This window comes from Tenrec ecaudatus, chromosome 13, assembly GCF_050624435.1.
Source record: "Tenrec ecaudatus isolate mTenEca1 chromosome 13, mTenEca1.hap1, whole genome shotgun sequence".
NCBI lineage: Eukaryota > Metazoa > Chordata > Mammalia > Afrosoricida > Tenrecidae > Tenrec > Tenrec ecaudatus.
Window position 1 is genome coordinate 82,468,346 of NC_134542.1, and position 72,089 is coordinate 82,540,434.

The following is a 72,089-nucleotide window of genomic DNA, read 5'->3' on the forward strand; positions in this document are numbered from 1 at the left end:
CTGCCATCTACTCAATGCCAACTCGCAGCGACCCTGTAAGACAAGGGAGACCTGCCGTAGTGAGTCTCCGAGACCGTAACTGTTCACAGGGCTAGCAGACTCAGTCTTTCTCCCTTGGAGTGGCTGGTGGTTGTGAACTGCTGACTTTGGAGACTGCAGCCCAATGCATAACTACGACACCACCAGGGCTCCAGTAAATCCACAATATTTGTCAAATTACTGCTTTTATTTTTATACGAAGAGATAAGATTGTTTTCTCTATCATCTCACGAGAATCTTCTTTCAGTTCAAGGATCATATTTGGTTCATATAAATATCCCTTCCGTGCTAGCACAATTGGGGGAGGCAGTAGTCTGCAGCGGTTAACCTTGCCAGCAGTGAAACGGATAATGAAGATTGTAAGTCTGGCTGATCCAGGGATTCGCTGCATGACAGCAGGCAAGCAGGTGAGCGTCCACATCCTTACCTGAGAAAGAATGATAAAAAGAATTCTATTCTCCTGGCATGTATGGCATTAAATGATTTTAATCCATGTGTGGCTAGCCCCTAGGTAGCGCAGATGGCTGAGTTCTTGTCAGAGCTTCCCAGAGGTGCCTGGGAATACAAGCCTCACAATCCAACTCCAAATGTCACTGCTTGACAACTCTACTCAGCAACTCTTCCCTGCACATACGAGGTTGCTTCGAGTCAGGATCAAAGGCAACTACCAACAATTTATTGCCTAATCTGTATTATAAAGTGTTTCCAGCAGTAGGAGCACAGTCTTTCTCACGCAGAGCTGATATGATCTTCAACTGCTGACTATGCGCAGTGGTAGCAGATCAAATTCGGGAATGGCTCTGTGGGCAAAGGATAGGGTAATCCACTGCCACCAGTGTCACTGCTAACTCATAGGCAGTTCTTTCCTGTCACATGGGGTCACTATGAGGTGGATTGACTAGCTGGCAACTGACAACTGCCATGTCTCTTTAACTAGATAACACATACACACACATATACACACACAAACATACAATCTCACTGCCAGGGAGTCTATGCCAACTCATGGTGATCTTATAAGACAAGCAAGAACTGCCCCTGTGAGTTCCTGAGACTCTAATTCTTTACTGGAGTACAAAGCCTCATCTTTCTCCTGTAGTATGGCTGGTGGTTTCAAACTGCTGACCTTGAGATTGCAGCCCAATACTTAACTACTATGCCACAAGGTTCCCGTATGTGTGTGTGTGTATGCTATTTTATTTTTTGCATTTAGCAAGCTAAATTTTATTCTTTTACAGTTTAGGAGATTAGAAGTCAGAATTCATGGTGCCAGTTTGGGGGGATGTCATTTTCTCTGTTGGTTCACAGTTTGAGAGAAGTCTCTTGTTTCTTTTCAGCATCCATAGGCCCAATAATCACTGGGGATCTCCAGGTTTCTTGGTATCAATCTTCCCTTGGCTATAGAAAGTTCTAAGAGCAGAGACCTGGGTCCAAAGAATGGATTCTGTTCTTGGTTCTGACACCATGGTGCTAATGGTGCCCTCCTATTTTAAATAAGTATTATTTTAGAAATAATTTTTGATTTCTAGTCTGCTTCTGTGATGATCTATAGCTTTGGAAGCCCCATAGAACAATTCCACTGTGCTCTATATGGTCACTATGAGGTGGACTCAATTTCATTGCAATGGGTTTAGGGTTTTATGTGTGCTGGGTTGGTTTGGGATTGTAAGTCAAGTCCAATGATACATAGGGTCTGGACACAGTGCAGTGAATAATGTATGCTCTGTGCCTGCAACCTGAAATCTCAGGCAATTAAGATTCCCTATTCTTTTTGTTTTTCAAATTGTAGGAGCATCAGGAAAGGAAACAAGACAGGAGATTCGGGTTTTCTAAGTGATTTTACGCTTTTCTGTGGTTTATTCTGCTACACACATTTCCAGATGCTGGAAACAAAATTAGAGGAAGTGAGGAATATTTCATCAATTGTTTTCTGTTGGCCCTTCTTTGCTGATTCGAATACTATTGCCAAAAGCGAGTTGTCTGTTGCTGGCCTGGCAGATTCCTGTAGCTCTCCTGCTAAGTAGACACTGGTGTTCACCTTCAGTATTTCTCAAGGTTAAACCTCTCCTGGAAGCTGCTCCATTTGAATATGGCTTGTTTAACACCTGTAAAAAAGAAATGAAGTGTGAATATGATGTAGAGGTTGCATCTGATCACTTCCAGCTACAAGAGTAAAAGAAAATCAAAATCTACAGAATCTTAAGTCCAATTTATATGAGGTTTGGTTAAGACATACTCCATCCTCCAACTTTCCTACCAACTCTGATACCCACTGTCCCTCCCACAGAACGCTCTACTTTTCTCTTGGTTTCAATAATTTATTGCAATATCTACACTGACTATACTGTGGAATTATTCACAGATAATACTTAAAATTATGGGACTAATAATGATCGCTATATGATCTCTTGAGTGCTGTTTCCATGAGCATTGATTGTGGAGCCAAGCAAGATAAAATCCTTGACAACTTCAACCTTTTCTCCATTTATCATGATGTTACCTCTTGGTCCAGTTGTGAGGATTTTAGTTTTCCCTACATTAAGTTGTAACCCACACTGAAGACGACAATACTTAATCTTCACCAGCAAATGCTTCAATCGCTCCTCATTTCCAGCAAGCAAGGTTGTCATCTGTACATTGCAGGTTGTTAATAAGCCTTCCTCTAATCTTGATGCCACACTTGTCTTCATATAATCTAGATTCTCTGATGATTTGCTCAGCATATAGATTGAACAAGTACGATGATTGGATACAACCCTGACACATACCTTTCCTGATTTTATACCATGCGCTATTCTTTGTTCTGTTCACACAACTGCCTCTTGATGCATGTACAAGTTCCTCATGGGCACAATGAAGTGCGATGGAATTCCCATTCTTCTCGAGACTATCCATAGTTTGTTAGGACCCACACAGTCAAATACTTTTGAATAGTTAATGCCACACATGTGAACATATTTCTGGTGTTTTCTGATTTGAGCCAATATCTATCAGACATCAGCAATGATATCCCATGTTCCTTAGTCTCTTCTGAATCCAGCCTGAACTTCTAGCAGTTGCCTGTCAATGTACTACTTCAACTGTATACTCAGAGCTGAATCATATAATCCTTTGAGTATCTGCCCCCACTCTCTCTAACCCAGACCCATTAGGAGAAAGTCATTGGGTAGGAATTACAAAGACTACAACTGGAAGAGACAATGTTAAGTCATTCATTGCACTCCAGCACTGCTGCCCATTGATTCAATTATGTGTAGTCGGGGTGTGGGAAGTTAGAGATAAAGTAGGCTTTGGGTTTTGACACTTGGGTAGTTGGAATTGTCCTCCTTGGATGGAGTGATGTCTGTTCCAGCATTTTGAGGGGTCACCTGTCTATCTTCTATGCACCTCTCTTCTCACTACATTATTCTCATTAGGTGAGAGGTGGAATTCAAAAAGGCTTCTTCAGAGATCTAGCCTGGCCCCCAGAATTACCTTAAATCCTTAAGAAATTCCATTCTCCAAAGTTTCTTGGGTAGTTTATAGGTATTATTCTGAAATCATGAACCATATACTTAGGGTCATTCTGAAACAGGGAAAAAGGTATTTAAATCCTCATGGTATTAGATAACTTCAGACCAGTGGAACATTTATCCAGAACCATTCATTGCCCTACTCTCCTTGATAAACTTTCATCCAATGCCATACCTAAATAGATATCACATGTTTAAAGTACAGTGTCAGAATTAGACTAATGCATGCTTACAGTTCGGGAGGAGAAAATAAGGTCCTTCCTAGTTACAGTAGTTTACTTCATTTACCATAAAACAAAGCTTTCTTAGATTGGTGCTGATGGGATGAGTCTGAAAAGATGCTGTGTTAGTCTGGGTTGACAAGATAAACCAATTCATAGACACTCATATGTGTGTAAGACAGAACTTTATATCAAAGAGCAATTGTACATTAAGAAAACATCCCAGCCCAGTCCAGAACAATTCCATAAGTCCAATACTAGCCCATATGTCAACACGAATCCATAAATTCCTCTTTAGACTAATGCAGTCATGCAACAATGCTGAATGTAGGAAGATCACAGACCAGTGGGTGGAGAGTCTTGTGGATCCAGTGGTGGTGGAAGCATCTCAGTGCTGGCAAGGGACTCCAGGTGGCTCCTCCAGATCCAGGGTTCTAGTGTAGCTCCATGTGCCTTGTCAGCAGGAAGATGAAGCAGAGAGTCTGTGTATCTGGCCTCCAGTGAGCTATTGATCTCTGTGGCACCTCCAAATAAGGTCATCAAGCTGTGACCCGATTTACAGACTAGACTCCACCCCTTCGCAAGTTGACACCAGTTATGTAACTACCACAGCTGGACATACTAAGGTTGTCCTCAGAAAAGAACATGAGCTCTTTCATGACGTGCTCTCCTATTTTCTTGATCCATGAATAAAGATGAAAGTGTTTTTAATACAAATAATCAATTAATTTGAAGGTATTATAGATGCAAGTCAACAAAATTAGAGAAACCTCTTCTTTATGAAGGAGCCCTGGTGGTGCAGTGGATACACATGGGGCTGCAATCTGCAACGTCAGCAGTTCGAAACCACCGACCACTCCTTGAGAGAAAGACCAGGCTTTGCACGCCCATTAACAGTCACAGTCCCAGAAACTCACAGGGGGCCGTTCTACTCTGTCTCATAAAGTTGATATGCTATTGACTTAATAGCAGTGAGTATTGGTTTTTAGGATTCTTGTACTGAATACATGTTTCATAGCAACATAGAAATAATTTCACCTCATAATGTATAATAGAGAGCTGATCTAATATGTCCTCTAGAAAGAAGATAGTATATTGAATGGAAATGCTTTCAATATTTATTATAAAATACTCCCAAACTATGAATAAGAAGGGAAAAGAGAACTCCTTTTGAAATGAAGTGAACATACCTGAACATTGTGCTTCCTGAGTCTTGTCCTTTTCCTGTGGTTTTGTTACTTGGTTGGCTTTTGATCATGAGCAAACACGTTGACTTAGCACTGCAGGTGCATCGAGGTGCTATGTTAGCTTCAGGAGATGCAGAGATGGGCGGCGGCTCTCTGCCTTGAGCATCTTACGTCAAAGCGTCACGATCAGAGACTGAAAAGCAAGTGGGATGTAAACCCCATAGCAATAGCTGCCGTCTAACCTGCACTCTCCCTCGATGGAAAAGGCTGCCTATATCATTTCATTGATTCTTCCTAACATGCCCGAATGGCGTCTTCATTTGTTTGAAAAGGATACAAGTTCAAAGAGGTTAGCTAAATTTTTAAAGGAATGTAGCTCATACAGTTTATTGTGGAACTGTTTTTGATTCCAACTTCTTTAAAAAATATTAATTGGGAGTTAATACTACATATGTCATATCATTCCATAGTTCAATCAAAACCAGAATTGTATAGTTGTGACAACTATCAGCTTCCAAACCTTCTTTTCCTTCCTTGCACCCTTGATATTGTCTCCCTTTTATCCCACCCCCACCCTCTACTGCTGCCTCCCCTGGAACCTCATTCTACTTGCTGTCGATGTCAGTCTGGGCCAGCTAGGGAAAGAAATCCACAGAAACTCATGTATGCATAAGAGAGTGTCCATGAAGAAAGCATCCCAACCCAGTGCTGTCCAAGCCCATAAGTGCAACATTAGCACATATGTCTGACACCAATCCACAAAGTCCTCCTCCATCTCACAAAACACATGCAATGGTGCCAACTGCAGGAAGAAAGCTGAGTCACTAAATGTGTAAACATCTCAGCGCTGGCAGGGGTCTTCACATGGCTACTCCAGCACCCATGGCTGCATCAGGTAGGTCCATGCGGCTTCTCCTCAGGAATGTTTTGCAGGAAGTGAGCCTTGCCAGCTGAAGCAGGGAACTGGCTAAAGCAGCTGCAACCCGGTCCAACCATCAGAAAGCAAGAACCTTGAGAACTAGAAAGGCGAGCCTCATTGAGCCATTTATCCCTCTGCCCTTCAGTTAATCCCACATGTGTTTATTGGCCAGGTTGGTGCAATAAACCTTAACTACCTCACTGTCCCTATAGGTTTATCAGTCCTGGGTTTCATATACCATACAACAGAAAAACATATAACAAAACTTCAAGAGGGTGACCCCAATGACCTAACACTTCTGAGATAAACCCTAATATGAACAAAAAATACAGAAATTGTTGAAAACCTAATCAGGTCTTGTGGTCCAGCTTGGTTTTGCACTATTTCTTCTCCTCTTCCTTACCCACTGCATCCTTCCTACACAAAATAGTACATCTTGATTTTAGTTGACTATTTATCACCAATGATGCATTTTGTAATTGGGTAGAACAACCTTTCATTTTTGTTGTGATGTTATGAGAACTACACATAACACTGTCTTCTGTATTGTTTCTCTCACATTTCCTTTCATAGAAGAAATTGAAGATTTTTCCCCTATTAGGCCCAACGGTCTATCTATTGCCAGTTCTGTTTTCTTGTCTCTTCCTACTTTGGGTTGTATACAGCTCATTCATGCAGAAACAACCGAATGTGGAACACTAGTCTAGGAACTAAGGAATCAGATGAATTCTATATTCTCCTAGTGAGTATCAGAAAAAAGGCATGTAAATAAATAAACTGAAAAATTTGACCTGTAATTAAGTGCTTTGAGAGAATAACTCCAAGCCATGGGACAGTGAGAGTGCAGCAGTCAGGAAGGGCCTCTCTAGTAGATGATATTTAAATGGGATCTGGATGGGAAGAGAAAGATATTGAGATGAGTGAAGGTCATGGTGGATCATCCTTTTGGGCAAAGCATACAATGATGCCAAAACCCTGGAGAGGAAATGCTTTCTGTGCGAGGGACAGCTGGAAGGTCAGTGTGCTCAGAGTATGGCATGATCTGAATTCATAGAATCTACCAGAACATGCAGATGAACAGGTCATACTTGGAATTTTGGATTTTATTCAAAGACCAAGGAGAAATCACCTAGATTTCATGTAGGAGTTTTGTTGTTTAAAATATTACACAAACCCAAGTCTCGGAAAGGTTTCTTGCTTTCTAGGAAATTACCTGGTAAAACACCGATGACCCTCCAAATCCGTGCAGGTGCCCTGCCCACACCCATTGGGTAAGGGTTTCATTACGTGAGAACAGAGCCCGAGTGAGTAAGCTAAGGAAAGAGGAAGGAACACAGTAAGTTATTTACTGTGCCTTTTGGTACAGGGTTGATTGTGAAATAGAACTGTGCATATGCGGTGGTGGCGGGTGACGGGGAGAGGGGCAAGGGTGGTCATGACTAATAAGCAAGAGATTACTCAATCGAGAATGACATGAATTTCAATAGAACACATGGATGTTGTTTACCTCCACCAAAATTAATAGCTTGTATTTGTACTACATCACCCCCCCCACACACACACACACACACAACACTGGTTTTTGAAGGCTTCTGTAGGCTTTTAAAATTATATAATTTATTTGATTTTTGTTTTTGTTGTAAGGATTATACACTGCAAACATAGACCAATTCGGCATTTTTTAAACAATTTATTAGGGGCTCATACAACTCTTATCATAGTTCACACATATACATACATCAATTGCATAAAGCACATCTGTACAGTCTTTGCCCTAATCATTTTTTTCTCCTCTTTTCTTTTTTTACATTTTATTAGGGACTCATACAACTCTTATCACAATCCATACATATACATACATCAATTGTATAAAGCACATCCATACATTCCCTGCCCCAATTATTCTCAAATCATTTGCTCTCCACTTAAGCCCTTTGCATCGGGTCCTCTTTTTTTTTCCCTCCCTCCCCTCTCCCCCCTCCCTCATGTGCCCTTGGTAATTTATACATCGTTATTTTGTCATATCTTGCCCTATCCGGAGTCTCCCTTCCCCCCCTTCTCTGCTGTCCCTCTCCCAGGGAGGAGGTCACATGTGGATCCTTGTATTCAGTTCCCCCTTTCCAACCCACTCACCCTCCACTCTCCCAGCATCACCCCTCACACCCTTTAATTGTACAATCCGTTTACATGGTTACATTTTGAAATTGTGCAGCCATTTTTACTTTCTTTTTACAAACGATCCTCCAGCATTAACATAAACCAAGTGCCTCTTGAATTTCCTAAACAATCTTTGGAGTTGCTGTCAGCAGTTTGACCCCACAGAAATAGATGGTGGACGAAGAGCCCTGGTGGTGTAGTGATTACGCTCTGGGCCACCACCGTCTCAGAAACCCACAGGGCAGTTCCGCCCTGTCCTGTCGGGTCACTACGAGTTGGCATCAATTCAATGGCAGTGGGGTTTTTGTTTGGTTTTGTGCTTTTTTCTTGAGATTGATCATAAAAGAGAACAACGATCAAACAGACATTCTTTACCAGTGAAGCTTAATCACTTTTTGCTTTTAAGAAGACGTCGGGGGTCAGCAGGCCTTTTTCAGAAGGAATTTTATTTGAGTAAGAGAAAATGATGAGGAAATATGTAGGGTTTTCTTCGAAGAAGTAAAAAGTAAATTAATTAAGCAAAGTAAAATCTTTGTCAATAAACACTGGACATCTAGTTTATGTACCAGGGAATCTCATTAATAGCTATACATAGAAATATGAAGATCATACATTTATGATCTGACTGGAAACAAAATATAGTTCATTTTTCAAAAAGTATCTGTAAATGATTGGTATCTTAAAAGGTGGTTGAAGATATCAGTGCATGCTCATTTTACAAGATTCAAGCTATACACAGAATATACTTTGTTCATTCTTCTTCATTTTACCTACTACGTTCTCCACAATTCCGCTTCCAGAGGTAATCACTGTTAACTTGTACATTGGAAGAATGGCCTAAAGATCTTCCGATGTTCAGATTAGAGCCAAGATTTCTATAATTTAATCCATTTAAAATTAGCCTATCACACAAAATTGATATGAATTTAGCTTCCATCTGTTAAATTTATCAGTTGGCCTACGTGGTCTCATATACAAGGCAAGTGTATAATTCCCATTTTACATTTTGAAACACTAAAAGTGTAATTTACTGTGGCAGTTACATAATCTCCTGTCAACTTGAATGAAGGGGTGGAGTCTAGCCTGTCAATCAGGTCACAACCTGATGACCTCATTTGCTAATATAGGTTGCTAAGGAGATAAATAGCTCACTGGAGGGCAGACCCAGTCTCTCTCTGCTTTCCCTTTGCTGCTGCTGGGAGAGTCAGAGAGCTGGAGGAGACACTTTTGAGTGTTACGAGTTTGTGTCTCTAGTCAACCTGGGCTAACACATTTACTTAGCTTTTGAAGATTCTTAGGAGACAGATGAACTGCTGTCTTCAATTAATAGTATTGTTTTATGTCATATAACATAGTCCGGAGATGTTTATGAAATTAGTATCTTTCATTTTATTTTTCTAGTGATGTATCTAGTTATTTCCAACATTAGGTCACTGGTCTTGTGAAGCTTTATCATACTGTGTCTGGTGTTGGACCTATCACCAAGGCGATATCTTATGACTACTGATCCTTCTTCCCCATTTCCAACTTTCTCATTCCAATCAATGGTAATTATGAGTGCATCTCGATTGTAGGTTTGATCAATTTCAGACGGCAGATTTTGCTGAAAAATCTTTAATTTCCTCACCTTCGGAACTAGTAATTCGTGTGTAAATTTTAATAATAGTTATGTTTACTGATCTTTCTTATAAGTATGTTATCCTATCCCTTAAAACTGTACCTCTAGATAGAGCTTGGCGTATTCTTTTTGTCAATGAAGATAATGCTATTCCTCTTTAATTTGTCATTCTCCTACAGAGCACCTGGTGGATTTGATCCTTGTGATTAGCAGTTTAATGTGTACATAATTGCTCATTTCAAAATGGCCAAATCGGTTCATTTCAATTCATTAACACCTAGGACATCTATCTTCAAATGTTCTAATTAATTTTTAATAACTTCCAGTTTTCTTAGATCATACTTTATACATTCTGCATTCTAATTATTAAAGGAGTTTTCTGATTATTAATAGATGTTGTAAACTGCATGATAGAATTTTTCAAGACCAATACCTATTAATTTAAAATACTTGTTTACATAAATTGTGTTCATTTATGTGGACATGGCCAGGTACACAAGGATCAAATTGACTAAATATGTAAAAAGAGATAATGGAGAAGCTTGATATTATAATTCAGAATATGAAAAGGGGTGCTGATTATGAAACAGATAATCAATTATTCATACACAAGTTTAAGCAGAAGGGGAAGAAACTTAAAACAAATGCACGAGAGCCAAAATATGATCTCAAGTATATTTTATCTGAATTTTGAGACCTTTTCAAATAGGTTTTACTTATTCTGCACTGATGACCAAAGACCAGGTGAGCGATGGGATAAGAACAAAGGACTAAACACATGAAGAAAGCAATATATCATTTAAAAGATAGAAAAAGCATGAAAATGAATGTCAGAAGAGGCTCTGAAACATGCTCTTAAGTATAGAGGAGCTAAGCAAATGAAAGAAATTTTTAAGTAAAAGAGATGCACAAGATTTCAAAGGAAACTTGAGTACTATATATACTCGTGCATAAGCTGAGTTTTTTGGCACAAAAAATGTGCTGAAAAACTGGGGTTTGGCTTATACATTGGTCAGTGGCATGAATGGATGTCATTTGGTCAAGCCCGACTATCAAAAGGAGGAAATCTCATGAAGCCTGACAGAGTTAGTAGCAAAGTGGGTTCGAGATGCATGGGAAGACATTCCAGAAGACATGGTGTAATGTGCTTTCCAGAAATGTAGTATTAGTCATGCTATGGATGGCAGTGAAGACTGCGCTTTGTATGAAAATGACAGCAGTGATGGTGATGACGGCGATCTCAGTGAGGACAGCATCTATGATGCTTTACATTTTAGCTTGGTTGCTGACTGAGCTCAGAGAATAGTACTCTTAAGGTATCCTTGCTGATACCTTATTGTTTTTGTTGAACCTATTTTCCACTTACTGTGCAGGTTTACTAATGTTAAATGACTTGCTGTCCTTTCAGTTATGTTTTTATTTAAAATAAATATTTAAATACATAACCCCACCAATGTCTCAATTTTTAGTAATTTATTTTCATTTGTTTTGATTATTGAAACTCACCAATAACTTCTGCATTTATACTTGAATCAATCAGTTTTTCTGGTTTCCCAGGTAATAATTAGGTACCTCGACTTATACTTGGGTTGGCTTATATTTGAGTATATATGGTAGTCAAAGTAAATTTTATGCTTAAATGTGCAAAGAGCTGGAGATAGAGAATCAAAGGGGAAGAAGACACTCTACATTCCTAACCCTGAGAAAACTATGGGAAAAATTCAAGCCTTGAATTTCAATATTAGAGGAATAAATGAGCAAAATATTGAGCACACAGAAGTATCAAAATAAGGTGAAATGTAATACAGAGTCATTGTACTAAAAAGAATATAACTCTTTCAGGTATAATTAAGAACTGATGACATTGAAAGAATTTCAAGCCACGCTGGAGGCATTGGCCAAAAATGAAGCTCTAAGAATTGATAGAATACCAATAAATAAATTCAAAGTTGGAAGGGTTCAATTGTCTAAGTAGTAGTGAAAGTTGGAAGACAGCTACCTGGCCAACAGACTGGAAGAGGGCTATATTTGTGCCCATTTCAAAGAAAGGGGTTACAACTATTGAACAATGTCATAAATATCACATGCGAGTAAAATTACCCTGAAAGTAACTTTAAAATAATTGCAGCAATACCTCATCAGAAATTCAAGTTGGATTGAGAAGGTGGTAACAAGGTACATTGTTGCTGATATCATGTGGCTATTTGCTGAAAGCAGAGAATACCAGCAAGATGTTTAGCTGTCTCTTAATGACCATGCACAGACATTTGACTGCGGGATCATGATGAATTATAAAATGCATTGTGAAGAATGGGAAAGTAAATTTAATTGTGCCCATACCCCAAGAGGACACAAGCCAAGTGACAATTGTTTGAAGAGGGGTACTTCTTGGTATAAAATCAGGAAAGATGTAAGGTCAGGGTTGTGTCCTTTCACAAAACCTGGAGTACTGTTGGGTTACTTTTTAAAATTGATAACTATAAGTTCACTGATTCACATCTGCCAGCTGTGTCATGGCAGAAAGAAGAGACTATCTGTCCTGCGAAGGCTTACAGCCTCAGAAGCCTTAGATGAGTTGCAATGGTCACTATGAATTGGAATCGACACGATGATGGTGGGTGAATTCATCTTTATGCTGAGGAAATAATGTGAGAAGCTGGATTGTATGGAGAAGAATGTGGCATAAGGATTGGAGAAAGACTTGCTTACAACCAGTGGTTGTTAGCATACCCTTCCTTGTTGAAATGAAAGAGGACTTGAAGCATTTCCAGATGAAGATCAAAGACTACACCCTTCAGTGTAGATTACACCTGATCATAAAGACAACAACAACAAAATGTTACAATGGGACCAATAAGCAACATTATACTGAGAAGAGAAAATACTGAAGTTGTCGAAGATTCCATTTTACTTGGATTATAATCACTGGAGTCCCCAATCCAAGGAAACCGCAACCAAGAAATCAAGAGATGTACTACCTTGGGACAATCTGTATCAAAAGACCTCTTTCAAGTACTTAAAAGCAAAGATGTCACAGAGAGGACTATGGCCTACTTGACCCCAAACATGGCATCTTCGGTCAACTCATATGCATATGATATTAGACAATGAATAAGGAAGACTAAAATAGAATTGATGCCTTTGAATTAGGGTGTTGGTGACTAATCGTCACTATAATGTGGACTTCGAGAAGAATGAGAACATCTGTCTTAGAAGAAATACAGCCAGAATACACCTGAGCAGGGAGGATGGCGAGATTTGTGTCTCAGGTATTTTGGACAAGTTATCAGGAGGGGCTGATCTCAGTAGTGTGTCATCAGAAACAAGGGAGACCCTGAAAAGGGATGGGTTGACACAGTGGTTGTAAAGCAGGGCGCAAACATCATGGGGGTTGTGGGAACAGTGCAGGCAGGCAGCGCTTTGTTTTCGTTACATAAGTTGCTCTTGGGGTAGGAACGAACTTGATGGCATGTCACCACAGCAACCACATCTATGTATTTATGAATGTGTGTACAAAGCGATTTCAAAAAGTTTGAGGAAAAAAATCCATTATATTCACATTGCATTTATCCACGAACTTTTGAAGCCCCCTCAGGTTAATCTATCTATCTATCTATCTATCTATCTATCTATCTATCTATCTATCTTCATCAGTTCTTCCATCCATCCATTCATATAAGTGCATTTTGAATTGATGTATTCTTCAGTTGTCAAAGTCTTTCCCATTCTTTTGTGTCTTACACATTTGTATACATGTATGTTACCCACCTGGTCCTTGGAGTATTACAGTTCCTAATTTAGATAGTTCTATGAGTTTGAGATATGAATTTGCCTGAGTTTGTTATCGTTCAGTAGTGAGTCATGCTGTGATAGGTTTTTAAATTTTTCTGAATTGACACCATCTCTTAAAGAATCGTTGATGCAGAAGATTTTGCTATTTCCATTTGGCAAACTCTGTTTGAGCTTAGTTCACCTTGACTTCTAATTCACCCACATTCCATTTGAGTTCAGAGACTTCCTAACTTTTAAAAATTCTACAATTGACCTTCAAAATCGATTTTGCAAATTCCATCTGAACTTCTCTGATTTACAAAACTTCTCTTTGTTCTGATTCTTCTTTCCTCCCCTGCACCTTCCCTGACATCGTGTCCCGTCCCTCCCACTCAGAGAATTAGCCTGACAAACCATGCGATTTTGTGTACTGTGTGCGGGTTCGTAATCCACAGGCTCAGGTGGGACCAGGTGGAAACACCCTTGTGCCATTTTGCTTTTCCTGTTACTTGTTGGTCAAATGTGTTTTTCTTAAATCGCTCACTGACGCTACAACAGAGCCCATTGTAGAATTCCATTGTTATCACATGAACCTTTTCAGACCCCTTGTACTTTGGGGAAAGCACATCACAAAGGCTTCCTAAGGGAACACTAAATAAACTGTGTATTTCTTGCTTATTTTCATAAGAAGTGACTGCACATTCAGTGGTTCACACCGCACTGCTAATATTCAGCAAAAGCATGATGGGAAACAAATGGCAGAGCTGGGGGGAAATTTTCTTTCTTCCCTTAAAAAAATTGGCAGATGGTGTTTTGAACACAACTTGTCATAGAACATAAAAGCCTAAGAGTTCTAGCTGTTTGAAGGGGTGTGTGCTTGTGTGTGCAGGGAGCTGTTTTTTTTAAAATGATAAAAGACCAATTTTAGAATATCTTTGGGACTTAAATTTTTAAAAAAGCCTTGAGAAATGGGAGTGAACTGCAAGATAGGGTTTGTGTAACAAGTACCTCAAACCACAGAAGTCACATGGGCTCTCAGCTTTGCTACTTTTGATTAGTTCTCAGAGGGTTATACTTTTAGCTTCCCCTGCCCTGCAAGGTCACTCAGCCATGTGCCAGCTGGAGTAAGCTTTATGCACAATGTCGTTACAAAACCTCCTGCAACAGAGCAGCAATGGCAATGTGGTGGACTGCAGCACTCGTCCAACGTATCGCTCTTACTCCACACTGACAGGCAGTCTCCAGATGGATGACAACCGAAGGATCCAGATGCTGGCAGACACTGTGGCCACTCTGCCCCGCGGACGAAAGCAGGTACAAGGGCTGTTTGGTACCCCTGGAGGGCCATGTTCTCTTGAGAGCAGAGTGCTGTTTGTCTGGCTTCATATTAAAATTTTTACTTTAGAGGCTTTAAAATTAGCAACTAAGAAAAGGGAGGGAGGTCCTCAGAGAAATGATATGCCAGTCCACAGAGTTGAGACCATATTTATTTATTTTTAAAATTAGTTTTAAAAGAAAAACTTATAAGTAGATTGGGTCTCTTAAAGAGATATCTGGGTCAAATGAAAATCACTGAGCACATTCAACTTGAAAGTGCTTAATTATCTTCAATATAGACATAGCTGATAGAAAATAGTCACCCTTCCACTCCCACCCCTGTATAATTTCCATTGCCAGTTTTCATCTGATCCTCACTTCCAGTCCCTGATAGTTAGTCATTTCAGTGCATAATCAAATGAGAATATTTTTCTGGAGGAAAAGTTTCCCTGGCTAAGGCAGTGATTTTTAAGTCTGGAATGCTGCCGTGGATCTCATGCGATGAGCAATCGGGACTTTTCTCACGAGCTAGAGGGACTACGGCATCGTGGGCTCTACACTGACAATGGGTTTGGCTACTTACCAGTGGGGAACCTTGAACTAGTCACTAATCTGTGTCAAGTGAACACTGTTACAAATCAATTTTCTTTTTTTTCCCTAAAAGGAGGAGAATAGAATTGCCCTTTGGGGTCTCTGTAGTGACGGACATGTCCCCTGGGCACAATAAAGGCTAGATTTTGTTACTTTCCCTGCTGTGTATTACCCGAATGATGAAAAGTCATCCGAAAACATACATGTTCATCTTATTTTGAGATTGTTTCCCAAATTACAATGTGTAATAAAAATATTTTTGAAACAATAACATCTTTTCAAATTTTGGTTACATAACTTGCTACGATGCCCTGAACACATATCTAAAGTTAGACAAAGCAGTTATACTGAAAGTATTTAGAATTGTTTTAAAGGATGTATATTTTACATATATATCACGTGTACATCTGAAGTGTTCTAATTTCAGGACCAGGGAGTTGTAATGTTGTGGTTATGTGTGTTAATTTGATTCTATGCTGTTTTTAACAGTAGGACATAACACACTGTGGTTTGGATAATCACTCCTTCAAAATCTACAGCACTTTCATGATGTTAATTATAGTCATATAATTATAAGGATGATCATTGTGTGATAATGTAATGATGAGTATTTCTATAAACTTACAACCTGTCTGAAAATAAACCGATGGTGGAAAATATCTAATTTTTAAATTTCACTTTTAGACCTAGAACCATTGGGTTTTCTTTCTTTCTATTTCTAAGCTAGCAGATGAGATGCAGTTCACGTGGTAAGGCTATCATGTCATTCTTTCGCAGAAGTTTTACTGCTAAGGATAGTAATAATTGAGTAAGAGTTGGGACTTTCCACTCATTTTGATGCTGAGGCTGAAAAGAGCATCATCCCCTTTCCTTCTTTCCTGGGGTCCGGAGATCACAGTTAGAACCAGCAGGTGCTGCACTCAGTGAGACAAAGTGAATACTCTAAGCACATGTCTTTGAATGCAACCTTGAAAAACAGGTATTCCAAATACTGAAGGGCATTCTAAAACCTGAGGAAAACTAATGCTGAGGCACACCTCCTGGGGACTTAAAGTGGGTTAAGAGAATCTGGTAAGCGTCTTTGGGAGGCTGAGGGGAGACCTCATATTAGACTGCTTTCCAACATGCTTGCTCTGAGCATGTAGTCATTTTTCAGCCAACCCTGCCAGTCACAAAATGTTTTGAAGCAAAGGGGAAATTTAGAAACCTCATTTTAGCAATGTGTCATATCAGTAAGTGGGAGGAGACTAATGGGAAGGGTGCACGCACTGTTCAGTCATTGGGGGAAATCAGAGACAGCAGCATGGAGAAGAGTCCAAAGATCTTGGGTAAGAAAGGTGATGAACATAAGAGGCCTCATATATGTGACTTGAGTCAGGATAGCATGAACTAGAAAAGGCAATGGGTACGTGAGGCTGTGTTTTGGAGGATGTTCCTGAGAGGGAGTTAGACATAAACAAATACACACACATACATATACATACTGTCAACTTGACTAAGCCATGACCCGTAGTTTTATGTATTTAACTTCCACTGTTGTGATGTGTTGTTCACCGTAACCTTGACCTGTGGTGGATGAAGTGGGATTCAAAAAACTCACTGCCATAGAATTGATTCTAACACACAGCTACCCTATAGGACTGGGTAGAACTGCCCCTGCGTGTTTGAATTTCCAAAACTGTACCTCTTTTTGGAAGTGTGAAGCCTCTTCTTTCTTGCACTGAGCAGTGGGTGGATTTGAATTGCTGATCTTGGGGTGGGCAGCCCAATTCGAAACCCTCTGTGCCACCACAAGTGCTTAAACATAGAGGCAAGACAGAACCTCTTGAACATGATACTGCTGATTCTGCACAGTTATCATCAATGGAACCTCATGTAAATGTATCCCAACATGTGAGACGTTCCCACACGATGCTCGTTTCCTTGAACCGGTGTTTAGGGTGCAATCCCTGTGGATGCGGCTCAGCCTGCCAACCCCCCTGAGAAGTCATCCATTGAGCAGGTGTTTCTCTGTGCACTGTTCTTTTCAACACTCTTGGGGTTGACGTCAGTGTCTGCACTTCTCGTTATTGTTGGCTGTGGTTTCTGCTGTGTTTCGTTACCCTGCCGCCTCAGATTAGCCTGCGGAATCCGTTGAGTGTTTATGCTCAGACTTCTGTAAAAGCAGATTTGGGCGTGCGTACTTCAGACCCACCCAACCCCCCACCCCCGCCCCCGCCCTGGCATGGCTTTAACTTTGGAACAGAGTTTCTATTCCCTGTGATGAAAAATGCTGCAGGGAAGAGAAGGGATAATTTAAGATCATTTTTATAAATGTGGAAATGGACACGACGTGGCGATGGTGCTTTCCCCACCGGGTCCGCAGCGCTGGGGAGGCAGCTCTAAGAGAATGCCGTCGAGAACACCGAGGCTCGGCGACCAGATGGTGCCTTCGTGGTGCCGCACACAGCCTGTGCTGACCTGCTTGTTCCTCTTGACATTGGTCAAATGGTTGCTAAAGACACACCTTCTGGAAGAGCTCGTCCACGTCAACGTGCGGCTTTCTAACACCTGACCCTGAGAAACGGATCTGCCCCTTATTCCCCGTAACACACTCCTCCACCCGTCACTCCCAAACGTTCCTAGCTACCTGAATTTCAAATGAACCCTTTTAGCTGGAAGCCTGTGCTCCTTTCATAACGAAGGGGTCAGAAAGCCTTCTTTCCTCCATACTGTGATGGGTTTAGAGTCCATAGCCAACACCTACCTGCTTCTTGAACCAGAGCTTCGTGAGCCCAGAACCAGAACTGCCCGGGGGCTACAACTCCCTCTCAACTCTTCAAAGTTCAGAAATGGAAGGCGGCGCTCTTACTCTGTTTCGCCCGTGAGCCCCGCAGCCCTCATTCACTTGACATAACAGTGGGGGAAAAGTAGCCGTCCTGGCAGCGTTGGGGACCGAGGCAGGAAACTGGAAAGGGAGCAAAAAATCAAACCAAGTTCGTGGTCATCATAGCAGGCCCTTAGGGCAGAGCGGAAACGCTCGGTAGCATTGGGTGGCTGTCAATCCTTGGTTGGCTAGTTAGCAAGTTAGCACCGTCTTTCTCTCATGAAGCAGCTGGGGGTTTGGACGGCTGACCGGGTCAGCAGGCACACCCGCCACACCCCGGGCTCCTTGGAGACGGAGCCCAACTCCGTCACATGTTGACATGAGAGTTTGGAAGGAACAACAAGGAAACTCGGTGTGTGAGCAACATCTTCACCCCTCTGCGCCCTCCCCACTTTCAGACAATAAACGACCACGCCGAGTGCAGACGGGGACACAGCCATCTGTTTCTTAGCCGCAGATGTAACTACGAGCAGGAACTTTGAGCTCCTTGGAGGCCACGCTCCCCATTTGGCTGAACTGCAGACGCCTGTTATCTTGAAAACGTACCGCTGAAACGTCTGCTCTTGATTTCTCAGTAAACGTGGGCCTTGGGAGTCGTGTCGCCCAGCAGCAGCTATGGCATTGTGAATTCGGATTCCCGATATTTGAAGTCATTTGATTCCAAACAGAAAGATCCCAGGCATGCCCCACAGACATCTGACAGGGGGGGGGGGGGGGTAAGTAAGGAGTTAAGGAGCTTTGTCTATCCAGCAGTCAGAATTGAATGTGTGGTTTGCAGGCCTGCCAAATTGCTAAGCTTGGATTTCTCATATTAGATAATGTGCAATAAAAGACAGCTGTTGCCAGCATATGCTGAGCACGGCACCCCAGCTCCTCGCTCATGATGTGTGTGCCAGGGCTTGGGCCCGAGGAAGGTTCTGCCTGCCCCTGGGAAGCACAGGCCTCCCCCAGTGAGCTCCCAGAACAGGGCATGAGGGCGACGGCCCCTTGGGACAGGCAGTAGGAAAAACTTTTATTTTCAAGTGTAAGCTCATGGATGAGTATTTACATATCATCCATTTCATTTAGCAGGCCGTTGTGTGTGTGTGTATATATGGGGGCAAAGGGGTGTTAAGCAAGGTTGAACTCTGCAAACATTTCTTTCCACATCACCTGATTCTAGCAGACAGCCTGATTAAGAAACAGGGCAGTCCTAAACACTGGTAAGTTGGGGGCACACACCCTGCTGAACCATGAGTTCCAATGGGATAGGTGAGCTTTAAGGGGAGTCTCACTGGTGAGTGAAAGGCCATGGAAATGGCACTGCAGAGTTTTCTTCTATCAGGACCAAGAACCTGCTTGTTCTAGGGCTGGCCTGGGAGAACTACACTGGGAGACCTTGCCACCTACACCACAGTCTTGGTCTTGCTCCTCAGATTTCTATTGGTTTCCCAAACTCAAAGGACACGGAAAGAAACACAGTGTTGGTCTCCGAAGGCTGCTCGTTTTGACATAGAAGTGGGGAGTAGTGGTCGTGGTTCCATCCACTGAGTTCTGACTCATAGTAACCTGATATACAAAAGAGCAAAGCACCCCCCTGGTCCCAGGCCATTCGCACATGCAGGCACTGTGTCAATCCAGCTTGTCAAAGAACTTCCTCTTTTCAGCTGCTCCATGGCTTTACCAAGTATGATGTCCTTCTACTGATCTTTCCTGGCCACGTACACAAAGTACAAAGTATTGGGGGCAAGGTTAGAGAAATAAAATACGACTTCCAGAAGTATATCGGCATATATGATGAAGACCCATCGATCTAGCTATAGACAAACAAATAACAATTGTACGTTTAGATAATTTTGTTTAATAAAAGTTTCCATGGTTTTATAGTCAACCCTTTGACTTACCCTCCTACATGAGGCTATGTCGAAAAGTCTTTGGAACGTTTTCATTTTCTATTTTTCCAGGAATGTTTTGAAGCCTCTTCCTGTAGGGGTTTGCCCAAATTATCCACAATTCAGCTTCTTTTTAAACAATACCAATCAATATCTTAAAAGAGCTCCGTGCGAAGGGAAGTAGAATTTAAAATATCATTACATAATTTCCATTATCTAAATATTCATTTCTCTCTGTAAGGAATTTTTTAATTTCCATATGCAGAGATACATGGATATTCTGATAAAATAGAAATGAATGTTCTGACATGTCTATTGTTGCTTTCTTGGGTGTCAAATTTAGAAACGCATTCATTGTTGTTCAGCACTCAATGAAGACGCTGACATGGTAGAGGCCTCACAGCTTAAACTAGCTTGCTCGTGGGCGCCCTGGTGACCTGTGTGAACCTGGTCATCAGCTAGCACTTTCTCATGCACTGGAGCTGGTATCATTTCCTTCAGTGCAGTGGTTCTGAACCAGTCGCCACCGAAGGACCCTTCCACAGGGGTTGCATGATACATAACAGTAGCAAAATTATAGTTATGAAGTAGCAATGAAAATAATTTTATGTGATGGCAACAAATGTACGAATGTGCTTGACACAATGGATGTAAGTATGGATTGTGATAAGAGTTGTATGAGCCCCCAATAATATTATTTTTTAAAAAAAGAAAGAAAAGAATTATATGGTTGGGGTCACCACAACATGAGGAACTGGATTAAAGGGTCACGGCATTAGGAAGGTGGAGAACCACTAATTTAGTGCCTTGCCAGTTCCCTTTCTCTGAGATGCTCTCTTTTCTTGTGATTGGTTGTCATGGCATCTGTGGGTCTTTGCCTTGGGCAAGTGCTGTGTCATTGATGCTCTAAACATGAATTTACCTTGCTTAGTGGGTAATCTGTCCCTGCTGACAGGCCATATCAAAAGCAAGTTGGTTTTAGGTCAAGACACACCAAGTGATGGAGAATTTCATGGCACTTAATTTATTTAAATTATTTTTAAGTTAAGGCTAGATTCTCAAGATAGGCCCATCGTGGAATCCAGAGTGGAAAGTAATTTTAAAATTTGCCTTTGTCTTATTTTGTGTGTGTATGCGTATTTCAGATAAACCAAATCAGTTAGTTCACAGGGATAGAAAATGCTAGGCATATTATGCGTGCTTCACAAATACTTTCAGCTACTGAATTAACTAGATAAGCGAGATGAGAGAAATTGCCTTTCTATAGATATTTAGGGCTCTATCTTGTAGACTGAAAATATTTTATATCTGAGCCTGTCCAGAATGACTTTTGGTTTAGAGAGCAGCATGCAGCTAGACCAGTGGAAATCTTTCAATGATTATTTGACTAGCAAAAGGACATTGAAAATTGCTAAATGATACCTTGAAGTTTTAACAATTGATTAATTCTTGCCATGATTCATTTATTTAGCAATTACATATAAAGGCGTTGCTATCTCACTGTTCTATTGCTCCTTTATTCTTTTTAAACAGTTTTATTGACATATAATTCAAATATCATATATTTCAACAGTTCAGTCATATTGAAAAGACTTGTGAGGTTATCCTTACTATCAATTTTAAGACATTTGTTCTTCTTTGTATGTTGTGTTGTTAGCTCTTCATTTTCTGTTAACCTCCCATGCCATGATCCTGAACTCTGAACTCATTGTGGGGCAGGATAGAACTGTTGCTGTACTTTCTAAGACTATAACTCTTTATAGGAGTAGAAAGCTCATCTTTCTCCCTCGGAGACACTGATGATTTCAAACTTCTGACCGTGCGGTTAACAATCCAAGGCATAACCGCTACACCACCAGGACTCTTAGGAAACCCTGTATCTAGTTACTCTCTCTATTGCTTTCCATACCCTGAGTTTCATATATAGTACTCCTTCATTCTTTATGCTTCTTGTTATTTTTGAATTAGGATTTTTTTGGTTGTTTAGTTTTCTCTCTAGCTTTACATCTTGTGAAATATTGGGGATTTAAGTAGCATATTTATATTTTCTTAATAATAGTCTTGTTTTTCCCCCCAAGAATATTTAGTGCAACAAAGGATAAAGTTGAAGTTTATCGAAACACATTCCCCCGATACAATGTACGACTTCTTTAGACCACCTTACGTTCGATCTCCAAATCCCATGTACTTGGCTTGTCTTGCTGTCTGGTAATTTGTCTATTTCTCTGATTTTAAGCATTCACTGTACTCCAGACATTCTGGCAATGGAGTTTTTTTTTAAAGCCCCCAAAAGGAACCCTGGTGACTGAGTGGTTACACGCTCAGCTGCTGGCCAGCACGCTCGCTCTTTGAACCGTGCCTCCCGTAATCAGAGCTCTGGGGGAGTTTGCTCTGTCAAGCTTGAAGACTTTGGAAGCCGTTTAGGGAAGTTCTCACTCTCCTTTAAGAGAATCAGAAATACATCGAAGGGGCTTGGAAGAGCCCCAAAGTATACAAATAATTATGTACAGGAGCGAGGTATAGGATCTGTCGTACTCTAAATCCAAATTTCAAAACTGATCATTTGGAGCATGTTAGGTCAACATTATGAGGCATGAGGGGAAATTATTTTCAAATCACATGGTCTACTCCACATTTACTCACACCATGAACAATTTTCCTCCTTATCTTCTTCAGAGAGATAAAATATACTTTCCTTAGATACAGGGGAATGAAGAGATGGAATTTTATAATTTTATTTCCCAGCCAGGCCTCTTATGTAGACCTAAATAATTTATTTCAAATCCCAGCTCTTATGTCAGCTTCAAAAGGATTGATATCTGTCCTTGCATGTAATTTGGACATGTTCATAATGCTAAATTCAGAAATATTAGGGACATTTATATATAGAAGCTGCTTTCAGAACTCAGAAATGAATTTTCTGCTGACAAGTACACGTCTCCCCAAGCCAATTGGGTCCTTCCTTATTTCGCTGTGAGAAGTAACAGTGGTATACATTATCAAATAAGAAAACTGTATATTGCAATAATGCACATAAGGACTTTCATGTTCTTGTTTATATCCTCCATGTGTAAGACTGAGCTTATGCAAAGCCACACCCATACACATATGCCATATTGCTCGCAGGTAATGCATGTGCTATATGCTTTTATTGCCAACTAAACCTCCCTCCTACCCAAGTTATTTTACAAAGTACAGTTTGCTCATTTTTTTCACACGTTGCTGTCTATAATTCGACGTGATCTACGTAAGTATTTTGCCACTTGAATTAAGGCTAGAAGATAGAGCAGGTGAATAGTATGAAATATGTTAAAAAATGTAAGTGCAATGTATGGAAGAGATTTAGAATGTTTGGGGATATCCTATTTATTGTTTACTTCCATAAAAGGCAACTAATGACATACCAGAATGGTTCCCATTCCTGTAAGCAACATGTATCAGGTACATAATCAAGGAATCAAGCTATCTCAACCACACCGTTAGCCATCATAAATGGAAAATAACCATGTTTAGCATGATACACTTTGCCCTTCCTATTTCATTTGTCAGGGTCATATAAGGATGGGACCTCATAAGAAATGAATGGGATTTGTTCGCATAATAGAAGAGGGAAGAGATCACTTCTTCATTACATTAACTTCTCTAACTGCCTGTTGAATTCTGAACGCTGAGCTATTCTGAGTTGATATGCATAAGATGGCTAACCACAAGGTCACTGGTTCAAATCCCCCAGCCGCTCTGAAGGGAAAAGGTGGGACTGTGTGCTTTGGTAATCACTGACAGTCTCAGAAACCCTCTACAGGGTTAGTGTCAGTTGGAATTGACTTGATTGTAGTGAGTTTTCATTCAAACCTGAAGGGGCGTTGGTTTCGCTCCCAAGGAATAACTGAATCAGCATTTCACTTCGTAACTGGTCACATTCCCATTCATTTCTTCTCTGTGCCATTCTTCCAGTTTTCCACCCTGCAGTTACTTTAGTTTTATACATGCAGGCTGACTCTGAGGGAGCACTGGTTGCACAAAGGGTCAACGAAAGCCAAAGGTCAGCGCTTTGAATCCATCGGCTGCTCCTTGGGAGTAAGCCGTGACAGTCAGCCTCAGAGCCCCCGTGGGGCTGTCAGTCCCCTTTCTGTCTTACAGACTTGGTCAGAGTCAGAGTGGATGAGACGACAGTGCGGTGGGTTGGACGGCACTGCTCTACTGTGCTTCGCGTACTCATCGATGTAATATAACCACGTGAGCTCGACAGTGAACAGTGAGGAGCATTAGCTTATGTATGGGCCCTGGTACCAGCACTAGAGGAAGGGAGGATGAATATTCATTAATTCCTAGACAAACAAACTCAAAACAAGCAAAACCCAACTGCAATCTCTTGATGTGCCACTTTTTGTTGACAGTTCTTTTATAACAGTGGAATGTATTTTGGAAGTTTGCTTTAAGTGCTCTTTTCCCTAAACCTGCACAGGAAGGAAGGTGGTATTAATAAACAATCTATACCGTTTAATAAGTCTGTGGTTTCCATTAAACGCAAACTGTTGCCAAATTAGAGCAGAAACAGAATCGAGGTCTTGAGGCTCTGGTTCCCTCGGCCTGTGTCTCTGTGTAAGTGTTGGTCCTCTAGAGATGATTTGATCCTGCTTAGAATAGTAGCTCATATGAAACAGCTACATAAATACAACCATCGTGCCAACCCTGTTAGGAGCTATCAAACATACGGGTTACCTGCTGTACTTTGGGTGTTACTCTTCTTCGGTGTCCAATGGCACTGCAATGTTCTCATTAATCTTTCAGATCCAAAGCACAAAACACAAAGCCATGGAGTCCACTGTGACCCAGGGTCACCCTTTAGGACAGAGTGGAACTGCCCCAAAGTGCTCCTAAGGCTGTCACGCCTCATGACAGCAGCCTACTGCCTCAGTCCCAGGGAAGCTGCTGAATCAAAACTGTGATCTCCTGGTTAGCAGCCGAGTGCGTTAACCACTGCACCACTAGGGACCTCCTCCTTATGAAGTTATTTTAAATACAGTTCAAGTATGACGCTCTTTGGGGGAGCATTGGGGTAACTTTTGTCACATGGCAGTAACTCTTGTCATGGGGCATTATTTTTATTGGACCCGCTTTTCCTTTCCTAAGAGGGATTGCCAGGAGTCCCTTTCCCAGTCCTCCATTGCCATAACTGTGCACAGAGTGTAACTACTTCACGGGGTTTTCCAGGCTGTTAAATTTTTGGAAACAGATCCATCGGCAGTTCTTTAGAGATACCTTTTGGTGGGCAGAAGTGCCAACGTCGAGGCTAGTAACAGGCATCCTGTATGCCCAACCTAGGGAGCCCTGGTGGTGGGCGTTTGACTGCCACTCACTATCTGCTCCTGTAAAGATTCGCAGCCTCAGAAAGCCTCTATAGGGTTGCTACAGCCTGAAATTGAGTCAATGGCAGTGGGTCCAGACTTTGTTGATATTGCTAAAACTAAACCAAAAATCCAAACTTCCCAACCTCAAGTCAATTCTGACTCACGGGAACCTTACAGGCCAGGGTAGAACTGCTCTTGTGAGTTTCTCAGACTGTCCCTCTTGATGAGGAGCAAAAAGCCTCATCTTTCTCCCAGGAGCAGCTGATGGTTTCAAACTTCCGAACTTGTAGTTAGCAGTCTAAGGAATCGCACGTGGCAGCCACCAGGGTTCCTCTCTTGATGTTACTAAACGCATTCACTGCCATCCAGTGAATGCCGACCCTTCCAGACACTAACTGTTTATGGGAGTAGAAAGCCCAGTCTTTCTCCCTTGGAGTTGCTGGTAGTTTTGAACTGCTGGCCATGTACATTGCAGCCCAACATGCAAGATTACACCAGGGTTCTAGAGAAGGAGAATTGTGGCATTTATATAACATTTTCTTAGACTCCGGCATTCAGAAAAGGTGATAGAGAACCAAGTCCTTTGTGGCTTGCATATTTTATAGATCTATATTAAGGAGTTTTTGATCACTGTGCTTTTTGTATTTTTCAGCTTGCCTTGACCAGATCCAGTTCGTTAGGTGACTTTTCCTGGCCTCAAAGGTAACTTTGTATTTTCTCACACCAAGAGATTTAGGCACACTGTTCTTCAGACTATTGAAGACACAGCAACACACAGGGGAGGGGCAGGAGAAGGAGAAGGAGAGGGAGAAGGGGTGAGAAATCTCCAAACTGTGAATACAACTTAGATATATAGCCATTATTTTAAATGATGACAGTTGTCTTTAATGATAAAATCTACCAAATAGGTTTTGATCATCATATATATTTTTTATTATTATTACAGAAAGCTAATCATTGTGGAAAAGCAGGATAATGGAACATTTGGATTTGAAATTCAGGTGGGTAATTTTCAAATTTTCAGGACTTTAAAAAAGTTACTCTATCTTTCCACTCATCCATCTATATTCTATGTAATGTACTTATTAAAATTTGGTCATATGACATATATATCAATTCAGTGTGTTTTGAATCTTCATGTTTTATATTGTGTATAAGATGTTAAATCTTACATTTGGTAAGATCAACAATAGTGGAGAACCTGTCTACCTGTGTATATAAGCCTCCAAAACCAAACCTGGCTGATTCCAACTCATAGTGACCCTGTAAGACAGACTGCAGCTTTTTCCCACCCTTGAAAATCCTCATGGAAGCAGACTGTCACAATTTTCACCTACAGAGTAGCTGATGAGTTTGAACCTTTGGTTAGCCAAGCTTTAACCCTTGTTCCACCAGAGGCCCCTTTGTATGTAGAATGCATGCATGCATGTATAGCTCCTATTTTAGTTTGAAAATACTAAAGGGTTCATACTGGATATAAGGAGAAATGTGGACCTTAAAAATTTCTTGAGGCAATACTTTTATAATAATTGTTTCAATCGCTTGATGACATTTGGCTTTAATTTACAGATTGCCTTGTACTGCAGAAAAAAATAATCTTTATAGGTTTCAGTGTAATTGCCTGATGATTTTATTTTCTATCTCCTTTATATTCAGTACATAGAAAAATGACTGGAAATCTCTTTGACTATATTTTAAATTTTAGCTTGGTATTTCCGGTCATGCTGGGCTAGGGGAAGAGGGACTCTCTCACCTGGGGACTTCCATGGGCTCCCAGGCCTGTTGCAGGTCTGGGGCTTTGCCTGTAACTGCACCTCAAAGGGCAGCATGGCCTTCCTTGACAGCAACTGTGGTTTCCCCCAGACTCAGCTGGAGTCAGGGTGCTGCCTCCCTGACTGGGTCCTGGTCAAAGGATGCTGTCTGCACAAGCCACCGGCAGGGAGTCAGAGAGAACTGCTAAGGACAGTGGCAGAGGCTTTTCCAAGCCAGGCCTCAGATAGCGCTCTGGTGGGGGTATCAGCAATTTACCAGGAGCTCCGCTTCTCAGCCCGCTGCCTGGGGAGAACGGGGATTAATCTATAGGCCATGAGAATGGCTGCCACAGGATGTTCCCTGGTCCTTTGACAGGAGGGGACCTTTTTTTTTTTTTTGGTGGCAGCAGAGAGCAAGCCCAGGGCCATGCTCAGTTTCAGCAGAGCCCTGCCAGCCCTTGAGATCAGCAGACTATTGCAGGGCCAGGTCTCTCTTCTTTCAAATGGCCATGTTGGTCAATAGGATGAGTTAGATCTGCTGAAGTCTACCTATACAGCAGTAGTAGCTTCATTGTGACCAATTCTTCTCTACATCGCTTCAGCATGGCTTCTAAAAGTGTTTTGCCTACACATGTGCTTGTGCTACTCATCTGATTTTAGACCGTAGCTTTGGTGTTGCTCTCAGTAAACCTGAGAGGATTAAATCTGAGCCCCACTCTTGGAAAGGCATGTGTGCTTTAAGATAAGGAACAGGAAACGGCCAGCACACCGGGTTTTCTGAGTGAAGTAACACATGGACACTGGCTGTAGTGAACATGGAGAAAGCTATAGCAGAAAAGAGCTCATCCACCTCAGAATTTGTACTTTGTGAGCTCTCCTACTTCCGGATTTGGTGAAATCTATCATTCTTCCATCTGATTTTAGAAGCATTGTACTGTCTGACTTTATTCACAAGAAACCCTCCTTCTTTTATCGGAGGGCTTATATGCTTTATTCAACTGCTCCTTTTTCAGTGAGAATTATGCTAAAATTTCTGAAAATGGATAAGCAGTGTTTCTCATTCTGTTATCACACACACACACACACACACACACACACACTGCTATCTATGATTGCTTCAGTCTGTTTCCCTCCAGTACCATAAGCATTTATTCTACTTTCATCAAAAGCCAAAACTATCATTCATAGACGACTGACTGCAGCACTATTGAATTTTGTATGTCAACAATGAGCTGATGACCTCACTTGCGAGCTGCAATGCGGATGTCTTAGCTCAGTGATGTAGATAACCATTTTCCTTGATATTTCCTTTTGGTGTATACTTACCATGACCAGGTCTACAACGTAATCTCCCTCCTTTCTATGCATAAGATTTGCAGCAGGTAACACATAGGAGAAATGTTCTGGGGACTCAGTAAATACATACAGAAGCCCTGTACACATGCCATCCACCCATTGATGGCATGTATTTGACATGATTCCCTCCATTATACGCGCTTTGATCATGGCGCGTTGAGGCTGGATTCATACTGCTTTCCAAGTGGAGAACACAAGGCCCACTCCTCCCTCTGGTTCCCCATGGTGCTGGTTTTAGAATACTAATGGAAATCACACGGTAAGACAGGAACACAGGGTTTAGACACAGTTCACCTGGGTTCAAGTTTTCTCTATACTTGTTTGAGGGGATTCTCAGGAATCTTAAATGTGGTGCCACTTATAAAGTGGCTTGGTGACAGTGACAAGTGACAAATGTTAGAATGAAGGTTATTGGGCCTGAAAATAAGCAATGCCTCTGTTAGGGATTGAACAGAGTCTCCCCAAATACATGTTACACATTCTAACCTCTTTGCCTGTGTTTATGATCCCATTTGTGAATGAGTGGACTTGGTTATGTTAATGATTCAATACTAGCACAGTGGGTGCTTTAAGCCTCTCTTTTAAGATATAAAAGAGTAAACTAGACAAACCAAACAACCAGGACAAATGGAAGGGAAGATACAGGCCCTATTGCTGCCCAGGAGCCTGGGAACAGAAGCTGAAAGGAGACAAGAATCTTGGGCAGCAGTTCTCAACCTGTGGGCCACGACCCCTTTGGGGGGGGTCAAATAACTCTTTCACAGGGGTCCCCTAAGACCATCAGAAAACACATATTTCAGATGGTCTTAGGAACCGAGACACAGCTCCTCTATCTGTCTCCAGGCAGATCCGCCCACATACGAGTGCCCGGCATGCAGATTATAACCCATGTTACACCATGCTTCAAGGCAAAATTTCACTGATTTGTCATTAGATGTAGTTATTTCACAATATATAATTACATCTTGCTTTTGTGATTAATCACTATGCTTGAATGATGTTCAATTTGTAATAAGAAAAACATATCCAACACATCAGATATTTACATGATGATTCATAACAGTAGCAAAATGACAGTTATGATGTAGCAACGAAAGTAATTTTATCCTTGGGGATCACCATCACACGAGGAACTGTAGTAAAGGGTGGCAGCATGAAGAAGAGGGAGAATAATTGACCTTGGGATTGGGGGGGCGGAGGGAATGAGAGAGAGAGCCAGTGCCTTGACTTTGGATGACTAGTCTTCTGAACTGAGATGGTCCATGTCTGCTGGTGAAATCTGCCGTGGAGAGTTATCTCTGTGATAGTCAGTGTAAATCATTATCTCTGGGAGGTTCTGGGGGTTATTCTGTTGCAGGCTCTTAAAACTAGGTGCTGAAAGACTGGGTAAAATGGACAGAAATCTGACTAACTGCTCCTTTCCATAACTTCTGAGATTCCACCCTTTCTGCTCTTTCGCTAACACCCAATTTCCTACACATCTGAACACTGACCTGCACATCAAGGTGTTTCCCTGCGCAATACACACTCTGATCTCTGGAGGTTGATACCGGATCCTCACTGCTACCGTGAATCGTTAGAACAGTGATTTTAGAAAGGAGTTCTAGTTACATCTGTAACTCTAGTACCACAAGAGCTGGGCTATCCTTCTGTCACTGGAAAGGACCAGACTTTAGGGAACAGATACCCCGGCCAGAGATGTGTTAATATGGTTTCTGACATAAATGCAAAGTGTATGATGTGAACATTTAAATTTACTTTTACTTTTAAATACCTTACAGATTGACTAGAAATGACTTAGAGGTTAACAGACCGAGCGGCTAGAAATTGCTTGCCCGGAATTGACTAGTAGTACCTCCCAGCTTACCCAGTAAGAAAAAGTGAGCCATGGTCGCCGTCGTTGTTCTTGCTGGGTGGCATCAAGAGAGAGGGCACCAAACCATAGCAAACTCATGCAAAGCAGAATGAAACGCTGCCTGCTCCTGGGCCATCCCGTAACTGCACATTAACTAATATCTGCATCAGGAAAAAGTCATGTAATTTTAGGAATCAGATGCTTCAGGGACTTAACTCAGGATGCTGGTCTTGGTGCCACATGGTCTGTGGTGCCCTAATTCAAATGCGTAGAGGACGAAAGCATGATTGCTGCAGGTTCTTGGGATGTAATGTTGCCAGCATTCTCGCGACCATGTGAAAACAAGCAAACAAAACACATGCTTTTGAAGCAGAAGGAAAAACATAACTTTTCTAATTTAGTTGGGTGCCTAATGAACCGGTAAGTACTCAGGGCAGATAACCAGGAGACTGTGCGGAAATGAAGTTAACGGAGTCAATTGTGGTGCGTTTAAATAAATACAGGGCAGATTGTCACGATTTGCCAAACTCCGACTTGAAATGATCACTGTGAGCATAACTCGCTGACTGGATGTGCACTCTTACATACTTGCCTGTAATGACTGCATTAGCTTGGCTTAACCATATGGGATATTTTTTCTTTGCTCTTGGGCTGTCTTGTTTATATCCCATTAGGAAATGAGAAACTTAAGTTTTCTTACCAATTATGCAATGATGATAGCATCACATTATCTCTTACACTTGAAAAATTAAAATATTTAGTCACTCATTAACCCCCTCTCTTTTTCCCCCCTTGGGTCAGATACTTTGTATGAATGGGCTTGGCGGCAGATAGTTTGGTAAGATTGTATAACTGATCACTTAGGATTCATTGTCTAGTTGCGAAAGCCTTGCAGAATCATTGTCTGTAGTGCTCTAGCAGTACTCTGCAGCACCCTTGCGGTATTCTGTAACACTCCAGAGTAACCTGTAACCTGGGTGGTGGCAAGCCCTTAACACCTTTGGCTGTTAACTGAGAGGTTGAGAACTTGCTTCCACCCAAAGGCACGTTGAAATAAAAGGCCTGGCTATCTACTTCCAAAATATCAGTCACGGCAAACCCTATGGAGCAGATTCTTCTCTGAATCACATGGGGTTGCCATGGATCCTTTCTTTTTTACGACACCACCCAAGGAAATGGACCCCATTTTGAGGGTGTGTATTATATAGTCACCAGTGTTGTGGTGGTTTGTGTGAACCCCTGGCAAACTCATCCCCAACAGAATGCAACCCTGCCTGGTCCTGTGCCATCCTGCAACTGTGCTCACTACACCTCACCTTGACCCTTACAGACACACCGGCTTCAAAACCAGAATGTCTGCTCCTGGGAGATGTGTACCCTGATCTGCAAAGTACAGGAAGACAGCCCAGCTCACTGCTCCGGCCTGCAAATTGGTAACTTAGAAGCTCTCTCATGTTTTGAACAATTTCAATGGCAAGCAAAAAAAAGTTTTGGAGAGTGAAGGTCAGGATGTGAGGGTTGCTTGAACTTCCTCAGTTCCTTTATGACGGTGAAGGCTTGGAGCTTGTTTGTTTTGTTTCATTTGTAGTACAAATCAGGAAGGATGATTTACCTCCTGTAACACATGCACTCTCTCTCTCTTCTTTTTTCTTGTATCTCCCAGGTGATGTCCTTGCAAATATCAATGGTGTGAGCACAGAAGGCTTCTCCCACAAACAAGTCGTTGACCTGATCCGATCTTCGGGAAACGCACTAACGTAACTATCCCTCTGGGTGCTCAGGGGCTTCAGAAATGTTCTCATCTCTCAAAATACCTGTTGAGTGAAGCACAGGCTTTTTGTTCAGGAATCACAGGAAGGGAGGCCTTGGACCACAGCTTTGTGATGGAGCAGAGGTGTTTTTATCTGTTTCTTTTGTTTCTCAAAGTTTTCTCAGACATGAACGTTGCCGACATCTGAAGTCGGAGGACATCAGTGGTCCAAATGCCGGCGTGGGTGGGATAGCATCTTAAAAAGTGCTTTTTAAATGTCAACTTCAATTAAGCTGGCATTCTCGTTGGGCTGAGAGAGTGGCTGGACCAATTTGCCTGGTTGATAGAATCTTGAACAAATAAAAGGTCAGAGGATTGAGGGTGTTTCCTCTTGTGCCACAATTGTTTTTCGCCTCTAGTGTTTAATTTGAGGAAGGAAAAACAAAACGTATCCCCGTTCACAGCTACTAACATTCTAAATTGCTAAATGGGATGTTGGTCCTCCTATTTGGAATTTCATCGTGTTACTAACCCTCATATCCCTCTATCTGTTCATCCAAAACCCAAAACTTATTGCCACCAAGTTGATAGGGACTTATAGGAACCTTATAGGACAGAATATATCTGGTACTCTGGGTTTCTGAGGCTGTATATGAGAATAAATAGTCTTATCTTTCTCCTGCTGAGCAGCTAGTGAATTTGAACTGCTGACATTGAGGTTAACAGCCCAATTCATAACCTGCTGTACTGCTAGGGTCCCTTAAGACTTTAATAAATCCTTAAAAGATGGAATTCATCCATTAGAATATTATTGAGCAAGTACTATGTTTCCAGACCTGCGATAGGCTCAAAAAGACTCCCTTAGTGATTTAATTATTGTGATGAGGATGGATAAGAAAAGTCCCTACAAATACGGACTTTTGATATTTCTATTACTGATAACCGCCGTGAGAAAAATACAATGGAACATGAGATCAACAATTGAGTAAGTGGGCAACTACTTTAGTTTAGGTGTTCAGGGGGGTTTTCTCTGGGGAGGTGACATTTGAGTTGAGACCTGAATGTGAATAAGGTCCCATGAAAGACAGATGCTGAGTTCTCCAGATGAGCCTGGCCCATCCAAGGGACAGGGAGAAAACTCATGTAATTAGAGGTTTATGGAAGTAGGGGGAAATGAAAAAAAAATGTGATGGCAGAGAAGCAGCTATTGAATAGACCCTAACTAAGAATTCAGGTTTTATTTTGACTGGAGAAAAGAATTCCAGCCAATTTATATTCTTGATAACCTTATTGTATTGGTCTGGGTTGACTAGAGAAACAAATTCTTAGACACTCATATGTGTTTACCAAAGAGCTTTATATACAAGAGCAGTTGACTATTGAGAAAACATCCCAGATCAGTCCAGCTCAAGTCCATAAGTCCGATATTAGCCCACATATCCAATACCAATCTATAAAGTCCTCTTCAGACTCACGAAGCACATACAATGATGCTGCATGCAGGAGGATGGCCAGTGGGTGGAAAGTCTTGTGGATCCAGTAGTGGTATCTCAGCACTGGCAGGGGTCTCCACATGGCTCCTCAGGCTCCATCAGCCTCTCTCCATGGGTCTTCTCAACAGGGATGTCTCGCAGGGAGTGAGCATGTGTCTCGCCTCAGCTGGCTGTTTATCTTCTTAGTGACTGCAAATGAGGTCATCAAGCTGCAACCTGGTTGACAGACTAAACTCCACCCCTTCACTCTTAAGACTCTCACATTGACACCAGATCATGTAACTAGTATATCTATGTTGGAATTATTTTCAATAGCTGATTTTTAGGCAGTAAGTATCTTTCCAGGATTTTCTGAACTCAAAACTCCACTTTTGGGGTTAGCAGGGTGAACTCAAAACTCCACTTTTGGGGTTAGCAGCCAAGCAGGCTAGCCACATGCACCCCGCTAGGGCGTTCTATGCTGCTGGCGTCAGACAGGCATGATCTTGTCATGCCTCACAACTATCCTGGAGAGTTCGTTTTACTTCTATTTGTAGGCGATGTGACTCCGACTAAAACGTGGGATTAATTAAGATCACCAACTCATAAGGGATAGAGCTGGGACTTGAGCCACCTGCCCTCTACCACAGCTGCTCGTTGCAAGGGGCTCATAGAAAATCCCCTGGGTGTTCTTCAGTGATTTCACATCTAGAATTTCACAGGGCATTTACCACATGTGTGGTAGTGGGCTTTCGAAAGCTGACTGGTGGTGTGAAAGGAGTAAGCCCAGCCGTCTGTGTCCTCCTGTCAGTTCAGGGGGAAAGGCAAGAACACTCTCTCCCGAGAAACCTGGTTACCAAAGGTAGGAACCTGATTGAGTCCAAGGGAAAACGCTGGTATTTAATCAGAAAACTATGCTCCAACGAGGTGCAGTGGGCAGCCACCAGATAGGTGATAAAAAGATGGCACTTGTTGGAGAGTCAAAGATCAGGAAAATGGAAGATCGTTTGTACAGATAATGAATAGAGCTTCTGATTCTATGGTTTGGGCCTGAGGAGAGAGGTCAGGTTGGCATGAAGAATGTTAATCAGATACTCTGAGATCTCCACTCTTTTTTTTTTTTAACATAGAACAATTGGTTTTATTTGTTTGTTTCAAGTCTGCAAGACAGATAGTAAATTGCAAGTAAAGAAAACCAAGCAGATTTGACAGGTGGCAGCTATTTTAAAAAAATCGTTTTACTGAGAGCTCTTACAATGCTTATTACAATCCACACATCACTTGTATCAGGCATATTTGTACATGTGTTGTCATCATTCTTTTCTAGACAGTTACTTTGCATTGAGCTTTTTGTATCAGCTCCTTTTTCTGCACCCCTTCCCACCCGCCCTCATGACCCCTTGATAGATTATAAATTATTATTATTTTCATGTCTCACACCGACCACTGTCTCCCTTCCCCCATGATTTCTGTTGTTCTTTGCCCTGCAGGGTTGTGTGATTGGTTCCCCCTCCTTTTCCCCCTATCCCTTTCACCCTTCCCATCTGGTATCTCTCTTCCAATGACATTCCTGCTCCTAGGTTGCATGTGTCATTAGCTCTTATCTACAGCTCTGTACATGCTCCGGTCTAGTCTGAAATGAGAGGGATTACTGGGGTCATGGTGGTAGGGGGTGAGGAAACCTCAAGGAATCAGAGGAAAATTGTGTGTTCCATTGGTGTTTTACTGTGCCCTGGTTGACTCATCCCTTCCCTATGACCCCTCTGTGGGAGATAGCCCATTGTCTACAGATGGGCTTTGGGTCTCTGCTGTAATCCGCTCTTGTTCTTAACCATATGGTTTGTTTGTTTGATTGTTAAGGTTCTTCTGATGCCTGTTACCTGGTCCTGATGACACCTCATGCTTGCACAGGCTGGTGTGATTCTTCCATGTGGGCATGTGGTTTCTCTGCAGGATGGCTGCTTGTTTCACTTGAAGCCTTTAAGACCTCAGATGCTATATCTTTTAATAGCCCTGCACCATCTGCCCTCTTCACCACATTTGCTTATGCACCCATTTTGTCTTCCGTGATTGAGTCAGGAGAGTGAGCATCTCAGATTGCCAATTTGTTAGAACAACATGTTCTTGTATTGTGGGAGGGTATGAGCCGAGGCCCAAAGTCCATCCACTCCCTTAGTGTATTGACATATAAATATATGTACATAGGCCAATACCTCTATTTTTATGGCTTAATACATATGGACACCCCTTTGCTTATAGCTCTATCCATAGCTTTGCTTTCTAGATGATCCCTCTGTTTCCTTCCTTCTGCTCCACCTCCATGCTCGGCCTACTTCTGCCTCATAGTGCTTCCTCTCAGCTAGACCACTGTTGCTCCAGTGCGCTCAGAATCTCTATGTCCTCCTCGGTATTGATTTTATTCCCTAGTTGTTCTCCTGTCTATGGCGCTGTTTCGCCACCGCAATTTTCCCCCGCCTCTTCCCCCACCCACAAGTCCCCCAGGAACCATTGGTTCCGTTGTTTTCTCCTCAAGCTTGCTTCCCATGCCTGTCTTGTGTAATTAGGCTTACCAACAATGGCATAGACCAAACAAATAGAAAACCAATGACAGCCAAAAAAAAAGAGACAGAGAGAAGAAAAAACAATCACCCCCCCCCCCAAAAAAAAATCCCAAAACAAAAAACCACAACAACCACAGCAAAAAAAAATGCTTGCTTCCAGGTCTGTCTGCTTACCTTTATGACTATCTCCTCACTGGTCCTGGAGGAATTCTGGGAACTACCCCTCCTAGCCTGAAGTCTATTTTGGGGGGCCTCTTTAGAGGCTTTGTGGCTTTGCTTTGCTGCTGTTACTGATCTGTTGTGTTCCCTTCTTGGTTTGCACCACTGCAGGGGGCTCAGACCACACTCCCTCCTCCCTGTGTGTCCCCAGTATTGTCCTCTGTGGCAGGATGTTACAGCAAGGGGACAACTTGTCATAAGCTGGTGTTGCCCTACAGTCCTCTCTGTGCCTTAGCAGTTCCATGCTGGGACGTCACCCACGGGCTTGGTGTGTCAATATGGGGTCTGGGCCAACTGCTCCTTTCACTTTTTCCTTCTTGGTTTGCTAACATGTGGGCATGATGTGCCAACCCCTCACCCCAACCTGTAGGTTTCGTTGCTGCATGTACTTCTAAGGAGGGCGTAGGGTTGGCTCTGGTTGGGCTGATCCTGCAGCCCAATCTTTGCATGCATTCCTCCTCGTGGTTTGGTGCGTTGTGTTGGGGTCTGTAAGTGGGGTCCTGTTTCTGTGGAGACATAAGCAATACTCTGCCCCTGGATGGGTTAGTGCTCTACTCCCTCTGTGCCATCTTCTCACTCTCAATGCCCTGCTCCTTTCTCCCTTTTCTTTCCCCCCTTTCCCCTAATTTTTATTGGATTAGCATGTACCTCCTTGGGTTTGGTCTGACCTCCACCCAACTGCCTCTTCCTCGATCCATACATTGTGAGATGAGCAGTTTTTCTTCAGCGCCTACTGTGCTGGTTGTACTTACCTCAGGGGACTCATGTGGCACTTGACCTTTTGTGATTGGCTGACTTCGCTTAGCATAATTTCCTCCAACTCTTCCCAAGAAACATGTTTCATGTGAGATCTCTATTTTTCCCAGAGATTCAGGACCACTCTAAAAAGAAAAGCAGCTGCCTTTTGGTTGGCTATCATCTCATTATCTCGGACGGAATGGTTTTAGAAATTAAGAAAAATTGGTCTCCCCACTCAATGCTGTTATTTACCACATCATAGGTTCTCGTAGCTTTATACCTAGAGGCATAGTTTATTTATCTGAGGAATTTGAAGTCAATGCTTAAAAAGTGCTTCAGTGTGTAACTCACAAATTAAATGTACTATCTTACTCTGGTTGACGCCTTAGCTGTCAAAATAAAACCCACGAATGGGAGTGCACAAAACAAATCAGGTCTCTCAGGCTGCAACAGCCTTTGTATTGGGAGAAAAACATTTGGTGTGGGGAGGAAAATAAGCTAAATTCCTAATTCTAGGATTACAGTTGGCCAACCCGAAATGTTTTTAAAAGAAAGAGATGTGAAATGTACCATCAGATCGTGCTTCTGGTTCCCTTTGTTCCAGTTCTAAAATCAAAGCACTTTTCAGAGACAATAGATCCTTGGGAGGAAAAGGCAAGTCCCTAAGAATTGCAAACAGTTCAGGGCTCAACTAGGAGGCAAAATGTTGGCGGCTTGCACCTCCGGCAGCACGATGGGAGACCTGCTGCCAATGTGCTTAGAAAGGTCCCCAGCCTGACAACCCTGTGTAGCAGCGCATCTCTGCGCCGCACACGCGCTTGCCACGAGTCAGAATGGACTGGATGCCAACTGCCGATGGCACGGAGGCAAGCATTTCCCCTGCTTTAAACAGTAGGATGATGAGGATTCGGAACTGAAGGTCTCTTATGCTCACTGTCGGCATTGCCGTATCCCTTGTATTTAGCAGTGTTTAGAAACTGGCACAAGGTAAATGCCCACGAAATATCCACCAAATGAGTGAGGCGATTCAGCCAGGCTCCAACAACCCACTCCAGAAGAGAGCAGTATTATCTCTCTGTGGTGGCTTCTCTAACCTTAGCTACAGAGCAGCTCCCAGACAACTGGCAAGCGCAGCGGCTCAGTGCTTGGTTGCTCCCGAGAGGCTGGTGGGTAAATCCACCAGCTGCTCTTTGGAAGAAAGAAGTGGCGGTCACCTTGTGCCAACATGACCCAGCTTGGCACCCCTATGGGGCAGCCTCTGAATCCCCTTGAGGGTAGCGAGTTCAGCGTGTTGGTCCTTCCACCGCTCTCTCCAGGGAAAGCGTTGGCTTTGTTTCCTCGCGGCCGGTTCCTTTTTCTTTCTCTGAATGTTGCAGGCAGCATTGGCGTAGGTCCGGAGACTTGAAGTACCGTGGAAAACAGAGCATTGTTGTTGTTGTTGTTTTAGTGTAGTGCTTCACAAAGTCACCCACGGTATTCCCACTCTGTTCTCTCACGCAGGATTGAGACTCTCAATGGAACAGTGATCCTCCGAAGAACAGAACTGGAAGCACAGCTGCAGGGTTTAAAGGTAATGTAATTTAATACGGGCACGCACATTTTTCCTCCCTGAGGGTGAGTGATAGAATGAAGATCTATTTGAGGAATTGGGAAGGCCCTTGAAGATGAAATGTCGTGATGAATCTACACAGCTGAATTATCGAGAGCCTCACAATTACCGCCTTAGGAATATCCAATTCTGCAGACCTGTGCAAATCGCTTCCTTCCTCCCTTCCTCCTTAGCTTTATCTGTGGCTCGGAATGCCCACAGGGAAGACCAGGCTGGAGAGTTCTTCGTTAATGAAATCGTGATCCTCCTTGTCTCTTATTTTTGTCGTGGCGGTCACAAAGAGGAAGGCGACTCATTTGCTTTCTCGAGGACTACGTGTTAGTTCTGGGATGCTTTTCCTCGAGTGAGAGTTTTACCCACTTCATCTCCAGTTATTCAACTGATTTATTTCTCTTTTGGAGCACTGGCTAAGACTGTCAGGATATTACTGTAAATAAGTTAGGGTCCTTGTCTTCTTCTGGACATTAAAAGAGATACTTCTAACATGTTATCATTAAATTTCAATAAGGACTAAACAGTGTGTCATAATTTATGTATTTAGAGCTGTCAAATGTCAATTTGCCTTCATAAAAGGGAGACATTAAGTCTTGGCGACTATCTTAATAAAATGTCAAATGGGATTTTCAGCCTTTTGTAGGAAAGGGAAAAGAATGCGAAAAATAAAACTGATGATATTTTTAAAAACAAAGGTGAAAAGATAGGCCTATATTTCACTGAATGAAGTATTCTCTTTCTTTAAAAAAAATCATTTTATTGGGGGCTCTTACAGCTCTTAAAACAATCCATACATCCATCCATTGTGTCAAGCACATTTGTACTGTTGCCATCATCTTTTTCAAAACATTTTCTTTCTACTTGAGCCCTTGATATCAGCTCCTCATTTTCCCCCTCCTTCCCCCACCCTCCCTTCCTCATGAACCCTTGATAATTTATAAGTTACCACCCCCCCACCCCCACCCCTCCGCCGCACGTCTTACACTGACCATTGTCTCCCTCCACCCACTGTTCTGCTGTCCACCCCGCTGGGAGGGGTTATATGTACATCATCGTGATCATTCTCCCTTTCTCCCCCACCTTCCCCTGAGCCTCCTGGTATCTCTATTTCCCCTGTGTTTCCATTTCTTATATGTACCCGTGTACATGCTCTGGTCTAGCCCGATTTGGGGTAGAAGTGGGGTCATGACAGTGGTGGGAAGGAAGCCTTAAAGAACTAGAGGAAAGTTGTACGTTGTATATTTCATCGGTGCTATACTGCACCCTTACTGGCTCGTCTCTTCCTGGTGACCCTTCTGTAAAGGGATGTCCAATAAATACAGTTTGTGCATCTAAGCCATTTCTGCTTTTCTTGTCATTATTTTTTTCTAACAATATAAAATTTTTCACTATTCTTTTCCTATCTTATGGACTTTTATGTGCTATAATTGTGAATTTAATATTCTATTGTTCTACTTTAGATAGTTTTACTAATTCTTAAAATGAAAAAATATTAGATTTTTTGTATAAAAAGCTGTGATGAACAACCATATCAACTACTTGAATTGATGGGCTTGTTGCTTCCCCTTCTTGTCTCCTGGCTTGTTTTTGCTTCTTGCTAAAAGGACCTATTTCAGTGAATGATGCGGCTCTTCCTTTGTGTACAAAGTATGTCTTTATTCCACCCTCCCTCGGGAATGAGAGTCTGACTAGGTAATTAAATTATTGCAATTCAACATTTTGTTCTATGGCTCCCTGAGTATGTTACTTCTTTGATATTTTCATTGATCAGAAAACTCCCTAATAGCTTATTCTTTGCAGGTACTCTAGTTTCAAAATTTTCTTCCAGAAGTTTTAAAGTTTTTCTTTTTTCATATTGAAGGTCTTGATTCAACTGAAATTAATATTTGTATACAATGAAGTAGGGTTCCCATTTCATTTTCCCTATATGGATATCCAGTTGTCCCAGCACCATTTATCAATAATAATCCTTCTCCCCCTTCTGCAGTGAAAACTATTTTTAACCAATTCTACAAAAGTGTGGGCTTGATTACTGCCTCTCTATTCTTTCTTGGTCAAATATCCCAAACTGGGGGATTTCTAATAAATCTTGATGTTTAATTGGGAAAGCCTTCCAGGTTATTCAGTCTTTTGATCTTTTACATACATTTTAGAATCAGATTGTCACCTTTCACAAAGACATGCAGTATTGATTGATATCACAAAATTTCTGTCTAGTATTTGTCTGGAAGGTACCCTTGTTAAGCACTGAACTGAGAGCCCTAAGGTCAGCAGTTCAAAACCACCAGGTGCTTCATTGGAAAGAGAAGGGGCTTTCTACCCCCCAAAAGATTTAGTGTCTTGGAAATTCACAGCAGGCAGGTTCTACTCTGTCCTATAGGGACACAGTAAGTGGATGGCTGTCTGTGAGTTTAGTATTTTAAGTTTATTTGACTGGAAGTCATGGTGGTAGGTTCAGTCCCAGGCTTGTAGGGTAGCTAAGCACTGTGATCTTGGGGCTTTCACCAGTCTATCAGTAAGCCTGGTTATTTATAAGATTTTGCATTTTATTCCACATTTTTCTCCTACTTTATCTAGGACCTTCTATGGTGATACCTACTAGTTGATAGTGTTGACAGGATACCATCTAGTTCTTCTGTTCTCACTCAGGGTTTTGGAAGCAGAGGTTCACATAGTGTATATTTTTATTAAATACCTTTTTCTACATCTGTTAAGATGTCCTTCTGCTTTTCTGTTAAAAATCAGGGGAGCAAACGGCATTTGAACATTTCAAACATAATACCACTCTTGCATCCCTCGGGTAACCACCCCCAAACAAGACCCAACAAACTCATTGCTCTTCAGTTGATTCCCACTTCCCATAGCAACCCCTGTTTTGTATAGTTGACCGGCTCCATAGGGTTTACTGTAATCTTTACAGAGACGGTTGAAAGCCCTCTCTTCCGTGGTAGGTAGTTCTAGGTTAGTTGTTTTGTGTATGACTGATTTGATTCTGCAACCCTTTTTGACTGAATGAAACTACCCCTTAGGGTTTCCTAGACTGTACTTTTTAACAGAGGCAGACAGGCATGTCTTTTCCAATGGATCCGCTGATGGGTTTGAACATTTGACCTTTCAGATAACAGCCAAGTGCTTAGCCATTGTGCCACCAGGGCTCCTGTCTGTGTTAGTAGTTGAGTGCAATCCATAAGTGTCACTTAAGGACCTTTTAGAATAAACGCAGCCTGGTCTTAAGAGATAACTCCTTTTCAGATGCTCGTAAGTTTAACTGGTTAAAATTCCCCTTAGTGCTTTTAAAGTAGTTTCATGTGGTGGTACCTTCTTTTCTGAGGCTCTCTCTCTCTAATTTTAGTAGCAAGTGTACTGGACGCCGGGCATGAGCCGGGGGACATCGTTCTCTCGCTGTTCTCCGGCAGAACTCTTGCAATACAATCTGAATCATCAGGGTTCTGTGGTTCTTTTTTGGTGGGAAGACATTTAAGCTACTTCTAAACTACTTAAGTTTCTTTATTAGTTGTAAGATTGCTATCCCTTTCTGTTCTTGTTTTAGTGAACTATATTTTCTTCATAAAGTTGAAATCTATTGGCATCACATTGTTGATAAACATTTTTATCTTGGATTAGAAATTATGTTACATGTCCATTTTTAACTGATCTGTATGCGTCCTCATTCCCTGAAACACAGTGGTGGGTTCACACCGCCCACCTTGATGCCTAACTAAGAATGCCAGCAGGGCTCTTTAGGTTAACAGTCAACTGCGAATTACACTAATTGGTGACCTTTGTTCTTGCTACAGAATTTAAAAATCATCCATATATGTGCATCTGCATTATTTCCTAGTTCTCTTTTATGTCTACTCCTTCTTATTCAATTTCTCTGATTCATCTTCATTGTTCTTTTGAACATTGGCCTGTGATTTGTAGGAGGGACTTCAAAAAGTTCATAAAACAATTCCATTATCTTGAATTCTGGTTTTCCGTGAACGTTTTTTGAATCCACTCCTATCTCTGAGCGATATGATCATTCCTATTTTAAAGTCTTCGTTTCTGTTTTCCTTTTGTTTGGAGAGAATTTATATACTGATTTCCAACTTCCTTTCTTATCATTAAATTCCTGTGGGTGACTTAAGGTTTGGTTTGAGCACTTAGCTCCGTGTGAAACACAATTAGTGGTTGAATAGCTGCCCCACTCAGCCCTTCAAGGCTCCCAACCAGTGAGATTGGACAACGGACCTGTGTATCATGGAGCCAAAATGCTGCCTGACCCAGGTCCTGGGTCTGTGCACTTCCACCACACCAAAGACAACTTCTCCCTGAGTCCTAACAAGCATAGAAGGTTTTCTAGGTCTCCTCTTACTGCCATTTCTCCTTTTCAAGCAGAAGCCTGCCTAGATCCTCTACTCAGTCAAACTCTAAAACCAAACTAATTGCCAGGAGTGGATCCCAATTCGCAGCACCCTGTAGAGCAGGGTAGATGTGCCCTGGTGGGTTTCTGAAAGGGAAGCTTTTTATAAAACAGTCTTCTTGCACTTGGCCCACAAAGCATACAGTTTAATAGTTCAATCCTATCAAGAAGACTTGTACAATCATTACCACAATCAATGTTGGGACATTTTCCTCTTCCAGGTACTCATGTGTTATTTGTGTAATTTTTTTATTGTCAAAAACACACACAACCAAACATTCTCGAATCAACATGTACAATTCAGTGCCCATAATTATACTCTGTATTATACAGCCATTATTGATATCCTTTTCCAAATTATTCCACGACCATTCATATAAATTCAAGGCCTCCAAAGCAAAGACTCTTCTTCCTTCATGCATGGTAACCATTGGTCAAGTTTGGGTTCTTTTTTAAAAGTCATTTTCCTGACATCATATTCACATATCATACACTTCCATGGTTAATTTTTGAAAGTTGTACATCCATTGTCACAGCACTTTTAATGCTTGCTCCCCACTCCCGCATTCATTGCTTGCTCCCCAATTTCCTGGACCCTCCCAACCCACACCCTTAGTCCCTGATAAGCCATTGCATCCGCTATTGAAACAGTAACCCTTTACAGAGTAGAAAGCCTCCTTTTGATTCTCTTGAAGCCCATTGGGTTTTCAAGTTGCTGGCCTTATGATTGGCAGCCCAGAGAATAGCCACTGTGCCACCAGGGCTCCGCTCTACTCAGTTGCATTTAATCCACACATTGCCATAGACTCCAAAGTCCAGGCTGCCTCACTAGGCCCGCTATGCCTCTGTAGACGCAGGATGACTTTGGGTTCCGTCTTGCTTACTTTAGTTTCATTTCTCATTTCTAATCTTTTAATCATGACAGTTCCAGTTTAGCCTATACTCTATTTTTGATGAAAAAATACAAAGCAAGATATGTACCCATTCAACAACTTCTGTAGTTCAGTAGAGTGCATGCTTCACTTTGTGTCAAGTCTTATTATTTATACGCACATTGTTTCACCACCTTGGAATTAGACTCACTGCCTTGCTTGTGTTCTCATTTAGTGGACTTACTGCTGTCTTTTTGTCTCATATATAATCATTTAAAAGAGCTCAATAATCAGGACAGACATTCCTTACTAATTCAGATAAACTGTTGATTAGTCTAAAAATGATTTCAAAGGGTCATTTTGGCTAAAGATTTTTAAAATATCTCAGGGTAATCATTTCATGGACTTCTTTAGTCGCAGTGGGTCCAGAAAGTCTTTAGAAATTTGAAAATCCACTCTATTTTTCTCTTTTTTTTAATTAGGATCCTTCTATCACCATTGTGACCAGAATGTCTAGCCACGCACTGTCCTGAGCTTCTGGCCTCGTGGCAGAGGAGGCAGCAGTTCAGGGGCACAGTCAGTCTTATACTTCATTTCCTTCTCTTGATTCCAGAGAATAGGGGCCACTTGTCTTCGCCGTGGGTATCTTTCAAGCTAGTAAGACTCGTGAAATTAGGAAATATAGCAGCAGTTATAAGAACAGCATTTTGCCAATTGATCCAGTCTAGCTCTTGAGTCAGAAAAATCTAAGTCTGACATAAAATCAGACTCCGGGTGACTTCCCCTTGAGATGATGACATTTACTTTGCATGTGCTAAATAAGTGTATAATTTGCATCTTAAGGATTTTTGCAGGACCAACAGCCCTTCTTCAGAAACTGGTTTCTTCTGAGCCAGGAATTCCCTTTATCTTGACCTATGATTCAAATGTTTAACATGAAAGCAGCAATCAATGCAGTAGCTAGAACTAGCTGTTAAACGAGTTCTGCTATTTACTAGGCTCATAGCTTTGGGGAACTCTTTTGCTACCCTGAATGCCCTTTGGATGTCCACGAGAAAGCTTAGCTGTGGATCTCATGTGGATTGAAAAACCCTGGGGATGTAGATAACTGAGTGTTGTTTCAGGGCACCAATCTTTGATGCCACCAGTGCTGAGCAGTTACTGTGTACTAGATAGACCCCGTGTGGTAAGGTGGCCCAGTATGGTTAGATACCACATATGTCTCTTCTAATGCGGAGAGTGTTGAGTTGACCCAAATACACAGCCGTGATGTCAATAATATTACCAGAAGTGGTCTCTGGGGGAAATAGGGCAGTGCGTAGTTACAGATCCCCTACATGCTGACAGATCTGGCCTTTGCACCAGTGTCGTCGTGGTCTCAGTGATGGCATAGATAGATGTAACTGGGCCAAATCAGTAAATGATAAATCCTAAAACTGTTTTTATTTTCATACACACATGCAAGCAAGCAAACAAACAAAACCCTCGACTATTTGGCAAGGCTTGATTGAATTTCTGGATAAGTGCCAAAATGCAACTCCCTTCTTTTTATAGATAGATTTGAATGTCAATGTCGCTTTCTGCTCCCCAGCAGGACTCCTTTGTCTAGGAGGTAAATCCCATTGAGAAAGCAGAATGGGTTGGTATGTATGGCAGTTCCTTGTTAGTCCCATAAGGAGCTCTGGTCATGCTGTCAAATACGTGTTAGGTGGCCAACCTTCAAACTCACCAACTATTCCACTATGTAAACTCACCAAATAGAGGGTCTGGGAGAGGAAGATGAGGCTCTTGCTCCCTACGTATTTAGAGCCTAGGAGACACGCACAGGGTCACTAAGAGTTGGAAAGGACACCTTGGCAGTGGGCTGAGTCCCTTACTGTGACCTCCACATGACCACAGGTCCACACGGCTAACAAGAGTGGTGGTTGAGATAGTCCACCTGGTTTTATAGCCATTATTATAGAGAGAACAAGATGTTTTCTCAGCCAGACATTTTATTGCTTTGATTGTTTACTCATTCTGTTAGAAAGCACAGAGATTGGCACTGACGTTCCTTTTACCTAGGCTTGGAAAATCTTGCCGTGCCTGTTCCCTTCCTGAAGAGCTCTTCTTTTAAGTATGCAATGGTGCTCTTGTTTTATTTCATTATTTTATTTCCTTTCCGCGGGTACTTCTTTTTCTTTAGTAGCCCTCAGCTACAGTTTCAAGATAACTTCATAGAGATAATTGTTTGTTTCCATCTCGGCTATCTTTTCTCTGGGATAATTACTGGGATTAGCAAATATTTATACACACACAAATATATTAAAAATATATTAACAAAAAGCTGTAAGAGGCCCCCAAAAAATGATCATTTAAAAATTAACATATATAAACAAATGTTACAAATAGTTGTTTATAAATATATAAACATTAACAAATAAATATGTTAATGTGTTAAATATATTTGCATATACTAATATAGAATAAACATATAATATAATACAGATTACATTATCAATTATATATATATGTTAATCCCAATATTTATCCCAAAGGAAAGATAGCCTTGTTGGATTCAAATCCTGTCTATTTCTAGTAAATTAGCAAATATGGCCTGTGCCACCTGCCAGGCTGGCTCCTGTGCTGTGGGAAGGTGGGATGGAGGAAAAGGCGCAGAGCACAGAATGAATGGACTCTGTCTGCTCAGATAGCTGCCTGGCTTTCTGCTCTCATTGCCTCAGCTCCCCTATGGGGCAGGGCCAGGTCAGGCAGTTTTCACTGTTGGAGCAGCCACTTCATTTTCTGGAATTCCTAGGAAGGAAGCAGCTAAGTCCAAGTGCTTAGCAGGGCTCTCAGTTTAGTTTTCTGAGGAAGAAGCATTTCAGGTCATCTCTGCTTCCATTTTGAGTGTGTGGAAACTAAATTGGTGTCCAGAAAAATGGCTGTTGTAGTAATCCAAAGCCATTGGTTCAAGATCACGTTCACTGAGCACCTTGTATATCCCAGAATATTGGTTCTATTATTGCTTTCTTCTTATAGACGGGAGAACTCTAGAGACTGATTATTTGCCTAAACAGCTGGCAAGTGGGGTTGAAACCAAGCAATGTCTTATAATAAAAAATAGACTGCAAATCTTATTCTCTCTCTCTCTCTCTCTCTCTCTCTCTCTCTCTCTCTCTCTCTCTCTCTCTCTCTTAGTGCTTGTGGGAACTCTTAGGTTATTGCTTGAGGAAGTATATTCTCAACACCTCCATTTCGAGGGCAAAACTCTTCAAATGGATGGGAAATTGCTGCCACGAAGAAGAACAGAGCATTTAATGACAGATAGCAGCATCTAGACATGAGCTGCTACCTTCACAGGGGTTTCCTAATAATTAGCACCCCCTCTTTCTTTTCTTTTTCACAGCAAAGTTTGAAGAAAAAATTGGTGGAGTTCAGATCTCTGCAGTTACAGGAACAGCGCCTACTTCATGGTAAATGTGATTTCCTGTTTAGAAACCACAGTAACATTTCAAACTCTCAGTCTTTCTGACTCTTGAGTTGTTTTACCATTATAAGAAAAATGTGTCTAGTTTTGATTAAGGAAGCTAGTTTTTTGTTTGGTTTTGCATCATTTTATTGGGGGCTGATACAACTCTTATCACAATCCATACAGCCACCCATTGTGTGTCAAACACATTTTTACATTTGTGGCCCTCACCATTCTCAAAATATATGCTTTCTACTTAAGCCCTTGGTATCAGCTCCTCATCCCCCACTCCCTGCCTTCCTCCCTGCTCCCCCCTCCCTCATGAACCCTTGATAATTTATAAATTATTATTATTTTGTCATATCGTACACTGTCTGATATCTTCTCCCTTCACCCACTTCCGTGCTGTCTGCCCCCCAGGGATGAGGTTATATGTAGATCCTTATAATCGGTTCCCCTTTCTACACCACCCTCTCTCCACCCTCTGGTATTGCCACTCTCAACACTGGTCCTGCAGCAGTCATCTGTCCTGGATTCCCTGTGTTTCAGGTTCCTATCTGTACCAATGTACATCCTATGATCTAGCAGGATTTGTAACGTAAAATTGGGATCATTATAGTTGGGTGGAGAGAGGGGGAAGCATTTAGGAACTAGAAGAAAGTTGTATATTTCATCATTGCTACACTGCACCCTGACTGGCTTGTCTCCTCCCCATGACCCTTCTGTAAGGGGGTGTCCAGGTGCCTACAGATGGGCATTGGGTCCCCAATCTGCTCTCCACCTCATTTACAGTGATATGATTTTTTGTTCTTTGATGCCTGATACCTGATCCCTTCAACACCTCGTGGTCACACAGGCTTGTGTGCCTCTTCCATGTGGGCTTTGTTGCTTCTGAGCTAGATGGCCACTTGTTTACCTATAAGCCTTTAAGACCCCAGATGCTAGATCTTTTGATAGCTGGGCACCATCAGCTTTCTTCAGCACATTTGCCTATGCACCTGCTTTGTCTGCCATGATCATGTAGGGAAGTTGTGCACCATGGAATGCCAATTTAATAGAACAAAGTGTTCTTGCAATGAGGAAGTACTTGAGTGGAGACCCAATGTCCATCTGCTGCCTTAGTACTAAACCTATAGATATATGCAAATAGAGCTATTTCCCCATCATAAGATATAATTATATTTACATATGTACATGCCTATATTTATACCTCTATAAATGTCCTTTGCCTCCTATTTCTTTCCTCTATTTCATTATACTTTGCTCTTCTCCCACTGTCATACTCAGTCTTCATTTAGGTTTCATAATTTCTCTTTGTTACATTGCCCTTATTCAATCCCTACCAGGCCTCTCACACCTTCCTTGCCACTAATTTTGGATCACTTGTTGTTCCCTTGTCACAACACCACCTCCTTTCCCCCATCTTCCCCTCTCCCATGTCCCCCGGAACCATTGGTCCCATTGTTTTCTCCTCCAGACTGTTCATCTAGCGTATTTTATCTAGATAGACCTGCAGAGATAATAATATGCACAAAAAGATAAGACATAGCAAAACAAAGTGACTCAACAAAACAAAATGATGACAAGAACAACAACAAAACCAATGACAATAAATAAATAAGAAAAAAAGAAAAACCTGTAAATAGTTCAAGGTCTGTTTGTTGACCTCTAGAAGTGTCCTCCAGTTGAGTATGAGGGGTTGCCGTACCCTAGCCCCAAAGTCTATCCTTGGAACTCCCTTGGGACCTCCCTGCTCTGCCCCTGGCCCCCCACCCCCTCCTTTGCCACACACCCTTAGTGTTTTACCTTGGTGTGGTCGGGTCAGACCAGGCCAATCCTGACACACGTTTCTTGTTAGGTCTGTTTTGAGTGAGTGATCTTTGGAGTGACCTGTGCATTAGGCAGGAAAGTAAGTCAACTTCTAACCCATATGCACACAAACACACAGAAGTGGCACCTGGAGATGTGAGAAGAACAATAGGAAATATTGACTGATTCCCTCACTAGTTCAGCAGATGAGTTAAATTCTCAAGAACAAACATGGTACAGGGGCTGAGCCTATGACTCAGAAGCTACAGAGGTAAGAATGGTTACTCCATTCTTGGGTATCATTAGTTCAGATAGTGTGAATTCCATTTGTGTAAAAACCTCTTCTACATAGCCACCAAAACCAAAATAGGGACATGTGGGATTATTAGAACAGCAGGTGCGTGGCTCCTGTCATCGTGTGCACTTTCAAAGGGATCACTGAACTCAGAATGTATTGCTTTGACATTTGCTACATGACTGGTGTAACCTGAGCAAAGGACTTGCATGCACATCGCTGTAACCACCAACTACGTGGGTGTGGGATATAGGCGAGGCCTCCTTCAGTAAACGCCACATTCCAGTCTCTATTTATAATCTTGACTGTCTGTTAAAAGTCACAATCCATTTGTTTACAGAAACATGGTACAATTTAATCCTTGATAGATACTAATTTAAGACTTAGAGATTTGTGTTGGAGTTTTTGTTTCTTTTTTAAAGAGAAGTGTTTGACATTTATGTACTAGCTACTTCTGTTTTCTATGTTTGCATATTAATACTAATGAAAATTTTAAGATTTTGGGAGCCAGAAGTTTACTAATGAGTCACTATCGGCAACATCCTTCTTTCGACCACCTCTAGATTTCTGAAAACAAAGCATTGGGGGCACCTTTGGCGCCATTTCTGGAGCATGTTCAAATGGAAGTGGGCTTGGTAATCCTGGGATTCTATCGGAACAACATCATCTGTCTGTAGCCTTGCCTTCTGAATCAGGGAGACTGATTCCCCATAAGGTCATTGTTGTACACATTGTTTTGAGAGATTTAGATAATACTTTGGTCTATGTTTTCCTATTTTGCTGTTGTTGGCTGCCCCTCAACTGATTCTGATTTATGATGGCCGCATGTGTGCACAGTAACACTCAGACGCAAAGTCGCTGCCATCAGCTGCTGCGAAGGAATGTCAAGGCTGTGACCTTTCAGAAGCAGAAAGCCATGTCTTCCTTTTGAGACACCTCAGGTTGAGCCCAAACTCCCAACCTGCTAGGTAGTCATTGTGCCACCCAGGAAAGCTTATGTATATCCCTTAAGGATGAGCCCCCCTCCACCCTGCAGATCCAATGGAAAAGAAAACTTTCTTGTATTGCTGACCAAGGACAAAGGGGGTCTGCTCTAGAGATAGCAGCCTAAAGTAAAACCATTCTGAGTGTCAATATCCTGCTAGTATTTATTCATTCATTTGGGGGCAGAGTCGCTTTCTAATTGGGCTTCCACAAGCAGCGCTTACATTATGGTCCTTTCTCTAACCCGTGTAGCAGCGGATTCAAATAGTGAAGAAGCAGGTGGGATTAAGGGCAGGAAGCTGGTGTGTGATTAAAGTGGAATTTGGAGAGCCAGGATGTCCACTGGGAAAGGTTGATAAAACAATTTCAGCCAAGTGGTCAAAATTCAATTTCCTCAGCAGTGTGATTTGGGGCAAGGAGCTTTTTTGAACACAGTAGTTTCACAGCACATTTATAGAATTAATGGAACTCAGATAATTTAGGTCGAAAGGTACATTTGGCTTCATCCATTCTTTGTTCTAAGCATCTTTGGATTCTCTATAATCTGCGAATAGCTATAGGTTTTAGAACTGTTTTTCCTACACTTCAAATAACTGTCTAAGAATTTTAAGATGATTAAAAAGGACAATAGCAAAGAATCAGAGGCACTAAGAGGAGAAATCCCATGACAGTATTTCCCAAAGTGTACTCTTTACAACTTCATTTCTGGGAGAGTGCTAAGGGCCCTAGGGCCCCTTCATCCTGGGAAAGATCCTTTTGCACAAACGCACCCCTTGTCGGCATAGTCTGGTTGAACTGTTCTCATCCGAAGAATCTTTTTCAATTTATTAAATCTCACATTATACATTCTTGACCACGAAAACAATGCCCGTGAAAAGTAGTTTGGGAAAACATGACATCATAAACAAGCTACTTACTCATGCAAGTAAAGCCTCAATAAAAATTAATATTCAACTCTACTTGTCCTTGTGTCTTTCTAAGAGAGATTTTGGCCTATCTATTTGCATGGGCTATTAATCCTGTTTGCCCCCTCCCCCAGTCCCCACCCTTGAGTGTAAATGCTGGGTGTTTATTTGTAGGTATAGTTATTTGTGGATCCATTCCATAGCAGACCTATTTTGTTTTCTGAATTCCAGGTGATGCTGCTACCTGCCTGACTTTGGAAAATATGGACCTAGATGAATCATCTTTGTTTGGAACCTTGCCTATGTCCGGGCCAGGCCTTCTTGACCAAAATCGACTATCCAGTGCGAGCAGCTGCAAGAGTTGGATGAGCTCCCTGACCATCGACAGCGAGGATGGGTACCACACGAGCGTGTCGGAGGACTATAGCAGAGGGGCCTTCAGTCGGCAGACAAGCACAGATGATGAGTGTTTTGTCCCGAAGGATGGAGATGACTTTCTGAGGATGTCTTCCTGGAGGAGGAACCGGAGCAGCAGCACCGCCAGCAACGGGTCCATGTCTCCCTCGTGTGAGGGCAACTTCGCCAGCATGTTTGGAACCCTTCCCAGGAAGAGCAGAAGGGGAAGTGTCCGCAAGCAACTCTTGAAATTCATCCCTGGCCTTCACCGCGCGGTTGAAGAGGAAGAGAGTCGCTTTTGACCCCTTGTGCCCTTGGATATTATTTCAGAATGATCTCTGGACTCGTCTAAATCAAACTCCACCCAGTCTGTGGGGAAAGTACAGATGATTGAGAAATTGACACCCTGTTTTACAACTGTCGTGACTTTTATTTACACCTCGGCGTCTGTTTTTTTTGCTTCAGAAATCATCCAAACCCAGATGCTTGTCTTCTAAGCAGACATTAGAGAGGGGAACATCCAATAAACCAGATAATACGCATTTTAAAAATCCAAAGTTCTTCCTCATTATAATGTTGCTCATGAAGGCAAGCATATTATTTTTGGAAGAAGGATTGAAAAAAATCTGACCATGTGGAATATTTCCCCTGGGTTCATTGGTCTGTTACCAAAGCTTAGGTTTGTTTTTTTAGATCCATAACTTCTCGGGGCACTTTATCATATGAAATTTTGAAAGTACTCATATATGCAAATCTTTGCAAGGTTGTAATCAAAGGTGCCCATCAGTCATTTCCTATGTCTACAGTGAGGACAATTCCAGTGTGCCCAGGAGGAGATCTAATATGCACGGGCAGCTCTGAGGCTCATGAGAACATACAAAGTGATTGTTTCTCTGAGATAAGAGTTGTGGAGATTCCAGGAATCGCTCTTTCTCTCTTTTTTTAGCTGTCCAAACAAGGTTGGCAAGAACCTCAGTTTCTTACGCAATTCGTCTTTTGTTCTGACTGAACATTAATGAAAAGCCTGCAAGGACTCTGAATCCTACAGCTTTGAGGTTTGTGTGCGTATGAGATACTTTTTGCTAAAGTTTGAAAAATTAAGAATTAGGAAAAGATTTTCTTTGTGGTTGTTTTTTCCATCAGCCTTTTATAGGATATATTCCAAAGAGTTATTATCTCTACTCTCTTTTGCCTAGTAAGTATACTAACATTTCAATATATCTATATTTTAATTTATATTTTTATTCAATATCTATTAAAGCACATGATTTTTCTGTTCTGGTGATTTAGTTTTTGTTATTTATACTCTGGAATAGATAATCTACTATACAATAAATAATTCTTTCTTTTTTTACAATAAATAATTCTTAATGATCTTAAACTCTGTGTGTGTGTGTGTGTGTGTGTGTGTGTGTGTGTAGTAGGAATATTGACTGTGAGCGGGACCGCTGCACTTCAGTGAGCCTCTGAGTATTCTGAGAGATTTATCACGGAAAAGGGTAAAAGCATAATTTTCATAGATGAGGAATGTTCATCGGGATGAGGAGGTTCTAGGGAAATAAAGCATAGAAATATTGATAATTAGAACCTACTTTCTCTTAATCCTTCTTCCTCAGAAACATCCACTGGGCTATCAGATGATTGAATAAGAGTCATTCAGATGGAAGGCAGTGTGCTGCATTGTTCGCAGGAACACAGCAAGCGCGTCTGTGATTTACTGATGCCTTACAGGCAAAAGATGCAAACATGCGATCTTCCCCGTAACGTGTAGGCAGGGGTGAGACAAACAGATGGGGAAGCAGGACTTCAGAAACATTCTCAAGTTGCACAGTGGCAGACCCAAACCTGGAGGCTAGATCTTCCTGGCTTTAGCTTACTCTCTTCTCCTTTCTCCACATTGTTTATTCTTTTGCTGGGACTTTGCACATATCCCCACAGGATTTATTTACTCCACCCCCCACCCCAACAGTAAGACTTAAACTGCATAATTGTACGTGCTCCATGAGTAAAGATCATCAGTAATTAGGACAACAAATGCAGACGCAGAGTGGCTGTTTCCCCTGGATTCCACCAACAAGTTTGCAGACGTGGGTTCATTAGTCACTGCTTGGTTATGAAGGGGTTGTCTTCAACAAGGGTTGAAAAACCAGTTGTGGGTCAACCAATACTGCTGACTTCTCAGTATAGGTCAGAATGATCAGTTTACAAAGTGCTTACAAGAAGATCGTCCGTTATACTCATTCTCCAAAGCTTCCCGGGAAGACATGCATTGTCCACGTGAGGAAACATGACTTTATCTCCCACGCTGAAAATTGTCCTGAGAACTATCACAGGTTACCTAGGTCGTTTACCTTTTCTGAAAAGTTCAAATATCAAGTGAGACACTTTTCCATCGTGGTGTACATGTCACACAAGAACCATGCAAGTGAGAGTAATTACAACAATATCGTCGGCAGACTGATTTGTAGAACGTGGGCTCAGTAGCAATAGTATTTGGAGATAAAATTGAGTTCTGTTTGTGCGCCCTCCCCCCCGAAAAGGAATGAATTGTTCTGAATAATTCTAGACACTATGTAGAAAATTCTAAGTACAGGGTATCCTGGGAAAGACAAACGCCCATGGATCACTAAATTTGTGTCCGATACACAGGAAAGACCAAATAAGGAATGGGGCAAAGAAGGGATACAGCAAGTTTCACTGTAGCCTGGGATAAGAAGCAGAGCAAAAAGAAGTGTGTTCTGGAGAGTGGGGGGAGGGTGTCGGGGGGAGCACTGGTTAACCACAGTGCAGGAAAGAGGGGTGTGCCAAGATTTGTATGTTCATAAGCTGTCAGAAAATTCATTCTTGTGAGTGGAAACGTGGGTAAATTTCTCACAGAATAGTGTTGCAGACTGGGTCTGACCACAGCGAGGCTTTAGAAGATTTCATTTTTTTGTATCTTCTGATGCACAGTGACTCACTTTGATGTAATTTACTGAGGGGGAAAAAAAACAAAACACTGTTAAAAACCCAAAGTTATCACATTTGCAGTATTGGTGAAGTACATTGACAATTTGCTATGAAAATGCATCTTTCTGGAGTTGCATTCAATATACCTAATTGGAATCAAATATATTGGGTAATTACTCTCTCTTGTGACTGAAATAGCCAAAGCATGTCAAACAGATTGGAACCTTGTTTTCTGAAATGAGTTTTTATTCATTACTATCTACTTTGCAATAACTTTGATAGCTTATTTGCATAATAAAACAGTATTAAACAGCCAAGTTTGAATTGAGTTCATCAAACTTGGATATGATTTTCTTGTGCTGGTCATGAATTATAAACATGTATGGATGTACACAATCTAATTAAGTCAACAAAATACTAACAACTAGGTTGAATTCTCAGTGTTGTTACTTTACATACATTTCTATATAGGTTATGGACTATGAAATTAAAGTTTGACACCTTTCTGAAGGAAAGAAACATGGTTTTTTAGTTAGAGAACCCTATTAGCCATTTATCTATCAATCTATATCTATCACCTATCTATGATTTCCCTCTGTCCCTCCCTTCTTTTTGTCCCTCTTTCTCTCCCTTGCTCCCTTCCTCTCTTAATGCAAAGGATTAGCTTGAAAGCTGCCTTTTATGAAATCTTGGAGGACCTCTGGGCACTTCGTTCTTTTAGACTCTTAAAAATACTTGTTACTTAATTGAGACATTCTCCTTATATTGTTTTTTTTCCTAAAGTTGTATAACAAATTACTATAAACCTTGAACCTCTGGGGGGAAAACATTTATTTCACTTGAGTTTCTGTTAGCCAAGGACTTGGGCCCAGGTTAGCTAGATACGCTTCTCTGGCCCCTGCAGACAGCAGTCAAGGTCTTGACCAAGACTGACTTCTTAGGGGAGCCTCAGCTGGGGGAGGTTCTTGTTTCAATATCCCACAGGTTGTTGTCAGACATTTCCTGAGGCCATCGAATTAATTGCACCACTTCTTCAAATTCAGCAATGGAGAGACACATACAGAAAGAGGTGCACAATGTGGTTTCAAGAGCAAGATAGAGCCTGATTCAATGTAGTCACAGGATTGATATTTCAGAACAGTTGACATGTAATTCAGGTTTAGCATAAGTCTTGAAATTGTGAGACTAACTTTGCTCTTTTTCACTATTATATTGTCTGTACCAGGTCTTTTGTCTTTCCATATTAACTTAAGAATCAATTTGCGGATAACTGGCAAAGGCTATCAGAGACAACCACACGGGCTCCCAATAGCCCAAAATTAAATAATTTGATCAACAAAATGAAGTCGTCTTATTATCCAAAATATTAAACAAAGATCCATACATTAGTTTATTTGGATATATTGAAAAGTTGCTGGAGTGAAGAGAGAAGCTGTGCAAAGAAATCCAAATAATTTATGTGACTCAGTTCTCAAGGAGACGGAGCATAATTTACCAGACAGTAAGTGCAGGCTACACATAGCGATTTCCTCCCAGGGAACCGTAGGGAGAGTGGAAAACAAAGAGGAGCCCTGGTGTTGGAGTGGGCTACACAAAGGGCTGCTGTCGGCAGTATGAACCAAACAGCTTCTCCACGTGAGAAAGATGAGGCTTTCTGCTCAGGCAAGGCTTACAATGTCAGAAACCCACAAGGGCCATCCTACTCCATCCTACGGACTCCACGACAGTTAGTGTGGTAGGTACATAATCTGGTGTCAATTTGAGGTTTAAGAGTGTAGGGGTGTGGTCTAGTCTGTCAATCAGGATTGAGCCAATGAGGCCTCAGTGCGAGCATGGCCTTCTCCTGAGGATTCTGGAAACTCCTGTTATTTCCTCCTTGGAGGCAGGAGACCCCTGCTCTCTTTGCTCACTTCCTGCGAGGCATCCCTCTTGAGAAAAAAGGATGATGGAGCCAGACCTTTGAAGCCGGAGAAGCCATGTGAGACCCCTCTCAGCACTGAGATGTTTACAATGCCACTGGATCCACAAGACTTCCCACCCACTGGCCTGTGATCTTCCTGCGTTCAGCATCATTGCATGTGCTTCATGACACTGAAGAGGACTTTATAGATTGGTATAGGACATATGGGCTAATATCGGACTTATGGATAAGCTGGACTGGGCTGGGATATTTTCTCAGTATTCAACTACTCTTGTATATAAAGCTCTTTCTATGGATTTGTTTCTCTAGTCTACCCAGGATAATACAGTTAGTTTTATGTCTGACTCTGTGTGTGTGTGTGTGTGTGTGTGTGTGTGTGTAGAAGTCTGACAAATATTACCTCAGCCAGGTAACCAAGGTCAATATCAATAGGGATAAGTCATATTCATAATCACCCTAGATATGATTAAATGAGAATGGCATTTTGCCTCTGTGATCTTCCTCCCAAATTCCCTTAGCTGCAGGCTACCCATAAGAAAAAGATTAGACAAATCTCAGCCAAGGGACATTTTACAAAAGGCCTGACTAATAGTTCCCAAAACCGTCAAGGCCGCCAAAAGCAAAGGAGACCGGAGACACTGTCAGAGTCATGAAGGACCAAGGAAACTTGACGACTAAATGTGATGTGGCATCTCGGATATGATCTCAAAACAGAAAAAAGACATTAGTAGCCATGAAGGAAATTTGAATGAAATATGGACTTATTTAATAATATAACATTGATTCATTGCTTGTAAGAATATACCGTTTGAATACAAGTTACTAATAATAGGAGAAACTGAGTGTGAGCCACATACTTTGTTATCATCTACAATTTTTTTTAAGGACTAGTTGATTAAACACTTAAATTGATGAAAGATAATAAAAGGAATTGGACAATCGTAGCAGACTAAAGGAATATTAACCCAGGAGACAAAAGTAATTTTTTTCTTAAAATATTATTGAAATCAAAACCCTTTGATGGGAAAAGCAGCATATCGTACATAATGAAAGAGAGAACAAGAGGAAAGAAAGAACCACAGTGGTGCAGAGGGTTAAGCATTGGGCTACTAGCCACAGTGTTGACTGTTCAAACCCACCCGTCACTCTGCCAGAGAAAGATGAGGTTTTCTGCTCCTATAAAGATTTAGTTTCTTGGAAACTGTAGGGTCTTTCTGAGTAACAATGGATACAGTAGATACAATGGCAGTGGGAAAGCAATACTTTATAAAGAGATACTTAGTAAATGTAAAGGGGAGACTATCTTTAATGCAATGAGAGAAAAGAGATACATAAGGAAATTGGAAGTATGACATAGACGAAAGAAGTGAAGGGAAGAGTCAAAAAGTCTGCTACGCAAGAAATGATCTTTCTATCAGGATAAAATAGGGGAGACTAGAGAAAGGTTTAATTTGAGGAGATGGCTATTGAAAATTTATTAGAATTGATAAAAATCAATAAGCAGTTAGTTAGAAAGACCTAGTTTCGAGCAAGATAAAGAAAAATAAACCCAGAGTGCTTGAGTAGAACCATATTGATTAGTCATATAAATATCTTAATGGGGACCAAAGATAAAAGGCAGATTACCAGGAAAGACAGTTATGTTAACAGAACCACAGTTTCTAAACCTCTAGCACAGCAGGGAAGGCTGGGGGGTGGGTTGTGCCACAAGTTAATTCTGACTTATGTGACAGAATACAACTGCCCCTCGGATTTTTCTTAGCTGTAATCTCTCCAGGGCTTTTTCTCACAGAAGCGAGGGGTGGTTTCAATCTGTCACCCTTTCAGCAAGCCACTGAGACCCAACCAGACCTCCTTAGAAGGAAAATTTGCCCTCTATTAAACAAAACCACTGTCATCAATTGGGACACTTAGAAGCTCATGGTTATACATATTTCAAGACGAAACGATTTGTTCCTTTGGTTGTCCGGGTACTTTCAATAATCTTCACCAGCACCAGATGTATTTCTTCTTCTTTTGCCTTCCTTAGTCAATGTCCGACTTTCACATGCTCATGGGGCAATTGCAAAGACGATGGCTTGCCTTGGGTGCACCTTAGTCCTCAAAGCGACACCCTTGTTCTTCAATATTTTAAGGGGTCTGTCCAGCGGATTTACCCATTGTGAAACATCTTTTGACTGCTGATTCCAGGAGCATTAATTGTGGGTCCAACCAGACAAAATCCTTGGCAACTTCAATCTTTTCTCCGTTCATCATGTTACCTATTGGTCCAGCTGTGAGGATTTGGGTCTTCTTTACATTGAGTCCTAAGTCATACTGAAGGCTGCAGTCCTTGACTGTCATCAGCAAGTGCCTTACGTCCTCTCCACTTTTAAAAAGCAAGGCTGTGTCATCTGCATATTGCAGGTTGTTAATAAGCCTTCCTCCAACCCCGATGCTGCATTCTTCTTCATATAGCCTAGCGTCTTGGATTATTTGATCGGCATATGGATTGAATAAATATGGTGAAAACCTACAACCTTTCCTGATGTGAAAGCATGCAGTATTCCCTTGTCCAAATGTCTGCCTTTTGATCCATGTACAGGTCCCTCACAAGCAGAGTGATGTGTTCTAGAACTCCCATTCTGCTCAATGCTGTTCATAATTGTCTGTGATCTGTACCATCAAATGCCTCATCGTCAACGAAATACACGTAAGCTTTCTTGTATTCCCTGCTTTGAGCCACGGTCCACCTAATGGCCGGTGCCATTCCTTGTTCGACATCCTCTTCAGAATGCGGCTGGACTTTCTTGCAGTTCCCCGTCAATGTGCTGTTGCCACTGTTATGGAATACTCTTCGGCCACGTTTTACTTGCTTGTGATGTTTAGATCACTTGCACATCCTGTTGTGGAATAGGGTCACTTTTCTTTGGAATGTGTACAAATATGGATCTCTTCCAGTCAGTTGGCCAGCTAATGGTCTTAAATTCCTTGGCATACAGGAGCGCATGGTGCATAACTGCTTTGTCACCACCTGAAACATTTCCATCAGGACTCCTTCGAGTGTTGGAGCCTTGTTCCTCACGAATGCCTTCTGTGTAGCTGGAACACCGAGGCCTAGTGAAATGAAATGTCTTAAAGTCTTTCCATAGTTTTTCCTACCTGAATATCCAGACACTGGTTCTGGTAATGGCAGAATATCCAAACACTGGTTCTGGTCAAATGGTAACTCATGAGGTGAAGTTCTTTAAGTGCCTCATCTTCCAATGTTCAGAATCCAGTAAATGAGTCAATATACTTTAAAAACCTCTTTCCTGTATCATTTAAATGTGGAGAAAAGGAGAACATTAACTAGACAGTGTCTTCTACTGTTACAGCTGTATTTAGTCATCAATGAATGCTATGTAAGTGAACGTTTGAAGTTTTTGTAAAATAAAAAATAGATAAACTGCAGAAGATGGTCATGGTTAAGAGCCTGATTTCAACAAGCTGTATTTGAAGACACAGTCACCATCTCTTTACCACATTGTGTGGCACTTCTATTTTGAGTCACAGAACTAGACTCTGAACCACTGATTAACAACAGGATGTGGGTGAGTAGTCATGCACAGGAGCTGCTGGACTAGACGTGAGCTAAGCTAGCGGTTCCTAAATAGCAATCTTCAGACCAATTCTGGATTGCTGTAGCGAACTTGCCTCGGAAACTTGCTAAAATTCACGTTCCCAGCTGGTACGCTCCTGAGACTCCATGTAGGAGCTTTTGGTGGGGTTCAAGAACTTTCCTTCTCAACAGGCACTCTAGGACAATCTCACAGAGAGCCAAGGAGTCATACACTGACAAACACTGAGCACTAGAGGTTGGTTGTTCTTGTGGCAACTCTGGTGCCGGCAAAGGGTTGGAGATATGAAGGATGAGGAAAGGAGTCCCGGAAAAAATATTCTTCAAATATGAGAAACAGGAAAACCGCTTAGAAGGATGTTAGCTCCGAACAGCTTCCTGCCAAAGCTTTCCACCAATGATCCTGGTGATGCCATGTCTAAGTCCTCAGCTGTTAGCAGAACGGTGTGCAGTTTCCAAGCACTCAACGTTGCTGAGAGGAAGATATCGCAATCTACTGCCATTGTCACCCAGGAAGCCCGGGGTAGCCAAACTGCCACACTGGGTTCTGTGAGTTAAAGTTGACTAGATGGCATCTAACAGCAATGTAACCGACTTTCTGTCACAGTTGGGTGGAATATTCTCCATCCCCTCCAAGTCCCTCACTTTCGTCAGGTGACTGTCAGGTCACTCTACTGAAAGAGAAGCTATCAGAGAGAGTTCTCTCAATTCCCTCACCTCCAATGATTTTTTTCTCTCTCTTTCTCTGTTTCTGAGAAAAGTTACTGACTTAATTACTCCACCTTTTTTCCCACCTTCTGTGTTGAGATTTTACTTTATGGGATTTTTTTTCCCTTCCACATTTTGACAATTACATTTGTTCTGCTTCTTTCGACGACTAAATATGACGGTTCAAGTTCTACCCTATTCTGTACACACTTCCCTTTCTATACTCCTTCCCGTGGATTTTTCATCTTTTGCCACAACTCCAAATTTCATTTCTACTGCAGCCATTTTTTTCTGACCAAATTTCTGTTTTCTTGTTTTCCTATTCAATGTTAAGGAGCCCAAGTGGTGCAACTGGTCTACAACCACAAGATTATCAGTTTGAATACACCAGTAGTTCCTCAAAAGAAAGTTACTACCATCTTCTAACCCCATAAAATGTATCATCTTGGAAATCCAGAGGCAGCTTTTCTCTGTCCTACGGGGTCACTGTAAGTTGGAATTGGCATGATGGCAGTGAGTTTGGTTGGCTTTTTTGTTCATTGGCTTGTTTTGATTCTAAAGTTCTGACCCTGTCTCCACTCCATATATTTTACTTCAGTTGAGGAACGAGCTTTTCTGCCTTTATAACTGCAAAGCTCAGGAAGAACACATAGTGAAAATGTGAGCTAAGTAAAAAGAAACCATTTAGTGCTGGGCTTTGGCTCGTTATTAGGACAAAAGAGAAAGGAGAACCTTGAGGTCAACTGAAGAGTTCATTCCAACCCACAAATCCAGCTGCTACTTGGGCCCAATGGACTGGGTTCCAGTTTCTTATTTTTTTCATGGAATTTTACTTCGTCCCCTAGTGTGGCAGTTACATAATCTGGTGTGAATTTGAGACTATTAAGAGTGAAGGGGTGGAGTTTAGGCCTGTCAATCAGGTCACAGCTTGATGACCTCATTTGGAGGTGCTAAGGAGATAAATAGCTCACTGGAGGCCAGATACATGCACTGCTTGTGAGATATTACTGCTGACAAACCACATGGAGCTATGCTAGAGTCCTAGATCTGGCAGAGCCACATGGAGACCCCTGTCAGCATTGAGATGTTTCCACTGTCACTTTCCACCCACTGGCCTGTGATCTTCCTGCATTCAGCATCCTTGCATGCGTTGAGTGAGACTGAAGAGGAAATTACAAACTGGTATCCGACCTGTGGGCTAATATCAAACTTATAGACACTTGAGCCGGACTGAGCTGGGATATTTTCTCAATATATAATTACTCTTGTATTAAAGCTCCATCTTATAAACATTAGTATTTATGAATTTGTTGCTCTAGTCAACCCAGCCTAACACACCTAGTCTCTACATGTTGGCAATTATAACCTAAAGTTTAGAAAACATCTTACAAGCCAAGGAAATCTTGTTCTTCTGTCATATATAGTTTGGTGACCAGCCTTTTGCAGATTTTGATACTAGATTATTAAAGAAGCTACTTAAAAATATTTTACTTTTGTTCCTGTCTGTTCCCATTCACTCAACACAATCACTAGATTATTCTTTCAAAGACCTAAGTGAACTACAAACCCTGCTATGTTATAAGTAAAAAAAAATTCAATGACCCTTATTGCCATTGAGTAGATGGACACTTCCAGTGAACCTCTATGATGGAGGAGAACTGCCTCCTTTGGTTTCCAAGCCTATAAATCTTTACACAATCAGACTGCCACATCTTTTTCCCAAGGAGTGCCTGGTGAACGTGATCTGCTGACTTTGTGATTTGCAGGAAAGTGCTTCTCTTAACCACTAACGTCCAGTCATGTCCCCTTCGTAGTCAAATTAAGCACAAAACCTTAGCAGTATTTTTACTCTTCTCTACATGACCATATATTTCCTCTTATCATCAGACCTTTAAGACCCCAGATATTATATCTTTCGATAGCTGGGCACCATCAGCTTTCTTTACCACATTTGCTTGGGCACCAGTTGTCTTCAGTAATCGTGCCAGGAAGGTGGGCATCACAGACTGCCAAACTGTCAGAACAAAGTACTCTTGTGTTGAGGGAGTATTTGAGTAGGGGCCCACTGTGTATCTGTTCCCTTAATATTAACTATAAATATAAACAAGCAGCCATCTAGCTGAGAAACAACAAAACTCACATGGAAGAAGCACACCAGCCTGCCCTGACTTGATTGCTGAATACAAAGTGGGTGCATAAGCAAATGTGGTGAAGAAAGCTGATTGTGCCCGACTATCAAAAGATATAGATAGAATCTGGAGTCTTAAAGGCTTGAAGATAAACAGGTGGCCATCTAGCTGATAAACAACAAAGCCCACATGGAAGCACCACCAGCCTGTGAGATCACAAGGTGTTGAAGGAATAAGGCATCAGAGACCAAAAACAAAAAACACCATAGTATTATGAATGATGGGGAGTGCAGAGTAGGGTCCCAGCGCCCATCTGTGGGCAATTGGACATCCCCTTGCAGAAGGGCCATGAGGAGGATATGAGCCAGTCGGGGTGCATTATAGCAATGATGAAACCTACAATTTTCCTCTAGTTCTTGAATGCTTCCTCCCCACCTCTATCATGATCTCAATTCTACCTTACAAATACAGCTGGACTAGAGGATGTACACTGGAACAGATAAGAACTGGAAACACAGGGAATCCAGGACAGATGAACCCCTCAGGACCAGTGGCGAGAGTAGTGATACCTGGAGGGTGGAGGGAAGGCAAGGGAGAAAGGGGGAACAGATGACAAGGATCTACATATAATCTCCTCCCTAGGGGATGGACAGCGGAGAAGTGAGTGGAGGGTGATGCCGGACGGTGCAAGATATGACAAAATAATGATAATTTATAAATTTCCAAGGGTTCATGGGGGAGGGGGGAGGGAGAGGAAGGGGGAAAATTAGGAGCTGATACCAAGGGCTCAAGTAAATAGCAAATATTTTGAGAATGATGAGGGCAACAAATGTGCAAAAGTGCTCGACACAATGGATGGATGGATGTATTGTGATAAGAGTTGTACAGGCCCCCCCAAAAATGATTTTTAAAAAAATTTCCTCTTACCATCCAATGCTTCCCTACATAAATATAATTCATTCCTTGCATGCTGTAGAAGCTTTCTTAACAAGTCTCTGCTTAACTGTTCCACTGGGCATGCTTTTCACTCCCTCTTTAATGCACAACTCCATCTTCTTTTAAAAATTTTTATTAGCATATAATTCACATTTCATACAATTCTCTAGTTCAATCATATTAAGATGAGCTGTCCAACCATCACAATAAATTTTAGAACACTTCCTTCTTTCTTGCACTCATTTTCATTAGCTCCCTATCTCCCCCCAACCTCTCCTGCCATACCCAACTAACTGTCCCAATAGATTTATCTATCTTGGATTTCATATACAGAAAAACATGCCAAAACAAAACAAAAAACAACAATAACAAAGCAAAACAGAGAAAAATTTCAAAATGAAAGCCGAAAACGTGAAAAACTACAACAAATTTAAAAGGAGTCAGAAAGAAGATAAAAGAGGAGGTGTCGCATTTTAACATAATCGCATCTGCAGCCATCCCCTCGCAAATGCACTCTGCGTGATTACAAGTCTGGTCACACCCCCTGACCTGTTAGCAGAGGGGATTTGCCAGCGGCTCAATCTATGTGTACTTCCTCTTCACTCTTCAGCAATCTGAAACAACTTTAAAATGGGTCAAAGGAGTAAAAAGACAAATTCTGCATTCAAAATTTTGAGCACTTTTCCCAGTTTCAAATACAGTTTATTTTCTCCACAATGCCTTATTTTGAAGAGTACATGGGACTTTTACTTGCCACCAGTTTTAAGTTGGCTTGGAAGTAGTTTTGAGTTACTTGTAAATAATGTAGAGGTTGGCTCAAATGACACCTTCCCTTACATGTGAAGCCAAACACCTGAATGCACACCCGCTCCTACAATTTCCCCCTCGACTCCCTAACGTGAGCTCTCAACCGTTTAACCACCCTCAGGATGGATGCTGCCCTTTCCTGACAGCGCTAGTTTTATTCTTCGTGATTGTGCTGTGTGCATGTCTATGCTCTCTGTCATGCCCCTCGTGAACTACTTTCCTTGAAGGTAGATTGGTTGTCCATTTACTTATTTCTATGCTCCCCATAATACCTAACACATGGCATGTGGGAAGTATCTGAGACCCATTGTCTATCAAAATCTGTCTGTCTTCTTACTGGAGATAAATTGATGCTGATTGGTGGGTTCATCTGGGTCTCAGATTCAGTGCTCAATTAGAGCGTTTTTAGTGATTGTACTTAGATATTCAGGAGATTTAGGCTCTATCAGACTTTGCAGGCTAGTCATAAGAAATGTGTTTCTATCCTTTGTTATTGAAGACAGTGTGAACCATCATTTGCTAAGAAAATACAACGAAGTTGAGGTAGTTAGTATATTGTGCCAATCTGGCTGATAAACACATGTGGGGTTAATTAAAGGGTGAGGGATAAATGGCTTGGTGAGCCTCACCTTTCTAATTCTCAGATCTCTTGCTCTCTGATGGTCGGACCAGGGAGCAGCTGCCTTAGCCATTTCCCTGTTTCAGCTGGCAAGGCTCACTTCCTATGAGACATCCCAGAGGAGAAGTCACATGGACCTACCCCGATGCAGCCCTAGGTGCTGGAGCAGCCGTGTGGAGACCCCTGTCAACGCTGAGATGCTTACATGTTCACTGACTCGGCTTTCCTCCGGTAGTCTGCGTCATTGCGTGTGTTTTGTGAGATGGAGAAGGACTTTGTGGCTTGGTGTTGGACATATGGGTTAATATTGGACTTGTAAGCCTGGGCGGCACTGGGTTGGAATGTTTTCTTGATGTGCCTTAACCTTTATATAAAACTCTCTCTTATACATGAGTTTCTGTGGATTTGTTTCTTTAAAGTACCCAAACTAATACATAAATTAAAAATAATACATTGCCACATTAGTGATGAAACCATGCTCATTGTTTTCAGCAAAATCATTAGATTTTAATTAGTGTTCCTGTTTGTGACATTTGTGCTGATTTTATGATTCTAAGGGTTCTCAAAAATTGATGTGCTTTGTGTGCGTGTGGTCCTAGTTTCTTGATTGTTGCTATTGGGGGGAGGGACGAGCTGGGAAGGAGGTCATTGTCAAAATGATGCAAAAGGTATTCATTTCTCCCCTAAAGATTAACAAAATGCTGCATAAGTGTCATTAGGCATAGAACATACACAATTTGGCAGTCCTTATGAGAAAGTAATAGAATTATGTGTGCCTTTGGGGATTATTTTGGAAATAATTTGAAAATTTATATAATGTATAATAGCAGAATCTCCTTGTGAGGCGCCAAAACAGGGGTACACTTCACAGGAGTTTAAGTATGGGTAATCAAACATGTCCAAATGAGCGTGTTCATGAGCATATTGTTTGACAATGATGAAAGGACTTTATTTCTTAAATCAAGTGGGAAATGTTTCCAGTTAGCATTTCCTCTTCCTAGTGAGTTTTCTTATTGGTCTTGGCCTGGACACTTGTGCATACCTATAAAACAAATCTCCTTGGCATGCTATATCAGATGTGTTCTAGAACATTTAAAATGCTCCTCAGCTTGAAGAATTTGATGTAAGGTTTGTTTCAGAACGAGGCCAAGTTTATGGAACATTAAAGCAAGGCTTCAAATATGGTGTTGCCCTGTTCAATTATGCCAGCCTGCCTTATAGCTCCACAGCTTCGGTCAGTTTGTCATACTGCGGTGGATTACGTGTTGCTGCGATGCATCAATATTTCAAATACCAGCAGTATCAGCCAACATGAATTGGTTCCACCGGAGCTTGGAGACTAAGAACCGACTATAAGGATGGCATAGTCTGTCCACTTCAGAGGAATTAGCCGTGGCTGCATCAATGCGCGGAGGCTTAGGAACAATGGAGAGCACTGCGCAGGACTGGCAGTGTTTCTTTTGTTGCACATACGGTCACTGAGCAGGAACTGATCCCAGGGGCCTGAAAACAACTCCTGCTCCTTGGAATGCGTGCGCCTCTCCACAGTCCTCCCAATTCAGTCGCCTGCATCAGGCTCCATCAACGGCCCCCATTCTTCTTCCGAGTCTCCCGTTCTAGGGCTGTGACCCATACTTTTCCCTGTTCTAATCACTGGGATGGATCAATCAATAGTAACAACTCCACTCTCTTGTGTTGTTTGGTTGGCAGTGATAGAGTCAGTTCGAATCCGGCATTAAAGGGAAATCAAGAGTTGCCTGTACAAATGAGTTTGCAACCTGGAGACTGCCTGTGTTTTGATTCTGTATTTGGAGAGTTCCTCTTCTTTGTGGGTACACTCAATGGCAGCGTGGTTTTGAGTAGCCCCTGGCTCAGTTTGTTCCTAGTACAGTGATATTTATATATCTCATCACTTACATTTCATATTCAGATAATTTTCTGAGATGTGGCAGCTGGCTTTTCAGTTCCTTCTTGGCTCCTGAATATATATATATATTTGATTTTGTGTAGCTCTTCTTTAAATCTTTCTCAGAACTCATATTCTCTTTAATTTGATTAGGAAGCTAAGCAGTGTTGGTGTATTTTCTTCTATTTCTTTGTGTACTATTTTATTTTGATTTTTATTTGCTCTCATACTTTTGTTTTAATCATTAATTTTTTTTTTTTTAGTTTCTGGCTGAGGGTCTCAGGTGGGAATCTTTATGTTTACTACTCTCCGCCCCCCCCCAGAGGGGGGGTATTTAGTATGCATCTTTAGTGTGGTTAAGAGCAGTGTGGGGAAGTGCCACTGGTCTGAGGTGGGATTTTCCGACAGGAAAGTTGCTGCAGATTTTTTTTTTTTTTGCAGATTTTTTTTCCCTCATCAACTTGTTGTTATTTTCTGACCTCCTGGCGTGTTTCCTCTCAGGTGAGCAGGTGAACTAGTCACAACCATCTTGGATTTCAGTAGAGCCTGTTGGCTTATGAGGCTTCAAAAGTAATTATGGTGAATTTATTTCTGCTCAGCTGCATTTAGTCAGCAACTAAAGTCTGGTCTTTGTTTCCCTTTTCTTCTCCTCGGGTTACCTCCAGATGGTTTCTGGCGGTTACGTGTCCCAGTCTCAGTGGAAGGTTCTTCTGTGCCTCTTGTCAGGGTTGACTTTGACTCTCTTAGGAGTAGGCTCAGAGTGTTTGCGTACCACCTATGTTCCTTCTTTCTGGATATGAAGTGCCATTAGCTGCATCCCTAGAGATGCTCCAGCTTACCCAAAGATACATTCGTTTATGGTTTTCTCCTACACCTTTGTCACTTACAAACCGGGGTTGGTAGTTTGTGTGTGTGAGTGTTGTGTCTGGTTCTTGTGGTGTGTATTTATTTGGTTTGTTTTGGGAGCTCTTTCCATGTAATATTCATTGCTACTTTTCATTTATTTGTTACTTTGGATACATTCTAAAGAGGTGCACAGAATAAATATGCCTTTAATCCAACACATCTTCCTGAAATTCCAAATCAAACATTGTTAGCGGAAGGGGGCTAACGTCAAATCCAGTCTACTGCTTGCTCAATGTAAATCATGAGGGTAGTCCTTTGATGTGGTGTGGCATGAGAAGCTACAAGGTAGTCCAATGCCAAGAACAAAACTATGAGAGAAAAAGTGCATACCCTATTAACTGTTTCCTAGAATAACCCTTTTAGGAGACCTCATCTCCTTTCTGGACCCATGCTCTTTCTGCCATAAGGAAATGATACTTTGTACCCTCCATTTTAGTCACTTACAGTCTTATTTTGCGTCATGCTTTGGTATCAGGACCCAAAGGTCAAGTTAATTTTTCTTTAGAAGTGACTCTAGTGTATACAATACAGAAGTCTGTTAGATTTCATTCTCGAATGGATGCTATTTTCTACAGATACACAAGTTGATATAATAATGTTTCATCTATGCAGTGGCGTTTTGTAAATGTCTTAAATATCGTTTCCCTGATCCAGCACTGACTAACATGGTACCTCATTCACGTTTGTCAATATCTACAGGAGAAATATTTTTGAGTCTTTATCTTAATGTTCCTGAAATTGACCCTTTGAAAAGTGAAATGATCGGCAGATCACCAGCTGGTAAACGATGGAGCATTGATGTAAACTTTTTTGTTCTTATTAAAATTAATCTGTGATCTTTTGCAATATCATATGGCCTTCCAATGAAATAGCCTGAATGCCCAGATCGTGCTATATGCATGATCTTGCTTTTGATGCCGTGTTTTTCCGGATTTCCCTTAATTACCCAGTTATCAGCATAATCAGAGGCAGATCTCAGGTATGCTGGGCATGGCATATGCCCGTTCTCCATTTGATGGAGGAAGCAGGTAGCAACCATCACAGTTTCCGTTGCCAGCTGTGAGATCATTCAGCAAGTCCAAGCAACTACAGTAGAAGCTCAGTATTCAACAGTACTCGATATAATCAGATTTCGATGCAAAATATGGAGAGAATTTTGCATTGGAGCTCGAACAAAACATCAGAATCTGACCCGAATCACTTGATTTTTGTAAACAAAAGCAGTTGGTCTTTTGGTCACTCGGTGTTAGTTGGCGTTGTTAGGAAGTGTTTTTTAAACCTTTTGTGGCTGTGTTCCCAGCATTTTGCTACACTTGTCTTAGTTTTTGGTATTGTTTTTAGATAAAAATCATGAGTCCTAAGAAAGGTTTTTTTTGAAAAGAATCGTCAGGGTAAGGGACTGGTAAACCATGTTATCAATATTGATGATAATTTCGTAAACCCTTTTGGAAAACAGTTAAGGAAACACCAACAGCAGACCACATTAGACAGATTTTTTTTTTTTAGAGAGGTCCTAGTGAAAAGGCAAAGAAAGGGAAAAAACTCCTGAAAAGCAGCTACCAGTTGATTTCGTGGAAGGGGATTCCCCTTCCAAACAATGACTCTCCATCCCTCCTCTCCGCATCCATGTCCACAGATCCAGATCCTCATCATCCTCAAGATATGGGCCACACTGTAGTTGTTAAAAGCTTTTTTAATGTTGTGTTTCTTATTTAAAATTATATTATTTAACTCTGAACTTATTCACTTTGCAATTTCTGTCTAATGTTTAGTATAAAAAGGCAAGGTTAGGGTAAAAACTTGGTGGTCGAGAATGAATGCATCAATTTTCAGTTATTTCTTATGGGAAAAATTGATTTGGAGCTCAACTGCATTCGCATCTCGATGCTCCTTCTAGAATGGATTAGTGTCGAGGCCCAGGGTTCTATTATACTTTTGTATTTGAGAATCACCATGGGTTCAGGCAGACCGGCATGTTCTTGCTCTACTGAGTATAGAAAGAGAAGAAACAGCAACAACAACAACAAAAAAAAGATTTTGAGCATGTGTTAGAAACTCATGTATAAGAGGGAGTTTTATATAAAAGTTAAGTGCACATCAAAAAACATCCCAACCCAGTGCTGCCCAAGCCCACAAGTCCAACATTAACTCATATGTTTGACATCAATCCACAAAGTCCTCCTCCATGTCACAAAACACATACAATGATGCCGAATGCGGGAGGAAAGCTGTATCAGTGAGTGTGTAAGCATCTCAGCACTGGCAGGGGTCTCCACACAGCTGCTCTAGCACCTAGGGCTGCATCTGGGGAGGTCCATATGACTTTTCCTCAGGGATGTCTTGAAAGTGAGCCTTGCCAGCTGAAGCAGCTAAATGGCTAAGGCAGCTGCAGCCTGGTCTGACCATCACAAAGCAAGAGACCCGAGAAGTAGAAAGGCAAGGCTCACTGAGCCCTTTATCCCTCCACCCTTCAGTTAACCCCGCATGTGTTTATGGGCCAGGTTGGCACAATAAACTTTAGCTATATTAGACCACATCATAGACCAAGTTTCATCAGTGAATGTAAGGGACATGCAGTTGTAATTCTCATATAGTGCTTGATTGTTAAGGAATGAGTAACAAGCTTGACTTGTATTTTTGAACTTGATATTATGGTAAAGTTATCTAAAATATGGGTGTCAGAAGTTTGAACAGGGATACCATTTGGACACATTCGGTCCACACAATTTCCTGTACTGAGGCCTTTCAGCAGGAGCCCTGGTGCGGGAGTGGTTACATGTTGGGCTGCTAACGGTAAGATCAGCGATGTGAAGCCACCAGCCGCTCCTGGGAGAAAGACTGGGCATTCTACTCTCATAAAGAGTTACAATCTTGGGGAAATCACAGGGACAATTCTACCCTGTCCTGTAGGGTTTCCATGAATCCATCAGCATTGACTCCAATCCAGCGAGTTTGGTTTTGGGGGGTGTCATTCAACATACTAGTGTCCCTCGACTAGGGGTCTCTCAACCCCTCTACGACAAAATATGGTTTCTGGAAGTTTCTGTCCAGTGTTACTTCCTATTGACCATTAATAAAGGAAATGTATTCTCTGCCACCCTTCTTCAAACACATTTATCCCAACTTGCATTGACCCATTTATGAAATGAATGCTTGTTTTGTGAAACACCACCTCTGATTTTAATGCAAGTGCCACTGTATTTCCCTTTTTCATGCTGCCAAAACTGTGCTCAGTGTGTATTAAAAAGAACGAATTAAGAGTGTAGAGCTTTGAACTTTTAATTTTTTCTAACTTGTATTCAATGGTGAACATGGGCTGAATATTTCCCAAGCACAATAAGCCAATAAAATTGGATGTTTACAGTTACATTGTGACTTCTATCTTGAAAAGCCTTATAAAATTTTCTACAGCCAAGTCCACTTCCATGACTTTCTCACTGAGCTTCTAGTGCATCGTTTACAAGGCTACACCACGAGCTTTACCAAAGGACCAAGTGCCACGAAATTCAAGACAGTGACTTTCTGTGTAAACTCTTGCACAATTATATCTGTGCCTCCAGGACTCAGTTTGAAGTGTCATGCTCTTCTTCCATTAAGGATGAAGAGCCTCCGGCAGTATCCCTGGGATACTAAAACACACTGTAAGTTTAGGAGTTTTTTCTCCCCGCGTTTGTTACTGTTCACGTCCACAAAGCCAAAGCACTGACAGACATGATGTGATTGTTGTAAATCCCCTGCACAAAGAGCTGCAGCCCTCTGTGTTGCCAG

General features: G+C 41.6%; 1 protein-coding gene across 1 annotated transcript; it reads left to right on the forward strand.

The window, feature by feature from the left end:
* The first annotated feature begins 14,564 nt into the window (after positions 1-14,564).
* Positions 14,565-52,144, forward strand: CYTIP (cytohesin 1 interacting protein). Its single transcript, XM_075530276.1, has 8 exons — positions 14,565-14,738; positions 26,073-26,122; positions 26,367-26,421; positions 31,713-31,815; positions 32,046-32,139; positions 38,623-38,692; positions 47,391-47,457; positions 51,678-52,144. Exons 1-8 carry the CDS (start codon positions 14,565-14,567, stop codon positions 52,142-52,144), a joined length of 1,080 nt encoding a protein of 359 aa, XP_075386391.1.
* The last annotated feature ends 19,945 nt before the right edge of the window (positions 52,145-72,089 follow it).

Bases quoted from the DNA above. Each gene is read 5' to 3' on its own strand.
- CYTIP (XM_075530276.1), top strand. From the start codon at position 14,565: ATGTCGTTACAAAACCTCCTGCAACAGAGCAGCAATGGCAATGTGGTG. The intron at 26,422-31,712 runs GTGGGTAATTTT...TGACCCTTACAG, and splicing joins CATTTGGATTTGAAATTCAG to ACACACCGGCTTCAAAACCA. The intron at 32,140-38,622 runs GTAACTATCCCT...TCTCTCACGCAG, and splicing joins TCTTCGGGAAACGCACTAAC to GATTGAGACTCTCAATGGAA.